General features: G+C 45.3%; 4 protein-coding genes and 1 long non-coding RNA gene across 6 annotated transcripts; 3 read left to right on the forward strand and 2 right to left on the reverse strand.

The window, feature by feature from the left end:
- The first annotated feature begins 923 nt into the window (after nt 1–923).
- Nucleotides 924–17198, forward strand: LOC115385567 (uncharacterized). Its single transcript, XR_003931147.1, has 3 exons — nt 924–939; nt 2572–2577; nt 17120–17198. It is a non-coding gene; the product is annotated as an uncharacterized LOC115385567 (long non-coding RNA).
- LOC115385563 (von Willebrand factor C domain-containing protein 2-like) lies at nt 12223–15507 on the forward strand. The gene is made up of 3 exons (XM_030087631.1): nt 12223–12600; nt 13155–13284; nt 14928–15507. Exons 1-3 carry the CDS (start codon nt 12223–12225, stop codon nt 15167–15169), a joined length of 750 nt encoding a protein of 249 aa, XP_029943491.1. The 3' UTR covers nt 15170–15507.
- On the reverse strand, nt 16940–20195 carry rpl23 (ribosomal protein L23). The gene is made up of 5 exons (XM_030087634.1): nt 20106–20195; nt 18759–18842; nt 18186–18314; nt 17374–17487; nt 16940–17058 (listed from the first exon to the last, which is right to left on the reverse strand). Exons 1-5 carry the CDS (start codon nt 20116–20118, stop codon nt 16976–16978), a joined length of 423 nt encoding a protein of 140 aa, XP_029943494.1. The 5' UTR covers nt 20119–20195; the 3' UTR covers nt 16940–16975.
- Nucleotides 20196–20976: 781 nt separating this feature from the next.
- LOC115385560 (SWI/SNF-related matrix-associated actin-dependent regulator of chromatin subfamily E member 1-like) lies at nt 20977–28676 on the reverse strand. 2 transcript variants are annotated; one of them, XM_030087629.1, is made up of 11 exons: nt 28598–28676; nt 28071–28129; nt 26739–26782; nt 25710–25808; nt 24129–24209; nt 23470–23601; nt 23210–23381; nt 22958–23130; nt 22776–22877; nt 22403–22682; nt 20977–22287 (listed from the first exon to the last, which is right to left on the reverse strand). In XM_030087629.1, the coding sequence occupies exons 2-11, from the start codon at nt 28075–28077 to the stop codon at nt 21902–21904; spliced, it is 1476 nt and encodes a 491-aa protein (XP_029943489.1). In that variant the 5' UTR covers nt 28078–28129; nt 28598–28676; the 3' UTR covers nt 20977–21901. The 2 variants fall into 2 exon arrangements, with proteins under 2 accessions (XP_029943489.1, XP_029943488.1); XM_030087628.1 differs by having other exon boundaries at nt 24117–24209.
- Nucleotides 28677–41255: 12579 nt separating this feature from the next.
- LOC115385562 (macrophage mannose receptor 1-like) lies at nt 41256–48486 on the forward strand. The gene is made up of 5 exons (XM_030087630.1): nt 41256–41328; nt 41745–42122; nt 43916–44251; nt 47404–47492; nt 47937–48486. The coding sequence occupies exons 1-5, from the start codon at nt 41292–41294 to the stop codon at nt 48069–48071; spliced, it is 975 nt and encodes a 324-aa protein (XP_029943490.1). The 5' UTR covers nt 41256–41291; the 3' UTR covers nt 48072–48486.
- The last annotated feature ends 6319 nt before the right edge of the window (nt 48487–54805 follow it).

Genomic DNA, 54805 nt, shown 5'->3' on the forward strand with positions numbered 1-54805 from the left:
GATTCGCTTCAGGTCGCCGCTTCTAAACGGTGCTGCGCCGCGCCGCGCTCCCGGTGTGCGTTGACTTCAGGAACAAGACGCCGGCGCGGCGCGTCACTTAAGCGTCCGGTGGAATTTGGGGATAGGACGGACGTAAAACTCCATGCCATGATCCCATGTTTTGGACTACAAAACTACAACGGAGCGCTGCGTACGTCACATTGTCGTTGCGTCACAGCCTCGTTTCTTGGATTGGTTCTCTCCGCTCAATAGTCCCGCCTCTCATCAGCCCGTCTGAAATGAAGCCGCAATGGCGCCGTACCAGACTGTCTCTGTGTGCAACACATGAAGTCAGTCTGGCATGCCAGGCTAACAACGATGAGCCTGTCATTGCATTCAGGTGTGTTAAAGCAGGGAGAGAACTAAAACATGCTGGATAGGGGCTCTCCAGGAACAGGATTGAGCAAACCTGATCTGGCATATTTACATTTATTTAAACATTCATGAATATGCATTGTTACCGTTTTCTCTTAAATAAATAAATAAATAAATAAATAATAGACCTCAGTGACCTATATAAAGTCTGTGATCTCATGAAATGTGTATTATTTACCGATGTCCGAAGTATTTTAGTAACTGGTAAGAAGTGATATCAACTTTTGGACCTAATTACTTCAGGGCTAAATAAAAAAAATTATAGTTTGATTAAAAAAAAATTATTTCATAAGTGAAAAACAAAAACAAGGATTTTATAGAAAATATAAAGCAATCAGTCAGACAAAGCTGAAAATAGGGGGTATAGATAGAGAAAGACTGAATCAAAATACTTGCAGTGCATGGAGAACTCAGCAGAGTGAGGGACTGGCACCACACTTCCTCCCCTCAGAGACTTTTACACTGGAACACTGGAAAAGCAGGAGAATCACCAGAGACCCCTCAAATCCAGGACACTCTGTTCTCGTGGTTTTTGGGTCAAGTTGAGCTGACAGCAGAACAATCACCACAGTATCATCTGCAAACAACAAAGAGCTGCCGATCAGTGAGGAAGTTCATGAAATGCCAACAAGTACGATCAAGACGTTGAGTCACTGCCAGAAACACGTAACAAGAAGACATTTACGTGTCTCAAGCTAAAGTTAGCAGCTCTGTTTCTTTCATTACGCTCACATTGATGCAGACACATAGAAGAAGCAGTGATTCAGTCAAATGGAATCTGTTTGGAACTCGCCTTGTGAAGCAAACAAAGAAAATTCTGACGACCATGAGCGTTTTGGGGTTTTTTTTTGAATGTGTAAAGTACAATAGCAATTAAAGCTATTGTTGTGAAAAGTGTGTGTAATTCAAAGTCATGTAAAATCTAATGATTCACGGGAACAAATTGTTAGATCACTAAAACAAGTCAGACAAAAGAAGAAAATATTGTGGAGAAAAGTTGAAATTCGATGAAAAAGTTACAATTTTGAGAAGAAAGAAAACATCAAATGTTGAAAGACCAATGAAAGAAGAAAACAACACGGATAGAAAATTCTCAGAAATCCCATCTGGAGCCATCAACAGACACAGATTCCTTTCCAAACCTTGAGAACCTGTTTTGACTGATTCTGAGACAGAGCGAGCTTAAAGACAATAAAGGCAGCGATGATAAAGACGTAAATACTGACAGGCTGACAGGTGGTTTGTGTGACGCACAAAATGTGTCGAGTTAAATTTTCATTTCACTGAAATAAAAACAGCACCAGCAGGAATTCGTCACAACCTCGCCCTTTTTTACTCTACTGAGAATATTCCTCTCATTACAGTTCATCCAAAAATTACACCAAGTCTTTACAAACTATAATCATCTGATTTGAAAACACGTCCAATAATGATACAGAAAATAGAATTTAGTCATTTTTTGAAAGAGAAAAGGTGAAAAGAAAAGCTGGATGGCTTCAAAATGACAATTTCCATGTTGTTTCTGGGTCTGGGTGACAATTTCTACAATTTTTTTTCGGACAAAAGGTTTTAAAAATTCTGAAGAAAAATGATCATTTTGAGCAACAAGTGAAAAATTTGATGAAAGATTTTGATATTTATCAAATGTGAGTATTTTATGTCTTCTGTGGTTTTTATTCCACAACTTTATTGTATCTTTTTACATTCTTGAATCGAGAAAAAAAAAATCTGAGAAGTCGTTTTTTAACTGTAGTGAATCGACTACTAAAATTCAAGTTAATATCTTCATACAAACATATCTGGTATCAAAGTAAAAACCATTTCTTAAAAAAATGTTTTTCTTCATGGAAAAAAAAAATTAAACAAAGAAAAATCTTGTTTGTTCAACATGAATAAATTATGTCAAAAGTTTCCTTGTTTTTTAAAGTCGACTCGAGGTATATGTTGTCAGTGGGGAGAAAATTCCTGTTTAAGTTTGTCCAAATGTTACAATGATGCTTCAAGTACAACAATCATGTGTCTTGAAAAAAAATCTGACAGTTAAACACAAAATACAGTTTATTTATTTAGAAACATGATGTTCTAGAAGTTTAACAATGAGCATTACCATGTTCAGAGAAAGATCCAGAACCTTACAGAACTTTTGGCGGTTCGTAGCAGTTTGTAGCCTCTTTCAGCTGTTGATTGAATGTTTTTTTTTGTTTTTGTTTTTTTAGTTATTTGTATTCACTTTTAGCTTTTTGTTTTTCTCCATCGTTTTGAAATTGTCTTTCAGCTACTTTACTTTTCTGTTATCATTTCTGACTTCTTTGTCTTCTTCTTTTGCTGTTTTTGAACATGTTTCACTGGATGGTTTATATCTTTTTTATGTAGCTTTTCATTTTCTTTAGTATTTTTTCTGCAAAGCAACTTTCAAATATTAGCAGCTCATACCCTTTTTTCTGACAGTGTAGTGAAGAATTACTTGTTTTAGCCACTTTAAGCTGCATTCCTTCAATTTGAACTGGAAATCTACCGAGTATTGACTGACTTGGTATATATAAATATGTGAATAAATTCCTGGCGTTGTCATGTCGATTTCTGCTTCTATTAAAGTATTCTGTTATATTAAAAAAATGTATATGTATGTGGTTTTTCTTTTTATATTTTTTCCTCAAATTTCTAGATTTCCTTCCCTGTATTGTGTTTTAAAAGCAATGAATAATCAGTTCGACATGTGTTAACAGTCATTGACGTAGAGAGATAAAAGGTGTCTGGAAGTGAATTGAGAACAATCAGGGTGTGGTGAGGCCGCTGTCACTAACAGTACGTAAATACAAGAAAGGGCGTGTTTAGAAGGAGACGCTTGGAGTCCCTTCTTCTCTAACGTATTGTCTTTTTTTCTGGGTGTGCTCACAGTGAAGGGGTATAAATACAGCCTGGACTTTACCAGCTGCATTCATCGTCCAGGAAAAGTGACCGACAGGACGAAACTCCTCATCATGATGAAGCTGATTCTTACTCTGACTCTCCTCTGGGCGTTCTCCACAACAGGTAACTGCTTTTATTCACTTCAGTGGATTATCTGAGCTCATTGAAGTAGCTGGATGAAGACAAAAATTCTAAAAAATACTAAAAGTGTGTGTGTGGGGATGTCATTAATCTTTCCTGTTTTTCTCTTCAGCTCAAGCACTTCAATGTCAAACCTGCACAGATGAGGAGTGTTCATCATCACCCTTATTGACCTGCGCCTCAGAGACCATGTGTGTAACAGCCAATATTCAAGGTAAACTGTTCTTCATCTCTATTCTTCCTCAGTGAAATACATTTACTGCAGCGTTCTGTCAGCTGTTCATCAACTATAACAAAGTGATTTTTCACTCTGTAGTTACCCCAATTGGATCTTCATCTTCAACTGAGACAATCTTCAAAGGCTGTGCAGCGTCCTCTGTTTGTCCAACCACTGGAAATCGAACATTTTCAGCAGATGCTGCAGCTGGAAGTGTTCTGGCAGCTGCCAGATGTTGTGACACTGATGACTGTAATGGAGAAACTCTTCCTGGTGAGTACTGTTGAAGCCTCGTCTGTCTTCTGAAGGAGACACACAAAGTAATTTGATATAACGAAACAAATACTGATGTGACAATTAAATGTTCTCTGATCTTTTAATAAAACTTGTTCTTTAATGTTTCAGCACCGACTCCTCAATCAGAGAACGGTGGACAGTGTTTCACCTGTTTCCCTGGTCAACCTGAATGCCAGAGTATATCAAGATGTGAAGGAGTGGAGGATCGATGCTTTCAGGGAGCTGGTGAGTTTTAACATTATCATTAAAATATTTATTTGTGACATTGGATAAAAAAAACTTGCTGTGGAAGTGCAGCGATTTACAATTGCTCAGGAACACAAAGTTTTTTAACCATATCATAATGAAACTCATCTGAACAAGCTCAGGTTCTACATTAAATGAGCATCATGTGAGAACTGTTGGAATTAGTTCTCTGAGATATTTTCACTGAAGAAGAATTTTGATTTTCTTCCACAGTCACGACCAGTTCTGGGAATTCTCCACTGTTTGGTTGTATATCTCAAAGTATTTGTGAAGCTGCTTCAGATCTGGCGACGTTTCCATTACTGCAAAGTTTTGGCACAATCACCAGTGGACCCCTCTGTTGTCAAGGAAACCGATGTAATGATGGCACGCTAACAACCCCTGCCCCAACCACTGCTGCCCCAACAACCACTGCTGCCCCAACCACTGCTGCCCCAACAACCACTGCTGCCCCAACCACTGCTGCCCCAACAACCACTGCTGCCCCAACCACTGCTGCCCCAACAACCACTGCTGCCCCAACAACTACTGCTGCCCCAACAACCACTGCTGCCCCAACAACCACTGCTGCCCCAACCACTGCTGCCCCAACAACCACTGCTGCCCCAACAACCACTGCTGCCCCAACAACGACTGCTGCCCCAACAACCACTGCTGCCCCAACAACTACTGCTGCCCCAACAACCACTGCTGCCCCAACAACCACTGCTGCCCCAACAACGACTGCTGCCCCAACAACCACTGCTGCCCCAACAACGACTGCTGCCCCAACAACCACTGCTGCCCCAACAACTACTGCTGCCCCAACAACCACTGCTGCCCCAACAACCACTGCTGCCCCAACCACTGCTGCCCCAACAACCACTGCTGCCCCAACAACCACTGCTGCCCCAACAACAACTGCTGCCCCAACAACCACTGCTGCCCCAACAACAACTGCTGCCCCAACCACCACTGCTGCCCCAACAACCACTGCTGTCCCAACAACTACTGCTGCCCCAACAACTGCTGCACCCGTTACAAGCAGTGGATCATCTGGTTCTGGTGGATCTGGTAGCACTACAGCTTCAACATCAGGTTCAGGCAGTGGATCAGGATCAGGATCATCAGGCTCTGGTGGATCTGGTAGCACCACAGCTTCAACATCAGGTTCAGGCAGTGGATCAGGATCAGGATCATCAGGCTCTGGTGGATCTGGTAGCACTACAGCTTCAACATCAGGTTCAGGCAGTGGATCAGGATCAGGATCATCAGGCTCTGGTGGATCTGGTAGCACCACAGCTTCAACATCAGGTTCAGGCAGTGGATCAGGATCAGGATCATCAGGCTCTGGTGGATCTGGTAGCACTACAGCTTCAACATCAGGTTCAGGCAGTGGATCAGGATCAGGATCATCAGGCTCTGGTGGATCTGGTAGCACCACAGCTTCAACATCAGGTTCAGGCAGTGGATCAGGATCAGGATCATCAGGCTCTGGTGGATCTGGTAGCACCACAGCTTCAACATCAGGTTCAGGCAGTGGATCAGGATCAGGATCATCAGGTTCTGGTGGATCTGGTAGCACTACAGTTTCAACATCAGGTTCAGGAAGTGGATCAGGATCAGGTTCATCAAGTTCTGGTGGATCTGCTGCACCTTCAACAACTTCCCCACCCATTACAAACAGTGGATCATCTGGTTCGAGTGGCGCTGGGAGCCCTACATCCTCTACCTCAGGTTCAGGCAGTGGATCAGGATCAGGATCATCAGGCTCTGGTGGATCTGGTAGCACTACAGCTTCAACATCAGGTTCAGGCAGTGGATCAGGATCAGGATCATCAGGCTCTGGTGGATCTGGTAGCACCACAGCTTCAACATCAGGTTCAGGCAGTGGATCAGGATCAGGATCATCAGGCTCTGGTGGATCTGGTAGCACTACAGCTTCAACATCGGGTTCAGGAAGTGGATCAGGGTCAGGATCATCTGGTTCTGGTGGATCTGGTAGCACCACAGCTTCAACATCAGGTTCAGGAAGTGGATCAGGACCAGGTTCTGGTGGATCTGGTGGGTCTGCTGCACCTTCAACAACTTCTCCACCCCTGACAAACAGTGGCTCATCTGGTTCTGGTGGATCTGGTAGCACCACAGCTTCAACATCAGGTTCAGGCAGTGGATCAGGATCAGGATCATCTGGTTCTGGTGGATCTGGTAACACTACAGCTTCTACCTCAGGTTCAGGCAGTGGATCAGGATCGGGATCCTCGGGCTCTGGTGGATCTTCTACAACTTCTCCACCCTCTGCCACGCTGTCCACTGTCAGTGCAACAACTGCTGGTGTCAGCTGTGTCAGTGCAGGGCTGATCCACTTGCTGCTGGGACTCCTGATGTTTACCATCTGTCAGAACCTTTAGAACCAGGAACACTGAGGGAAGAAGCTCAACAGTAAAAACTCTCACAGACTCTTGTTCCCAACAAACTTTCAATCCTGGACCCTTGAACCAGATCCACATTGAAATTGTTTTTCTGTTTGTTTATTTTTTGTTTTGGTTTTCTGTTACTTCTGAATCAAACTTCATGAGTTTGAAGTTATTTATTCAGTCACGATGAATATGAAACATATGTATTTATCTGTCACACAGCATTCTTATTTATTCTATTCTAACAGTGTTTAAAAAGGAATTCTGAGTATTTAAGTTATTTAATGGATGGAGCATCGCTCAATATTGTCCTCAGTGTTAGTCCAAAATTTTCTTTGTATCTGTTCACAGGAGCAATATTGGTTTTTCAGACTTGTGTAGCTTTTCTATGAATGGTTTTCTGTGGTTGAAGAGATTAAATCTTGATGATCTGCAGAGTCCATGAATAAAGACCACATTGTGAATACTAATTGTTGGCTGGGCTTCTCTTCATTCAGAGGTCTTTTGCTTTTTTGTCCCATTTGGAAGCTCTCATTGGACAAAGAAACAAAGTTGCAAAATAAAAGGCAATTTGTTGTTGTCAACATGTTGAAATTTAAAGTATTCACATTTCCTTGATGCTGAGTAACATTCAGTTCTTTAGATCCACCAATCAAAACTCAGTGTGCCTTCTCAATTTTCTCATGACAGCAATTTGTCCGTGGCTCTGAATTCTTCAGTCCAACTACAAATGCCTTCAGAACCAGAAACAACTACGTCCAGAAGCCTCTAAATAATGTACAAGAGGATTTATTGAAACTCCTCTACTGGTTTTTTTTTTTCAACTTGTGTGTCAGAGATAGATTGGGAAAGTGTATTTGAGAAAATATTAAGTAGAATCTGCTTTGTCCTCTTTGGTGAATTTATTTTTTGGTTTATCACATTGTAACAGAAGTTATGAGAAAGTTGTGAGAGCGTTCTTGGAGCAAATCAAGGACTTTTGGTGAAATCATTTCAGTAGGATGCTTCAGGAGGAGACTGAGAGGGAATCTTAGTGATGAACAGCATCAATGGCCACATTTACATGGGCCCAAAAATCCTCCGTACAATCAGATTGTGAGGTGAAGCGAATTGTAAATGTGTCATATGAACACCTGACTGGATCCGCTTCACTCGGAGCGGATTGTCTTTCGGATCCAATTGCACAAGGTCGTCTACACCGATCAATAATCTGCTCCGTGTCTCATATATATGGTCCTTGATGCGCGGTAAATGGGAAGCAGGACAGTCAAAAGAAATAAAACTGGAGAAGCGAGATGGCAGCTAATTACGCAACATCGAGTTGTTCAAAGAGCTCCATGTTAGAATATCAGCGGACTGCCCGGCTGGTGTTTTAGTTCCCATGTTAACGTGTGATGGATTTCTGTGTCAACACATGCTGGTAACAGCAGGTGTTAAAATAAGAATCACAAAAGACTTTAAACTTATAAATTTACTGTAACTGTAGATAACAAATGTTCGCTCGAACGACTCCAAGTTTCAGTCTGTTTTTCAACATCTATTGGTCACAAGTAGTGCTGGGCAACGATTAAATTTTTTAATCGCGATTCATCGCATAATTTTTCTGCGATCAATTGCGATTAATCGCTTTATGCGCAAAATGCAATAAATGAATTCAAAAGTACGCTGTAATGATCATCCTGCCCCCAGCTGGGGACAGGATTTTTTTTTTTTTTGCCAGAATTTTGCAAGAAGTATATTTTTACAATAAAAATTGTACAATTCATCAAATATATTTAATAGCTTAAAATACCAAGTCTTTACCAAGATTGCCACCCCCGACCCCCCCAGCAGACACACACACACACACACACACACACACACACACACACACACACACACACACACACACACACCAGCAAGAGCAGAGCAGATGAAAAACCTCAAACTTCATTCTATCTCTCACCCTAATACCGAGAAGACAGGATAAAGTCAGTCACGCCGAATTGTGCCTCATTAAGCCAGATGGTGTGTTGAAGGGAAATTTACTTGATTTTGCGTGTTTTCAGAACCTGAAGACTGCCCAGCGGGCGGAAGCGTTCTGCCGGTTAAAGACGCGATTTAAGTTTCACTTTCATTGTCGTCAAATTTGCGCTCCTTATTTCAGTTTGTGCCTCATACCAGCATTTTCCTCGTGATTTTTCTGATAATTCGGCTGAGTTCATTATGGCAAATAATGAGGAATGGACCGTGTTTCATCGCAGAAAGTGCTGCTGCTGTGTGCTTCTTTGATGGTCAGCTGGAGCGCAATGTGTGTGTGTGGGGAGGGGGGGCGTCGGGGGCGTTAACGCCTGATGAAAATATTTGTCGGCGTTAAGGAAGCAGTAACGCGTTAACGTGCCCAGCCCTCGTCACAAGTTAACAGGGACTCCAGAAATCAGGGCCCTGGTGGAAACAGCCTTATCAATGAAATACTGAAGGAAGCTCTCAGGTTTCAGAGGATGGATCTGAGCACACAGCCTGTATGGCGTTAAAACAGAGTCTATGGTTCTGTACAGCACACGTGGGTCATGGCCGTTCTCCATAATAATGTTTGACAAGTACTCTGTCTTCGCGCCTTTAACGGTGTTCTGATAGCTGTGCCAGCATTCTTTTAAAATTTGAAATGCAGCTTGTCCTTCTTCCACCTGCACTGAGCTCTGCGACACTCCCTCCGAATCATTCTTACCCACATGAATGAAAGGAATGTTAGATATGTTGCAACACAAAGAGACTTCCAACACAATAGTAACACACGCACACACACACACACACACACACACACACACACACACACACACACACACACACACACAATGACGAGTGAACATTTGGACCACACCTCGACTTCTCTTTTCAACGATAAAGACAAATTTAATCCACATCAGATTAAAATATAAAAACAACAAAAAAATTCTTTAATGCTATTTATGAAACAGGTTTAGACTTCATCTTCACTCTCTGCTGCTCCGTTGCCCCTGACCCCAAGTTCTGCAGGGTTTCCACCTCTGACCCTGGTTCTGCAGGGTTTTCCTCCTCTGACCCTGGTTCTGCAGGGTTTTCCTCCTCTGAACCTGGTTCTGCAGGGTTTCTTCCTGTGCTCGTGGCAGCTCTCATTTCCATTAAAATCAGGCTGAACAGATATTTTGATCCGTTGGTGGATTTGCTGTGTTTTATCTGTGCCGATACAGACAAACCCAGACATGTCACCTCCTGAAACAGCACAGTTACTGTATTACCCCTTTCCCACCGGCCAAAAAACCAGTTTAAACCCGCTAAGTCATGGCAGTGGGAAAAGGTTTGACCTGGATTTTGACCCGGGTCGTTCACCCTGCAATCGACCCGGTAAATTCCCGGGTCAGCTTTCTACCGGCTTTTATTGGGAGGGACACATCCGGGAACTTACATGATGACGTCGACGCAGCGCGACTACGTTAGCGCGCTAGTTGTTGTTTCTGGACACAGCGTGAGATTTCCTTTGTCAACATGACCCAGCATTGGCAAGATAGCGAGACCAGAGAGCTTCCCCTGATCCGTGGGGAACAGGAGATTCGTCGACAGGTAACAGGGACTGTTTTCTGCTGCATTGTTTACTTTCATTTTGCTCCGTCGCTCTGATGATGTCATCAACATGGGACACCATCAGTGCGGGAAAACGCAGCGACGTGGCTCACCAGCAGGAGGTGAGACGCGCGTCTCCAGGCGGTGGGAAAGGCATCTAAAAAGGCGATAGTTAGCGGGTCGCAGACACGGGTTGACCCGCTAGTTGCAGTGGGAAAGGGGTATACGAGGGTGGACCCAAAAGTTCCCGGACTGTACTTATAACTTTTTAATCTTCGCAATTATTTGAAACTGTCACCTTCAAAATCCTCTCCTTTGGCTTGAATACAACGCTGCACCCGAGATTTTCACTGTTCAGAAGAGTCGCCATGACCGTGCGTAACTGTGCCGATTAGATAGAACTTCGATTTTCCCTCCCCGCCTGTATGCCTGTCTTACCTTTCCGCTGCCGCTCCAGTTTCATCTTTGACAACAAAAAGCTGTCGCCTGGGGCCAGATCAGGTGAATATGGCGGTGGGGAGGCTGGCTGGTCGCGGTTTTAGTCCAAAAATATGCTTTACGCACAACATTTGGTGCTATTTCTGTGCGTAAAGTGGCGTCCTGTGGTCTGCTGTCTGCTATGATGAGGCCATTTCCGGGTGCCTTCGTCTCACTGCTTCTAATAACCGCCTGAGGATGATCAGTCTGGATCTCTACAATACTCCCATCAGTTCTGCAATGTCATCAAAAGTCCTGCGTGGATCTACCAGGACGTCTGCTTCAGTTTTTGTGACGTTTTCCTCTGTTCTGGAAGTGGATTGTTGTCCTCTGCGTGCCTGGTCTTCCTGATGTAATCTGATTACTCTTAAAGCGCCCAAACTACTCAGACACCCTAAGAATCCTTCTTAAAGAATGTCTGCAACATGGTGAGTGTTTCTGCCGCTGGTTTTCCCAATAAAAAACAAAATGTTTTGACAGAGCGCATATCCGTGGATATCCGCCATCTTGAAAAATCAAAGAGCGGGGTGTCACTCTGTCAACATAAACAATGACTGTCAGCTGACCGCATCACGGGGGAAGACCAAACCTGGCACAGTTATGCATGAGGTTATCCTGTAGCGACATCTAGCGGCCAAAGTCGGAACTTCATTGTATTTTTTTATTAATACAATCAGTCCGGTAACTTTTGGGTCCCCCCTCTTATGTCTCCTGGCTCAAGACGCGACTTCACCCAGGAGCAGGTCTGAGAGCTCTGTCTGCTTTTCCTGTGAAGTTTCTTCACTGTAAATTCACCGGATCTGATCAACTTCCTGCATCAACTAAATAAAAGCACAGAGCATAAACATGTCCTTTACAGTATGAAGAGAAAATGTGTAAAAAGAGGCTCCATTTCACAGTTAATCTGTTTGCGACAGTGTCCTGTTTTTAATGCGACACATTTTAGTCAGTCCGTTTATTATTCTGCTTTAATCTCCTTTAAAAGTATCATTACCCTTCCAGTAGTAACAGAGTCTATTCTGTTTATTTGTTTATTTTTTTACTGGGCATCATTCAGCTTTGTGACTCCAAATGATTTCAACTGCAAAACAAATACTTTTCTAAGCATAAAACAATTATTGATTTTACTGTAACAGCAATGACTTTTTTTTAATTCCCCTTTTACTATAACACTTTAAAGTTAATTAAGCTAAAAGTCAGAGGCATTCTAATGATACACTCAAAAATCTATTCATCGATCTGTCTAGATGTCAGAAGAATATAAATTGAAAAAAAAAAAACCTCGTTTTCTCTTGGAATTTTGCGTAAAGAGTCAAAAACTGATAAACACCACATTCATATGAGAAGGCTCGGAATAAATATGCGCGCGCACACAGGGGTGAATTAAAGTGGTGATTCTTGAATGTGTTGTGCGCGCTACTATCCGTGACTGGCGCGCTCCGGTGGGCGTTCCCGGCGCTCCTGACACACACACACACACACACACACACACAGACAGGGTGGAGGGTGGAGGAGCGGCAGCTCCCGCTCCACTCCGGGTCCAGCATGCTGCCGCTGCCGCTGCCGCTGCTGCTGCTGCTGCTCCGGGCCCCGGTGGCCCCGGTGGCCCCGGTGGCCCCGGCGGCCGCGGAGTTCTCCTCCTCCAAAAGCGACCCGGACTACGAGTTCGGGGACTACCGGGGCAAGTGGTGCCTCGACGACCACGGCTTCGTGTACGGCATCGGAGAGCTCTACTACCCGAGCCCCTCGGCGTGTCCGTGCACGTGCACCGTGGACGGCCCGGTGTGCGTCCGACCCAAGTGTCCGCGCATACACCCGCGGTGCACGCGCATCAGGTACAGGGCGTGCTGCCCGGTGTGCGAGGCGATGGCCCGGGTGTGTGTCTACGGAGGGAAGACGTACCGCCTGCTGGAGGAGTTCAGGGTGAGCGGAGGACTTCACCTGCACATGCACGCGCCTGAGCACTGCACATCTGGAGTCACTGCACATCTGGAGTCACTGCACATCTGGAGTCACTACAGCTCCCAGAAACTGGACCAGCTGTGATGGAGCTGTGGATCCAGCTGTGTTATTGTGGAACCACCTGTTGCGATTCCAGATGTTGTGAGTCCAGATGTTTTCTGTCCAGATACTGTGATTCCAGCTGCCGTGAGTCCAGATGTTGAGCATCCAGCTGTTTTGTGTCCAGTTTCTGTGTGAATCCAGCTGTTGTGAGTCCAGATGTTGTGAATCCAGCTGTGCACTCTTTGAGCATTGCTCAGAAGTAACTTCCTGTCGTGAAGAAACTTGAAAAGTAACTTTTTTAGTGGAAGAACAGGAGCAGCTTCACTGCCGCTGCTCATCAGAACATTTAACCCTTTCATGCATGCAATATTGGATTATTTTCTTTGTTTGGACTGCCGGACTGTCGTGCGCGTGCAGTGCTGGCTCATGTGTGTGTGTGTGCGGGTCGGGCTCACGCCGGGTGTGTGTTCCAGCTGTCCCGGTGCGAGCGCTGTCGCTGCGAGGCCAACAGAGAGGTGTACTGCAGCATCTCCGACTGTCCGGCCCCCCACTGCGTCAACCCCACCTACGAACCCAACCACTGCTGCCCCATCTGCAAGAGCGGTAAGGCCCCGTCGTCACCAGACTCCCCCCCCCCCCCACCTCCACCACCACCACCACCAGGTGTTTTGCGACAGCTTCGCACCTCTGAAACACCCGAAAACAGGAAGCATGCGTCTCTGAGTAGGACGATCCGATCCTGAATCAGCAAAATGTATCATCACCTGGAGATTAAATGTTCAAATCTGTTTTAAATGTGGCAGCATCGCCAAGAAAACTTCAGTAACACAAAAAGAAGTCAAATCGAGCAGATCGAAATTGAACCGTTCACTGGTTTTATTCTTTTCTCACACCAAACCTGCTCCGGTCATCGACTGAACACACAACCTCCTGACCTCTGTGAGAAGGAGCGGGTGTGTTCATCCTGGTTACATCACACACACACACACACACACACACACACACAGTCTTGTATTTCTATCCTTGTGGGGACCTTCCATTGACTCCCATTCATGTCTAGCCCCTAACCCTGACCCTTACCCTAACCCTAACCCACACCACAACAAAGCCTAACCCTAAAGAAATGTTTTTGCACTTTTACTTTTTTCAGTAACAACAACATGGTCAAGAAAACACTGTTTCTCCTACTTAGGACCGGAAAAAGGTCCCCACAAGGCACGTCGTTCCACGTTTTGCTATCCTTGTGGGGACATTTGGCCCCAACAAGGATAGAAATACGAGAACACACACACACACACACACACACACACACACACACACACACTGCGGCTTACAGGGATATCCTTGTTATGTCATACATGCTCCGTGCATTCACTCTCATTGGCATTAAATTGTATGTGTGTGTGTGTGTGTGTGTGTTAACGTTATGCATTGAATAATAAAGCGAAAGCTGCCCCTCAGTAAAGACTTTAATTGATTCTCTATAATCCGCGCTCGCTCCCATGCTAGCATGCTAGCGCGCCCTCCGCCTCCCGCTCGGCTGTCGCTCGCCGTTTGATGGCATACTTGTCTCTTCTATTTTTGCCGCCCCTCTGCTGGACAGACAGCGGGACAGATGGCGCCGTGGGTTGCGTCACCTTCTGTTTTTCGCTCACGTCAGCTGTGCATTATGGGCCGCGGCGGGATCTGGCTTCAGATGAACTGCACTTCCTGTGCTCCCGCTGGCTGCGGTCGGTAATTGTTTCACAGGCGGCTGCCAACTAGAAGGAACCTCCATCTGTGAAGGAGGGGCGGGCCGATGTAGAAGGCAGACTGTTGACATCCTGTCCTCCGTGTTCGTCAGGAAGACTGCCTGAAAATATCCTCCGGAAGTTCCATCCAACATCCAAATGTCGGATTTCATTAGAAAGTGGTGGAGTGAGGACTGTAGTTAGTGTAAAGGAGCACTACCTCAGTGATGCAGTCTTAATCCGTGGTTAATCCAGCTGCTGCTCAGTTGACGCCACATCTGCTCGATACTGTGGATGACGGTGGGAGGAAGCAGCAGGAAGTCAAGGGACACGGGCGAGCGCTGGCATCAGGACCGGTCAGCTGCCCTGGGATTACTTACATCAAGTTTATCCAACGTCTGCAAGAAATCTATGATTTAAACTGTCAACTTGACTTTGTATGTGAGGCGTCGACCTCAAGGCTGCACAGTCACGCCTCCAGCCTTGAGGAACACCACGTCTTTCTGTTCCCTCCAGGTCCCAACTGCTTTGCGGGGAATCGGGTGATCCCGGCGGGCGAGCGCGTGAACATCGACGAGCGGACGGTCTGTTTCTGCACCTACCGCGACGGGACGTGGCACACCCAGCCTCAGGCCAGCTGCGAGCAGCGCCCCCTGCCCAGCGTGACGCCCAGCCCCGGCACCGAGCCGCCCGGCGACGGGGACGCCCGGGGGAAAGGCGGCAGGGCGTTCGTGCCGCGGCTGGATGTGATACCGTGAACCGGCCGCTCCTCAGGTACAACACAAACTCGCCGTCAGTTCTCAGAGCACCGGATCCGACTCGCCTACCGACCCACACAGAACCGGCTCCGTCGTGGTCTACAGAACCAGGACCGTCTACAGAACCAGGCTCTTCTCTCCTGGAAACGCAACACGGAGCAACCAAAGGTCCATGTAGATAAACCCAAGTGATGGACTTTCGTGTGTCTTCTTCTGTTTCTGGTGTTTTTCTCCCCCTCTACAGGACTGGTGTAAATACTGCAACGGTTCACCTGGTCTGGTTTGAATGGACACGTTTCACACTGAAACATTCTGGTTTTGGTTTTACTCTGGTTAAATCTGCTGGTTCCTAAACTTTATTCTGAGCTCTGAGATGTTAGTCAGTTTGAAACACACAGAAACTGTTAAGGACCTGGAGCAACAAAGGTCTGCCTGCAAGTCCAGAATGAGGGTGAATCGAAACCCAAATGACAAAGCAGCAAGCAGAGCACCATCAAGGAAGGGGAAGACAGTCCTTTTGAAAGTGGCTGATGTGTAAATCATCTAAAATGTTTAATAACTTCATGAAAGCCTCAGGGAGCCACTAGGGGGAAATGATTTGAAGTAATCTTCAGATGGGGTGTAGACGTCTTGAGTCTTTGAAACAGTCCTATCAGGTTCAGGTTGTCACATTAGAGGTGACGATCAGGAGTCACCTGCTACTGCAAAAATCATGTCCTGGGTGGTGCTGGGAAACCAGGAAGAACCTATGACACTATGCATGTGACGAAAAGAGGAAAACTCAGACGTTTATACACTCACTGAAGCAGAGACGACCCCTCATGAGATCGGCACATTTAAAGCTGTACATAAACTTTATCTCGGTTCCAGCTGAGTTTCCTTCCTGGTCCTCAGTGAACCGGTGACAGAGTGCTACCCACTGCTCCACCATGACCTTCTTTTTCCAATTTCTACGCAAGATTAGATTAGATATCTGCCTTTATTTGACGGTGTCTACCTTGTGATCAGAAACTGTGAACGTGATGGTCCCAACATTTCAAGGTTGACTTAGTTTTGTCTAAAAGTGTATACTCGGTCGCCGTATATTCCTACCGTGTCGAAGGCTTCCTCAGGTTCATACGTTTGCTGGTATAAATGCTGTTCTCCATGCTGTATCTCCACTTCCTGTTTTAGAGATGAGGAGCTCCATGTCTAAGCTGTGAAATAAAGCTGTTGCTGATCCTCAAACTCAACCCGAGTCGTTCTGTCGATGTGCATAACAACCGTTTTCTGCGGCCGTAGAGTGAATGACGAGCGTTTTCAGTGGGTCCGAGCACGGACGTCCAATATACCATGAAACTTTAGTATTTTCATTCAGAAACACTATATAAACATGGTTTTACATTCATCTGAATGATTTAAACTCAAAAATTGTCAATGAATTAGGTAGAATAGGTTTAAATGAAATTCTTGAAATGCCTTGTTGCCATAGCAACAGGCAATACAACATTCCTATTTCTAAGTATTTTCAGCACTATCTTTAAACTATGTCAGGTCTGAAGGAGCACAGGACAGTTCTATCATGTAATTGACAACAGATTAAGTCCAGATGCCGATTTTTAAGGTTCCCGTTGAGGAATCTGCCACAGGTCGGTCAGATAACTTCTCTCTAGACGCCGTGATGTTCCCTGGTTCAGACGTTAGTGGAGCTGCACACCTTGCAGGACTCGGATCTTGCTCCTGGTGGAGCTCCCTCTGTTCCACATTCCCAATGAAAGCACGACACTGCAGCTCGATTAACAGTTTTTATTGAAAACAAAGTGGAGCTCAGGCGATGCTGCCGGCGTTGGAAGCGATCCTGGGCCACAGGTCGGCGCACTCTTTAGCCACGGGTCCAGTGATGGCTGACCCTGCGCGCACACACACACACACCACACAGTAGTCAGGTTAGCTGCAAGGTCAAAGGTTAAGAGTGTCTCATCCCTGATTGAGATCAGTCAGCCACGGTTTGGCTGCCGTCTCACCCACAGTGATGATCTCTCTGTTCCCTTCACTGACGGCTCACAGAGTCACTGAGTGGACACAGCGAGTGCTTTAGGAAGGAGGACCACACACACCAACACACACACCCAGAGCTGTCTCTGAACTAATTTCAGGACAGACAGAATAGGAACAGCCACACTGACTCACAAACATCTCATTCTGCTCCTGTAATGAAGACCCACCTTTCATTTCTCCTTTGTTGTTGACGATGACTCCTGCGTTGTCTTCAAAGTATAAAAACACGCCGTCTTTTCGTCGATACGACTTCCGCTGCCGTATCACCACCGCAGGATGAACTGCAGAGAGGAGGGAGGACCGGATCAGCGACAGCGGGCCCGACACGCACACACACACACACACACACACACACCGACTTCTCTTTACGAGACATCTCGGTCCCGTTTACATGACGTTTCAGACTCAAAGGCAGAAAAACAACGAAAATACTACAAAACTTCAGTTTTTCACTTGAGATCGTGTAAACGAGGCCTCAGGGAGCTATGGTTTGATTCGGTGCTCATGAAGTAAAAGACATTTTCTGCTTCCAGCTCACCATTAGAACTGTTCAAACTGTGATAAATAAAATACACTTTGCTTGCGGTCAAGTCTTCTAAAACCGGTGGTTGTGTTTGTTTTAGATGCCATTCAGCTGGCTGCGTGTTCTTGTATTTATTCGGTGAGCCTGAAGTCGCAGACGTCACTACATTTTCAGCAGCTCAACTCATTTTGGAGAATATTACAACTTTCTATCAGACCTCAGCACGACTAAAACTGGACAAAAATAAGTTCAATCTTTGCTCCGCTGCAGGAGTCGTGTTTGAATCTAAATCTAATGTGTTCCAATAAAAACACGAAAGTACTAAACACACAGATCTGATTCATTAATGCACTGAGGCCACATGAAACCTTGAAATGACTGACAGTGAAGGAGCAACAGGAAGACTGTCGATCATGAGAGTTTGACCCTGCAGACAGGTGGACTGTTCGCTCTCACCCTTCTTCCTGAGCTCCGGCTTGCCTTTCTTCACCGTGGCCATCACCATGTCACCCACTCCTGCAGCGGGCAGCCGGTTCAGGCGACCCTTGATGCCCTTCACGGAGATGATGTACAGATTCTTGGCACCTGGAGGAGGAAGCGGAGAGGCGGGTCAGAGGAACGTGGACTCCGCCGAGGTTCCAGTGTCTCATCCCTGATTGAGATCAGTCGGCCACAGTTTCCAGGCTGCCGTCTCACCCACAGTGATGAACTCTCTGTTCCCTTCACTGACGGCTCACAGAGTCACTGAGTGGACGCAGCGAGTGCTTTAGGAAGGAGGACGGCTGACAGCAGCCACGACTACAGCCGTCTCAGGTTAACAGAGAACAAAGACACCTGAACTGCAAAACCGCCTTGCTTGGTTTTAGGTTTAAAATCTTAACGTTCAGAATCCATTCTATGTTTTACACAACCACACAGTTCACATGATGGGACAGTGCACAGCGTCTATTCCGGCCCTGCACACAGATATTGGTTTCCTCCTGAAGACAGTTAACAGTGGACGGCGTGAACGTTGAAGGAGCTGCGTACCTGTGTTGTCAGCGCAGTTGATGACCGCTCCCACCGGGAGACCCAGCGAGATGCGGAACTTGGCTCCAGACGAACCACCACGTCCTGCCGGAGGAGAAACAACGCGGCGATTTAGACGAGAAATAAAGCTTTTTTCAGTGCCATCTGTTTAAAATTTGTTCAATGAGTGAAAACTTGATTGCACAACTGCATGTGGTCATGAACAATAATTTAAAAAAAGTAAATAAACATTTTTCTCTCAAACACTGATAAACCAGCAGCAGTCCCAGCGTCAAAGAGAAACAATCACCCAACACGCCATACTCCACTGATTCCTCAAACGGATCACTTGTGATACTTTTTTTTTCAAATAAATGGCCTTTATTCACAGGTACTAAGGAATCCAAACTCAACAGTTACAAAGAACCAGTTTTAAATCACGAGGTGAAGAACAGGTGAGTCTGCTGCCAACGCAAAATAATACCCTGAAAAACTAAAGAGGAAAACTTCCTGCTTAAAACTTCAATCCCTCCCAAGTATTAACCAATCAAGTCTCTAGTTCAGGGTTTGCAACCTCCGTGACCAAAAGCCATGCTTGTTATTTTCCACATCAAATTTACCTGGAGCCTTAAACATTTCCAACAACAAGGATCATCACACTTATTTTTATTTTCAACACAACACTATCGATAATGAGATGCTTCTGAATATACCTGCCTGGGACAAAATACACAAAATAACTTAATAAAAACAAGAGTTTTGATGACTTCTCTACGCCAAAGAAAGCGGAGTTTTCTGGTTTCCGCTGTCACAACGTGCAACAATTTATGCTATCCAGGACGCTCTTATATTGCTTTAATTCTACACACACACTTAAGTACATATGTATCTGTAAGTAACCATTACAAAAAAGTCATATGCGCGTACTTTACGCTGCATAATGACACTGAAGCCAAATGTGCTGGTTGTAAAGAGTTAATTCAGTGTCACACGCCTCCGTTCACATTTTAGCGCCGTGGCTAGCTCGCAGTAAACCGGCTCTATTTAGCGGGACCCTTCGGTCAACCACGGGGCTCCCGGTCCACTTCGCTAACCACAAACTCTTCGCCAGACCCGGACGCGGTTTTGGTCTCGGTACCGCTCTCGGGACTCCGTTCGTTTTGAAGTTTCTAACATGGCTAACAAGCTAGCTCCAGCAAGCTAGCTCCAGCACAAATACTCCCAATTCTGTCTTCATCTTATTCACAAAAACTCAAACTCGTCTCCGGAACATGATGTAAAGACGTTGTTCTAAATCCCACAGCGGGTTGAGGCCCGTAGAGAGTTGCTGAACTAGTGGATGGAGCAGGATTGTGGAAGAATTCATACCTCTCTTCGACATGGCTGCAGGAGGAAAGAGGACGGAGCACAGAGGGATGCTGGGATATCAGAGCGCACACGTCATCACGTGCCGCGTTCAGGAGCCGCAGAAGCATCGGACATTAGAAAATCCATTTCACTCTTTCATTCATTTCATTTCATTTCATCCATTTTACTTTTCATCATTTCATCAATTCGGCGTTACGTGTATTCTACGTCCAAAAAAATGCAAAACACCTAAAATAGGCGATTAAAATAATTTAAAAAGTGCATCTCGATTCCTGACAATAGTTCATGTCAAAGTACAAGCACAGAAAATCTAAACTAAAAAAAAAAACTAAACGTACTTCTTTAATCCATCCATCTTAAATCCATTTAGCATTTACATTCACACCTAGGGGATACTGAGAATCACCAATTAACCTTGCATGCATACTTCTGGAAACATTTTTTAAGTGGCTTTCTGTTCCAGTGGAGTATTTCTCAAAGTGTTGATCTGCTGGATTTTTAATTCAACCATCTGAAGAGTTTTCAGAGAGAGGACAGAACCACTGAGCTTCAGTGGGCAAGCAGTTCTCTGGACAGAGGTCAAAGGTGAATGGACAGACTGGACAGAGAAGACCGAAACAGAAACAGAAACAGAGAGGGCATCTGGCTCTATCTGACTTTTCTTTCATGAATTCCATCTAAAAAGTTCTCTGCCTGATGCCGAGTCACATATCTACAGTTAATTTTACTCAGCTGAAACAAAACTCCTACAAACATTGAAATCTCAGGGTTTGATTAATTCAAAATGCATCTTGACGGATTAGAAACACCCTGCAGAACCACGGTCGGTACTCCTGCTGGTTTAAGTGCCAAAGAAACACCAGATAGAAACTCGGAGTGAGAAAACGTCTTTATTTGGATAGTTAAGTTCAGACAGTACAAAAGAAAAATGCAAAAAAACAGGTATATTACTAAAAACAGTCCAATTCAAGTAAGAAAACAGTCCTGTTCAGATGCATACGTGTGTTTAGCTAGTCGGGTGGCGGTGGCAGCAGGAAACGGTCTACACACAGAAAAGGTAGCCTGGAGGACAGATTGGAAGTGTGTGACGTTTCTGCTCAAACAGTAACAAAAAGACAAGTTCGCAGCCATCGTTTCATCACTTTTCTGCTTCTGTCATGATCGCAGTGCATGCTGGGTAAACTGGGAATGGCCTCCAGCTTTCCGACCGAGGCTGAACGGAGTTAACTTCAGCTAAAACGTTCCGCTAGTTTTTCTACAAACACAGAGAGAGACTGAGGAAATCGCACAGACCGACGAGGCGGGGAGGGTCAAGAAAAACTAGGAGAGAGAGGCGACGCCCTGGAGTCCGCGGTTCTGACGTATCGGATCAAATCAGAACGGCCTCTCGATGAGCGCCACCGCTCCCTCATCACTGAGAACCACTCGTTCAGTTTCCAAAACTCCTCTGGTCCCTGACTTCGCCGTGACGCGTGCTTGAAACTAGCAAAGCCGGAGGAGGGAATTGAAAAGGGTCCAAATGCTCTTTGGTGATCTGATCAAACTGGTCATGCTGAGGAGAACACACACACACACACACACACACACACACACACACACGCGCACGCGCACGCGCACAGATTTAAAGGGAATGTGTGACTTCCTGTTTGGATGAGGACAGCTCTCCATCACTGCTGTAGGAATGACCCTGACCTCCCGAGGAGGCGCTGCAGCTCCGTCCAGGTGGGGGAGGGGAGGGGAGGGGAGGGGTGGGGGTTGGGGGGACACTTCTACAGCTAGCTCAGTCTAACGCTACGTTACATGTCGTACTGGCTGCCCGAGTTGGGGGGTAGCAGCGGCGGCGGGGGCGGCGGAGGAGGGGGCGGCGGGGGAGGTGGAGGAGCTTCCTCTGAGGTGGGCGGAGGCCCCGAGGCCGGGGCGGGGCCGGCCTCCGGGCCCGCCGCGGGGTCGGGGGGAGCCGGCGCCGCCGCCCGGGGGGGGCTCTCTGAGGGCAGGGGGGGCACGCTGCTACTGCTGCTGCTGCTGTCCTCGCTGGTGCCGGGGGGGCTGCTCTCCCGGGGGGGCTCGGGGGGAGGCGTGGCTTTGTCGGAGGCAGAGGAAGGGGGGTCGGAGGGGGTGGGGGGAGGAGGAGGCGCAGCGGTGGACTGAGCATCGGATGAGGGCTCGGGAGGGGCCGCCTCATCTGGGGAGAAAGTGGAGGAGGAACTTCACCACGAGGTCAAAGGTCAACAACTCAGTCACATATCTGTCATGAAGTGTGTCGTCCCTCAGTGGAGCAGTGTGTGTCTTGTTCCTACCCGTCTCCATGGGTGTGGGCTTGTCCTCGTCCTGGGTCCCTGAGCTGGGGTTAGCTGAGCTGCTAGCCGTGCTGCTAGCAGCGTTAGCGCCGGCCTGCTCTGCGGCTTTGGCCCCGGCGGCTTCCTGCTGCTGCTGCTGCTGCTGCTGCTGGGCGGCCTTCTCCGCCTGCTCGGCCGCCTCGCGCTCCCGCTCCTCCGCCCGGCGCCTCGCCGCCTCCTCGGCGGCGGCCATCTCCGCCGCCAGCTTCTCCATGTCCACCTCCACCTTCTGGCTGCACAGCTGGACACAGACAGAGAGAGAGAAGAGGCTGCTACGGACGGCTGACCTGTAGCAGACACTCGGCGGCCTGAGAGAGACTCGGCGCCGACGTACCCGCTTCAGCTCCGTGTTGAAAGAGTCCGTGGTTTCCAGAAAGCGCCTTTTCTTGTCTTGATGGCGATCCTCGATCTGCAGCAGCTCGGCCTCCAGCTTCCTCTGAAACGACGGAGCAGACGTGGGTTGGACGACGCTGCGAGCGGGGCTGCTGGGGATAGGCGGCCCGGCCGGCGGAGTACCTGGTGCACCATCAGGGACTGGACCTGCCTCTTCAGGACCTGCATGCGGCCGGTGGTGACGACGGAGCGCACGTCGGGCACCACGATCTCGCTCAGGATGTCGCTGATGAGCCTGTGGTTCCTCTGGAAGCGAGCGGCCGCCGTGTGCTTCACCGAGAAGCCGTCGTCGTAGTCTGGGGGAAGGAGGAGAAGCGAGGGTCAGGCCCGTTGCTCTGTGATGCCAGGGATCAAACCTCTGGACTGTGGACTTGCCGTCGGGGTCTTCGGCCGGCTGGATGCTCATGTACGGCTCCCCCTTGTCCATGCGGCTCTGCCGCTGCCTGCTCTCCTCCTCCATGGCCGCCTCCGCTCGGTTCTTGGCGTTGACGTAGGCCAGGTAGGCCGGAGAGTTGTGGTAGGCCTTCAACGAGTCGTTATACTCGATCTGGACGGAAGACATTCCGTTAGGTCTCGCAGTGAATCCAGCCAAAGCAGCCGGATCGCTCATCGATTGTCTCTGAATGGGGACTCGCCTTCTCGGCTTCGTACTCGTTGAGGTAGTCCTGCTTCTCTTCGTCCGTCAGGTCCCTCCACATCCCCCCGATGATCTTCCCGATCTCCCACAGCTTCAGGTCGGGGTTGGAGGCCTTCACCTGGTCCCATACCTTTGGGCCACAGACGCAGAAAGCAGCGGGGTGCAGACACAACAAACGGGACATCAGAACATCAGCGCGTCCGGCGAACGAGTCAAGACAAGGTCGTCGAGGTCACAGGAGGGAAAAACAGAGTCTCTACGATGACAGGGAGCGGAACCGAATGGAGTCACTGACAGGCAGGAGAGTGAGGGTTGAGGTGTTGTGAAAAAAAGCTTCAATGAGATGAACCAAGACTTTACTGGACTGTCAGATCAAATCAGAGGCGGCATGCCAGGTTAAATTTACAGCTCTGAAAGAGGAAAAGCAGGCAGAGCGGGAGGTAAAGAGGCAGCGGCAGATCAAGAGGAGGCTGCTGAGAGCCGACACATCTCCACGAGGTGGAGGTGGAGGTGGAGGTGGAGGAGGTGGAGGTGGTGGTGAGGCGTCATGGCTCGGCTGTTTTTCCCAACCCTCAAACCCCTGCAACGTTTCAGGGGGATGGGAGGACAAGCAGTAAAAGCAGACACCGTGGATGGGTGTCTTACCTTCCTGCTTACCTTCCGGCTGTACCGCATGTAAGGCATCAGCGGCTTGTCTGGAGGCTTGGGAGGCTTCGGGACGGTGATGCCCGAGGAGTTCTGTGGAGACAGGACGGAGAGGGGGATGGGCAGAGTGAGTGGAGCGGCGGAACCGACACAGTGAAGACAATTAGAAGCACCTGAGACGCCACTGTCTTAAACAGGACCGAGCACAACGCCTTACAGTGGATCTCAGTAAGCTGTATAGCTCAGTACAGCTTCAATATCTGGAGGGTTTGACCTTTAACTCTACATCAAATACACATGTATGTTTGTAATATTGCTAAATGTTCCTCTGACCAATGGATTTGTATGACTTACGGCTTCTTAAATGATCCTCTGTGAACATGTGTGTTGGTCTATTTGCACCATCAGGGGGTTGAAGGATAAATATTGGATAAGAGTTTGGCCTTTTATTTCCTGTTTGTATCAACGCAAGGTAAGAACTGCAAAAAAACTGAATTAATTTTCCTTTGAATAGCCGTTGGTTGATTCATGAAACCCTAAAATGGATCATTCACGTCTTTTCTACTGCAACAGAATGAAGCTTAAAGCACAGCAGTCGTGTGCAGGGCGTTGTGAATCTTCAACATCACGCAGGCGCAGTGAACACGCTGCCGACGACGTTCAGGGCAGAGGAGCTACTGTTTTCGTCGTTTCTCTTCCGATGCAGTTGGCTCTGTGTTGCGACTGCTGTATAACCCTGCCACTGTCACACACTGCCTGCCAATTGGTTTAAATAATAATTTTGCTTTTGATCTCATGTCTGTGGAAGCAATTGCATTAATGTCCTGGGAGGAGATAAAGGTTTTTAATAACAGTGACCCAAATCAATATCAGAAGGAAAAGAACACAAGTCCCCAACTGGACGGTCTGTAGGATCGGCTCGTTATGAAGGATGTTAACCGGTTAAAATTAATTAGAAACTCACCAACCTGAATTTTTAACGTCAGAACTGCAGTTTCAACCACATTCTCCCTCAGCTCAGAGTGGCTCTAAACTGTGGATTTTTACTGAAATGTTTACGTCTTCAAAGGCAGAAAACATTCAGTCACACGTAGCTGCAACTTCCAAATATTCAAGGCTGGTTCAGATTTTGAGCAGATTTTTAAAACTTTAACCAGAAGATTGGTTTAAATCCTGCTGCAGTTTGAAGGTTTTTGGGTCATTTCAGTGAAACGGCGCCGACCTTTCAGTGCTCCAGCTCAGCGGCCCAGTACACTGACGTGCAGGACATGAATGAATGAAACACAGTTCACTGCGGTATATTGTAAAATTGCAAATGTTGACATCAGAGGGTGAGGAATTTATGATGTACATCGTGCAGAACTGTAACAAAAACAATCAAATTAAAAAAAAAGAAAAAAGCTAATAGGTGGATCAATAACAACATGCGACATGCAGGGGCTCGTCGAGCCTGAAGCAGATGGACGCATGTCTCATCAGAGCTTCTCCTTGGACTCTGGGTTTACAGGAAGTGCTTGAAAAGACAGAGTATGCTGAAACTGTGTATCTAGCAGCAGCAGCACTGCTCCCTCTGGTCCTTCATCCATTCATTACCCTGCTGGAGCCTCCGGAGCTCCCTCCCAGCCGGAGGTTGTTGTAGGCCAGATGGCTGTAAGGATTGTAGCCCACAAACCCTGGGGTGGAAGGCATTTGCTGATGGAAGACAAATGAGACAAAACACGAATGAGAAATGGCTCACAAACAAGAGGGGGAAGAGGGGAGCAACAGAAAGAAGTGGGAAGGGGAAAAAAACATGAAGAGATATATATACATATATATGTCGAGTTTGTTTGCTTGTTTGTTTCCATGAGCTCATCATGCAAGAAAAACAAAAATGAAAAAAAAAAAAAAAGAAAAAAGAGAGGAAGCAAGAAAGTCACTGCATTCAGCAGGTCAGGAGCTTAAAGTGTGAACGTTACTGCTTCAGGTAGGAACACCTGATCAGCCCTGCAGACACACTAAATGCTGTGTGTAAACCAATCTGTGAATGGGAAGCACTCTGAGCCTGTGAAGATTCATTTGTGTATACAGCAACGGAGTGCCTACACTGATCCGTGTGTGTGTGTGCGCCATATTTCAATCATATTTGTGCAAGGCAAGACTTGCATACACAACCATTCTTAAATCACACCGTCCTCATTATATCAAACATGTAAATGTAGTTTAACTGAATGCAGGCTTCTATCTATGATTCAAACATGTTGAAGCGTCACACTCTGCTGCCCCCTGCTGCTGAATGGAAGCAAAGGAAAAGCACCAAAACAAGCATGTTGGCTCAACCGGTAAACTCCACATACACACACACACATTCACACACACACACACACACACAAAGAGAGAAATAAAAATCAGACTTCAAGCTCACTGCTGTCTTACAAAAGCCTAAAAAGAAGTGGTGGTGTGACAGGGAGAAGCAGGAGTGAGAGCGATGATGGAGAGCTGAACAAGATCTGAGGAAACCTCCAAGTGGTCGGACAGAGAGAAAGAGAGAGATCAAGGAGAGAGGGTGAACAAGGCCCTGGGCCGAGAGACAGAGAGAGAGAGAGAGAGAGAGACCACCAGATCAGAGGGCTGCACACTTACTGTGGTGGGGGCCGGGGGAGGGGGCGGGGCGTACGAGGGGCGTTCTGCGTGAAACAGGAGAGAAATCAGTCAGTGCATCGACATCGCGTCCACATGAAGAGACAGAGTGACGTTGGTCCGACAACAAGACTTTCAGATAAAATAAAAAGACAAGTTTTCAAAACCTTCATACAATCCAGCCTTTACAATCAACTCAAGTTCAAAAAGGTTGATTTCAGATGAGGGGATTTTGTAATTGTAACAGTACCTGAGTTGTGACACAAGAAGAAACATATTTCAATGGATGGATCCAGAAACTTCATGCTTTTGATAGATCCTTCAGCTTCTAAAGCCGACTGTTGCTTGTTGCTTCAATGTGAGACTCAGAGAAACGTCCATGCTCGTGGCGAAGTTTATTTATGCAAATTCACTCATTCATTCATCTTCTGCACCACTTATCTTATTCAGGGTCACAAGGTTACTTATGCAAACAAACTCCTCTCCGCCATAAAAAAAAAAAAAACTTTACATACTAAAATATAATCTTAGAATTATTCCTTGTGCTCACAAGGCAGAGTGACTGTAGGAGCTCAGTTACTTTCATCATCAAATTCAATCATAGAGACAAAATGACAAAATCAGGACCATACGAAAATTTTACGTGGCTAGAGTGTAAAAAAAATACAGTGATGAGTTGGGTAAATAGAGGAATAATTCACTTGTTTTTGTTCATACAATCAACTGGAAGTGTGAACCCATCTCAAAATGCTTTGTGCTTTTCTTCCCCATTCATTTCTGATTTCCGGAATTCTCCATTTAAGAATATTTTGCTATCCAAAAAGATGTCTGATCCAACATTGCAAGGAAAAATAGCAAATCTTAAACTATTTTAAAATACAAATCTTCCACAGTAGATCGAATTGAAAGTGTGTGAGTATGACCTTTTTCCTTTAGTCACTTGCTCAGGATAATCGTGTGGAGAACAGTTTAACCGCTGCAGTTTCCATGAAAAGAGGAAGTGACATATTTCAATAAACCACCACAGCTGTTTACGTGGATGAGAGCAGTGGACACTGTTTTGGTATTTTGTGCCTTCAGGGTGTGAAGAAGCACAAACATCTGTTTTCAACACACACGTGTCTCATCACTGCCTGTGATGTTATTATTTTGCATCATGTAAATAAAGACAATCCAGTAATGCAAAAGTGTTAATTAACTATTTACTGCTTTTAAACATTACAATGAAGGGCAGTAGCTCTCTTTTCATTGATTGTAACTGACAATTACTAGTAATGAACCCTTTAATAGAGGAGATTTGCTGCGATTTCATTGATTGTCGCTGATGTTACTTACTGGACATGTTTTCAGCTTCAGCAGGTTAACGACAGCAGATAAACTCCATGCTCACAAACCTGAAAACAGACCACCACAGAAATGATGTAATTCACACAGGTATTCCGGACAGAGGTCCCATAGGACCAGAGCTTAAGGATAAATGTAGATAAAACAGGGACCGAGCTCCATCAGGACAATGAGCGAGCTACAGCAGTTAGCATTAGCAGCATTAGGACAGCAGGCCAGGCCGTCAGCTGCACCCAAACTGGACATTTCTTCAGATTCAAAGCTTTACGACGAGGAAAAACACGCCCGCTCTATACATTGAGACGTGTTTTTCTCACAGGTAGTAACTTTACAGATGAAGCTCGTGAACAGTTTGAATAAACCGTGTCGAAGCTAAGCTAACACATGCGGCTAGCTGCATCACCGACCGACCGAAGAGCAACATTTGAAAACCAGTAAAGTGTAATAACTGCACGTTTATCGCGGAGGCAGTGAACACTTCCACGTTTCTGAATTTAAAAGTGTGTAAAAAGACTCACTGAATGTTCCTTTGTTCCCGCAGAGAGGCCGCTTGTTCCCGCACACTGACAGGATGTGACGTCAGACTGGAGTCCTTTCACAGTAAAACCGGAAACTCACCCATTCGAACACATACACCATAGCAATAGTGCTTTTTTTTTTTTTTTTTAGATCAATAGGCCCAACACAAAACTAACATTTATCTCCTCTGAGCTACAAAAGTCATTTCTATCAGAATCACCAATGGTTATTACTCCATTAGCACGTTTTTTGATTTACTTATTTCATTCATTTAAGTAAAACAAAAAACACGTTGTTGTGCCAAACACACACTCACATCTTGTGAGAGTTTAGGGTCAGTAGTTAAGCCTCCTATCATGTTGCAGGTCAAATTGACCTGTTTTAAAGTTTGAAGATCTAGGAATAGTATTTATTTTTTTTTTTTTTTTTCCAGGATGAAACTTCTTCTGCTTGCCTTATTTAGTGTGATCAACATATAAAATGAAAATGGGTCATTTCACATATTTGCAACCATGTTTATATGACAGAGATGTTGTTCGGGTCAGTTTGACCCGGCAGTCAAACTGCAGGTAAAAGGGTGTCAGAAATGTCAGATTGGTTCTTTATTTGCATTGAAACTGTGAGACATATTTCACCACACACACACACACACACACACACACACACACACACACACACACACACACACACACACACACACACACACTTGCAGGTGTTTTGACTTTTGACAAGAGCGATTTATGTTCTCGCAGCAAAACTATCTTGAGCTAAATTCTGATTGTAATGATTCTGATTTTGAACCACATGAGGGGATTTATATTCCTATTCCCCCAAGCAAGACATTGATGTCAGAAAATGGTGCAATACAGTGGTGCTCATCCTCATCAGGCAAACCTGTCTGCAGGAATCACAGAGAGTGGCAGGGCCCACTACGATGGCAGTGACTCTTGTTACAGACATCAGGTCAGCTTTTGAGTTGGTCATGTCTAATTCAGTACAGAAAATTATTCTGGATCTGGATTAATTTAGGACTGAGGTGTGTTTTTGGGGAGAAGTGGAAGGAGTTGGACAAAACACACTTAGGAGTGTATCTGGGGCTCCTCATCCTGGCTGGGGTCTATAAGTCGACAGCTAATCTGTGGGATGCAGAGATTTTGAGCCACAATGTCTCTGGAGACTTTTCACATTTTTCTCCAGAGTCGTCCAATTTGATAATCCAAAGACAAGGGCTGGTAGGCAGGAGAGACAAGCTGGGAGCTCTTAGGACAGTGTGGGACAAGTGGGTAGAACCAGGGCCGGCGATTAGGCTGGGCATCCGGGGCACTTGCCCAGGGCGCCGAGCCATAGGGGGCGCCTGAGGCCATGAGGCACGCCGCCCAGGGTGCGCCGCTGTACAGCCCGTTTGAGCAGCGCATTGCTGACACTCGGCAGCCATTCCACGTTCAGAAGGCTGTGTGTTCCAGTCACATCAGGGTTGAACATTTTCAGCCTTTCATCACATTGATGACTGAACTCAGAGCAGTTGGGTTTGGGGTTCATGGAGTTCAGTGATGGCCACACAGCTTGTAGAGACATGGATTTTCAGTGATGCTGTCACAACTGACTATAGCCCCTAAGAGGATGTTTTGTGTGTGTGTGTGTGTGTGTGTGTGTGTGTGTGTGTGTGTGTGTGTGTGTGTGTGTGTGTGTCCATGAATGGAGATTGCCATTATACCCCACTGATGAACAGTCTCATCTTATGACTGTGGGGGATGTTAAAGCTGCTGTAGGCAGGATTTTGCTAGTCAATGCTAATTTTTCTGTGTTTTCTTTGGATTAAATGTCAGATTATCCATTGATAATCCTTTAGGAGTGTAGCATAACTGCACTACCGCGAGGGCGCAGCGTTTCCAACTGTCTCTGTTCTGAGCTGAAAAGGAATCTCGACAGCTCCCGGTATCTTTGAACAATCAGAAGAGCCCCTGAGGCTCTAACCGTGATTGGTCGAGGGGCGTTTGTCGCACGTTCTTGTGGGAGGGGCTTAACTTGCATAAGGGCGTGATGTGCTGGGTTTCAAATCGCCATCTTGCTTAGGTAACCCTAAGCAAGATGGCGGAGATGCCGAATCCTGCCTGCAGCACCTTTAACTGGAGTCTAAAGTGGTGTAGCGTCAGTCTCTGTGGTCTCTCCTTTTTTATCAACCTTTTTGCTGGAAGGCGGCCGTTTGATCGTTAAGGAAGCGACATCTGACACCACGCTGTCCTTGATTTGTTTTCATGAGGAGTCTTGTTTGACCCAAACACAACAATGATTTTCATTACTGCCACCTGCTGGACATTCTTTGTATTATATCTGGGTGAAACATGGCACTGCAAGTCATAACATTACTATAAATAGTAAATTGACTAAAATTCCTGTTACTTACAAACTCACGTTGTTAAAGCGATACTTCAACATTTTGGCAAATTGGCTCATTTAGCGTAATTCATTAGTCATTTCGAACAGTATACTTACTTTTTTTGTGAGGGCGAGCTGTTGTTTATTCAGAGGCGAGTCGGGGAAGGTTTTCGGGACGGACACAATGGAAGTGGATGGTATTTTGGTTCCCCCTCATCAAACTCATCAAATACACAATCCAACAACCCCAAAACACTTTGGTGGGCAAATTATAATCTGCACATTCACTACGCTGTGGAACACCAACAAATAATATTGTAGCGTTACGACACTGAAGCAAATACTGGGAACTACTTTTTCTTGTGAAATCACGACGCCCAGACAAGTAGTTCCGTCTTAGCAATCTTCACATAAACAACTCAATCTCGTAATTTTGCATTAATATTTCACAGCGTAGAGAATGTGCGGATTATAATTCGAAAACCTTCCTCGACTCACCTCTGAATAAACAACAGCTCGCCCTCACAAAAAAGTAAGTATGCTGTTCGAAATGACTAAGGAATTGCGCTAAATGGGCCAATTTGCCAAAATGTTGAAGTATCCCTTTAAGAATCTTAAAGGTGCATTAAGGAGTTTTACAACCTTAAAAATACTTATTTTCCACCATAAATATGTTACACATTTTTAATGATGTGTACAATGTGCCCTGACATATTCATTACAAGTACCTCTAACAGCGCTAAATTGTCACTTGAAAGTTGCAGTGCCGGTCCGGCACCAGCATTTTTTTGGGGAGAATTTGAAAGGAATGACGTAATGCACGCTCCGGCTGGTTAAGTTTCATTATGTCCGCCATTACTCCGCCAGATGCTTAGTGAGCAGCAACTGAGCAGGAGCTTCCAGAAAGTAAGAAAAGACTGGCTTCTAGCACTGCCACAGCTCCAGCACAGACCCCACCAGGTAAAAGAAACTTAAATCTTACTTGAGCGCTTCTAAACGAGTGAAGACGGAGTCCCCCTCTTCCGCGCACGGGAGCCACAGGGACGAGTTTTTCACTAAGCTGCATTACGCCCAAGACCTGCAGGGGGCGCTGTTTCGCATAAAACGTGCAAACTCCTTAAGGCACCTTTAAGCAAGGCTACCCTGATTTAAAAAAAAAAGTCATGTATGTTCAGGAACAATATGCAAACAGTGAAAGATCAAACACAGTATAGTCACAGGCATGTGTACTAATATAACTTTACTTTTGAAGACATGAACATCACACAATTTGATTCAATATTTCCACAAATCACATTTTTACATCAAAACATCAATATGATGTAAAATATCCAAGATTTATTTGATTTGTATCACGTTGTATCATTTTACAGTTTGACTCTCGTGGTCAAATGATTGTTGACTCTTCATGATCACATTGCTGATAACTGGCGGAGCTAAGAAGACTAGTTGGAGGTAAACATTGCTTGGTTTCCATGGTTGATTTCCATGGTAACACTGATGAAGTCATGACTTGATGATGATGCCATCTGTTATGGCAATTTTATTTAATAAAGGGCATCAGCCGGTGAGTTTGTTTTGGTCTCTTTTATTATGCTGTACAGCAGGAGAAGTCACGCAGTCAACAGAGTAACAGAGTGAGTTCTGCCCTCACAGGCGCGTGCAAGCCTCTAATAACTATCTGCCACGGTCACTCCCAGGGGCCTTGACTGCACCCAGCCATAGGCTGGACACAGGAAGACTCCCACGAGTGCCCGCAGCTGCTACGCTAAGATTATCAGGAAAAGTAAATTCTAGACAAAGCATTCGTGGTTCCCCACACATCTGAGTGTGTGAGAGCTACGGTTATTTATAACAAATAAATCTAAGCACTGCAAAACAGTTAAGCATGCACTCAATAGAAATTTCCACCACACATCAATGCAGCTCAGAGGCTCAGAGGGCTCTAAATTAGTAGACTGCGCCCGGTCTATGCGCGGTCTGCGCAAGAAGTCAATGGGGCGTGTCCACAACATTTTGCTATATTCGTGAACTGGCGCAGAGCAGCGCAGTCACGCCTCCATCCCGCCCACCGGCGCAGGTGGCGCAAGGGGGAGGAGAGAAAGTGGGTTTAACCCAGCTGAGCACAATTTGACCACTCAAATGAACACTGCTCCTCATTTGTAAAGGCACTGCAGCGAAGCTCACTGCTAAATTAACATGATGAAATACATTTTATTTCCTGGCTGCTCTGCTGCATCCCAGACGATCTGAGGGGAATTAAACTTATTTCTGCTTCTTTGTGTCACAAGTCAGGTTCAGATGCACATAAATAATAAATGAAAAACGGTGTCTGTCTTGTACCTTTAAAGACTTACTGACCTTATTGTATGCATATGTGTGTACAGACCGTCATACATTTTGCAGTGTTTTTGCGCAGGAGCACACCAACAGGTTGTTTGTCTGTAATCTAATGTATTAGAAATTAAGATAAATAAATAAAATATTAAGTCAAGAGGATAAGCAAACCTTTTAATGCCTCATGTCTGCTTTATTAATGCCTCAAATCAGGTTTTAAAATTTATTTAAAACTTTATATAGTGTGCATTTGCGCAGCATCACCTCTCACTCACACTCTGCGCACTCGTTGCCCTGATAAACACACACACACACACACACACACACACACACACACACACACACACACACACACACACAAAATAGTTGTATTATTAACCATCAATAACAACAATAATGGTGGCCAGACACCTTTCCACACGGTCCGTCCTCACCCTGCTCGTTTGATTATGGGACTGCAGGCTCGACAGGACAAAGGTATTCATTCAGAAAATATGTTTGTTCTAAAATTAATTTTTGGAAACGAAAAATACATGGTTTGCTGTACTTTGATGAAGGATACAATATTTTACCTGAATCTGTAACTGGCACCTCTGGAGACGCTGGGCCAGTGGTCCTGCTGTCAACTACCGTGTTCACTGTTGTGTTGAATTTTATTACATTAGTTTATTTATTTTTTACACCATTTTATGTTATTATTTAGTTGTAAACTGACAGTAGCCGACAGTAATTCTCCATACCTGGAGGTGACGCGTACGTGAGCGCTTCCTTGCGCCACTGCAGGTTCTGCGCTGGACCGTGCAGCAGCTGGAGTTCGGTCGGGCATTTTTGGGGCAGCAGAATTACATTTCTTTTCGCTGTTTGGCCCGTGGCTGTTCTGACTCTGATTCAGAACTTTCCTCCTCTTCACTCCAGTCAAGATCGCTGATGTCCGACACGTCTCCGTCATTCGATTCCCCCTCACTGACCTCCTGTATCATTGCTAAAGCTTCTTCCACTGAATATCGCTTCATTATGCCTCTTTTCATTGTCTTTCTTTTGGGATTTGGTTGAAATTCTTGGCCGTCTGATTGTCTGCTGTCAGAGCTCGCTCCCTGTTCAGATGCGCACATGAACCAAAACAAATCAATGGCAGAAAAAAAGCCCCGCAAAGTGCGTCTTTTTTTTTTTTTTTTTAATCTTTTTTGGAGGTATAAATGCTTTGTAATTTTATGTGTGTCATTGTTAGGACCTTATTTGCTTCAGAAAAACATACAAGACACATATTTAGGAAAAGTCAAAGAATTAGAGGACAGGGGAATTATTTTTAACAGATTTATTTGAATTATAAAAACCCAAAAGGTCTGTCAGACCGTCTTGGCTGCTCTGGTGTTAAAGGGCAACTCCGGTTTTTTGACACCTGGACCTTATTTATAGGTGTGTGCATGCTCATAGACTCACTCAGACAAACATCGTGCAGCTCAGAGTCCTTCAGAAGTTATTTAGATCCAAACGATGTAGCCTCACTAGCGGGGGGGCCACAGCAATGGAGCGTTAGCGCTGGACATAATCTCTGCACAGTCGCTCATTTCGGCTGTATTTTTCCTCCATCGGCGCTGGGTTGCCTTTCGGTCGGAAGGGGGGCCTCCGGTGGTGTCCCGCGGCGTGGTTGGAGCGCGCATCCGCCGGGCGGCGGAGATCTGGATTCTCCCGGCGAGGAGAGAGCTCCGGCCGTCGCGCGTCCCGCGGCTGGCGTGGAGCGCGCATCCGCCGGGGAGCGGAGATACGCTTCCTCCCGGCGAGGAGAGAGCTCCAGGCCGCGGCGCGGCGGGCCGTCGCGCGTCCCGCGGCCGGCGTGGAGCGTGCATCCGCCGGGGAGCAGAGATACACTTCCTCCCGGCGAGGAGAGAGTTCCGGGTCATCGCGCGTCCCGCGACCGGCGTGGAGCGTGCATCCGCCGGGGAGCGGAGATACGCATCCTTCCGGCGAGGAGAGACATCCAGCGGCCGCGCGTGAGCCTTGCGTCTTCGCCGGTGTCCGGAGCCTCCGTGGAGCAGCTGAGGGCCATTTTCCAACTCGGCCCCTGGAAGTCAGACGCCTGGGCACCGTGACAGCCGAGGCCGAGTCAAAGTGCCTCTCTGCTGGGGAGAGGAGCTCCGCAACGTTCCCATCTGAGCTAATTGTGGCTAAGTTAGCGAAAACTGTCAGCTCTTCAGCTGACCCAACTGAAGACGGTAGACGAGCTGACTTTATGATAACACTGGCGATGGATGAAGAAATACAGCCGAAATGAGCAATTTTGCAGAGATTATGTCCAGCGCTAACGCTCCATTGCTGTGGCACCCCCGCTAGTGCGGCTACATTGTTTGGATCTAAATAACTTCTGAAGGACTCCGAGCTGCACGATGTTTGTCTGAGTGAGTATATGAGCATGCACACACCTATAAATAAGGTCCAGGTGTCAAAAAACCGGAGTTGCCCTTTAATCACCTGCATTTAGACGGAAAAAAACACTGTGCAACAGTTTGATGATTCATATTGTGGGTGATATGACACATGGGTGTTTTTTGTCCAATCCCATTGAAAACAATCGTATTAGAAGCGATTAAAAGCGATCCAGATTCTATCCTCCCAGGTGAAGCGCATTATTCAGTTTCTGTGACATGATGAAAGGATCTCTCTCCCACTTTACAGGATCTGATGTTGAGCAGTCTTCAGCCCTGAGCAGAGTGTTTTGTCCTGATGGATATCTGCTGAAACAGGTCAAACATCTTCACGATGCGCTCAGCCGCATGTTCTCTGTAACCCTCCGCTCCACCGGCGAGGCTCCAGACGTAGAGCTCAGCCAGACAGGATGTGACTTCAGACTGGAATCCTTTCACAGTAAAACCGGAAACTCGCCCATTCTAACACATACACTGTAGCAATAGTGTTACTTTTTTTTTTTAGTTTAGTAGACCCAACACAAAAATAACATTTATCACAGCTGACCTACAAAATTAATTTCTATCAGAATCATCAATGGCTCTACCCTGACCTGCCACCTTAAAGTGGTGGGGGAGTTTGAGTGCCCGCGTGATCTCCGGAGCTATGTTGAGACAGGCACACCACTCTCATGAGGTGTATGTAAGTTGATCTCTTCATAATTTGCTACAGGTTATGTTTGAAAGCAGCAGAGTTACTAGCATAGCTACATCAGCCAAAGCAGGGCTGAAAGACAGTATTGAGGCTAGCAATGTTCAGACAGGTGTGTTTTTGGTCCCACATGTGAAGACGGTGATGGTGATGATTAAAAAGGCCTTCATGTGTTGCTCATACCAACTTACTGTTCTAATGTGATTGTCCATTCTTGTTATAGATGGAGAACTATTGAGCTCTGAAACACGGTAATTAGAAGAGCCAGTGTCTGAAAAGCTCCACCTTAAACCTCTCCATCCACAGACAGCAGCAAATTATTAGACAATCCTGATAATAAACTTAAATATAGGACTACAATTTATAAAAGTCTAATTTTAATGTCGAGTGTGGTTGATATTGCTTAGAGGACAAATTTTTTTGTTGGCGTTCTTTAAATTGAGTTTCGCCCATGATTTTTGCATATTTCAACTTCAATGCCCATAATTTGCAAACTGATGACAGACTGTTGTTGCGGCTCTAATTTTCATATGCTTGATTGTTTTCCTTTTTTTCTTGTTTGTGAATGATTTACATGAATGTAAGCAGCATCTTTTTGATTCTGCAAGTCACACAGCATTGAATTCAGCCTTCAAAGAAAAACATCTGTCACACTTGCAGAAACTCCTTCAGTTAAAGTGATGAACATGGAAGTTTAGTCCTCTAGAATCTCCAGTATTGTTGACTGACTGCTTTGCTGATTTGACGACTTCAGCTCAATGCACTATTTAAAGCTAGGGTTGGCGATCTTGGAAAACTAGCATGTAGCACGAATGTAGCATCTCCCAAGGCTCCGCCCAGCTCCCACCCCATTGGAGGAGCTCCGTTGGGAGCGGAGACGCAGAGACCGTGCGCACGGTGCGCGCAGCACTTCCGCGTCCAGTGCGTTCCTGGCGTAACCTGTCCTCAGCGCTTCGTTTCTTTGTTTTTCTTTATTTGCACTACGCCAAGTTATGGCGCACTCACCGGTAAGTAAAGCCCCAAACATTCTTCTCCGCCATTCTGCAACGACGCTCCGTCCTTCTACGCGCGCACTGAATCAGGGTCAGTGCACGCCATTGACATGTACGTGCAGGGGGCAGGTCGAACGACGAAGGGATTTGATTGGTTTAAAAAAAGGTGTCCCGTCAAGATGATTGGTTGCTGTTTTTCCCGTTTTACTCCTGCTGTAGATAGCGGATATTTTCCAAACTACTTTAAGAACACGCTATGAATTGTTTCCCATCAGGTCATAAAGATCATTTTAACCAGTATTTAAAAAAATGTATCTCATTCAAATCGCCAACCCTAGCTTTAAAATATCGACAGTTTCAAAGCATTCATGAAGAAACTAAATAGTATTTGTTCACATAGAATATAAAAGGCTCTCCAGGTTCAACATTCTGACTTCAAATGGTAGAATTTCGGAGCATCATCATCATTGAGGAGCAAATTCACGCCATGCTGGAGAACAAGATGACTGAACATTCCACCTCACCCTGGGCTTCTCCAGTGGTCCTCACGCCCAGACTTGTGGGCTTCCGACTGCCAGTCCACGTTGGACCACCTCAAGGTGCTGTTGCAGTCTCCGACAGTCCTGGCTCAGCCACAACTCCAGCTGGTTTTCCAGGTTCACTGTGATGCTAGTGATGTGGGCCTGGGGGTGGAACTCATGCAGGACATTGATGGTGAGGAGCATCCTATAGCTTTTGCCTCCAGAGTTCTCCATGGTGCTGAGTTGCGCTACTCTACTGCTGAAAAGGAATGTTTGGCCATGGTTTGGGCAGTGGAGAACTGGAAACACTTCCTTGAGGGGAGCAAATTTGATGTTTATATGGACCACAGTGCTCTGTCCTGGGCCTTCAACTTCCCTAAAATGTTGTCACGCCTCACATGGTGGACCCTGCGACTACAGGCATTCACCCTCCAAGTGCACTACAAGAAGGGATGCTGCACTGTGATGTGGTCCCAGATTCTTTTTCACGGGCGCCCTATGTTCCTGACGGGACCGTGGGTTTTACTTTCCCCAAAACTGGGCAGACCTGACCTACCTCTCCTTCCAGGAGATTGCGGATGCTCAGGCGTCGGACCCGACCTGCCATGAACTCAAGCCCTCCACTCACCAGCCCAGTCCTGGTCGTATCCACTACCAGCTACAGCAAGGGGTGTGGTACTGGGGGGTGCCATCTAAACATGGGGTTTTCAATTATCAGCTGGTTGTACCTGCTGTGTTGGCACCACAGTTCCTGGCCTATTACCATAACATCCCCTTTGGAGGGCATCTGGACAGGATGTAGACCCTGTTGAAGGTTCTCCAGGTGACTTGGTGGCCGACCGTCTGCAAAGACATTGGGGGCACATCCGTACGTGCACTACCTGCCAGCAATAAAAGGGTCCCAATGAGAAACCTGCTGGTCTCCTCCAGTTACCTGACATCAAAGCCCCAGGGGAGATGATTGGAGTGGACTTCATGGGCCCGTTTCTTCCCAGCAAGGACCGGAACTCCATCCTGATGGTTGAGGTGGACAGAAGATGCGTGGAGTTGTTTGCCATGAAGGATGCTGAGACTCCCAAGGTCTGCAAGATTCTCAGGAATGAGATCTTCAAACGCTGGGAAATCCACAAGTGCCTGGTGTCAGATTGTGGACCCTAATTTACGAGTCACCTGATGTCCCAGATGTGCGAGTCCTGGAGTGTGACCCAGAAACTCACAACAGCCTACCACCCCCAAACCAACATGACAGAGAGAGTCAACCACACCCTGAAAACCATGATGGCCTCCTTTGTTGGAGACCACCACCAGGACAGGGACAAATGGCTGCCAGAGTTCCGTTGGCCCTCAACACAGTGGTGCATGAGACGGTGCAACTCCAGCCATGCTGACTCTTGGAATAGAGCTGAAAGGCCTCTGGAGAGACTTGTGGAGAGGGCACCAGCACAACACACAGCCACATACCAAACCTTGAAGCCAGTTGGAATTATAACTTTGTTGCACAGTGGATCAACTGGATTATTCTGCCACGGAGCTGCCGGGTCAGTGAGGAGATGCATCAGGGACCAGAGGTCTGGGGATTATTCGGTGCCGTGAGTAATTATCTGCCGCCGGCCCACTCAGTCGGTCTCCTGCGGGGATGTGAGCCTCTGACTTCAGGGAACTTTGGGCGGGGGACTTTGGAGATTCAGGAGCATTCTATGTTTACTGCTTGGCATACCATGTTGTGCGGCGTTTTCTGTTAAATTTATGAGGAGCGCTCGAGTGACGAGTGGCTGGTTTTTGTTTGAGAGTATCCTTCTGTTAGAATAAAATGCTGTTTTGGGGATCAATCTTATGTTTCAGGTCTGTCTGTTAATCACCCTTGCTGACAGGTGTATGCCAGCCCATAACCTTATAAAAGCGTAGGGACAAGATCGCTTTGGAAAAAACAAGTGAATTGTTACACAGTGAGTGCCTGCCCTACCACTCCACATTTGCTCACCAGACATGTTCCAACTCTTTTTGTGTCTGTTCCTTCTGAAACAGCTCTGTTTGTTGATGACCGAAATGAGTTTTCATCCTTTTTTATCAAGAGACAGTGTGATGTCCACAGTCCAAAAGCATGGTGACACTGAATTGCCCCTTGCCGTGTGTGTGTGTGTGTGTGTGTGTGTGTGTGTGTGTGTGTGTGTGTGTGTGTGTGTGTGTGTGTGTGTGGTTGCTGTGTGTTAGACTGGAGACCTGTCCAGGTGTGTGTCCTCAGCTGTCCTCAGCTGTCCAGAGTAGACTTGATTTGACTTCATAAAAAGAAAAAAAAAAGATTTGACTTCAGCTGTGATGGAAAGCAGAAACATAACCCCACTCAAATGTAAATCATATGTTTATCAGTGTTTTCGCATTGGATGCAAACTGGAAACTGGTTTCGAAGAAGTAAAGAGACTGTTTTTGTATTTAAGGCTGAGCTGAGAAGCCCACTTCATCCTGATCTGCTCACTGACCTCCATCTTTTATGAAAGGTAAGACATTTTCTTCAGGTGGAGCTTAAACAGAAACAACAGTGTGAACAGCTGTTTAAATGGGACTCAAAAAGAAAGTATTTATTATCTGTCTGCAGAGAGTCTTTAATTTGGAAAGAAAGAAAAGTTGGAGGATGAACCAATTTGAACATTGAAAGAATCCACAGGAAAAAAAAAAAGATTTTTTTTCTGACTAAAATTTTATTTTGCTGAAAATCAGCTCTCTTCTTGAATTTGATGTGATTTAAATGACTCATGCAAAATTAGATAAAGTCTGAATAAGCTTGAGTTAGCACTGGGGTTGTTCAGTGTAATGAGTTTTATATATAACAGTATGTTGAATAAATGTCAACTCTAAATCGTGTTAAATCAACTTTATATCAAGTGTTGACTTTCAACACTGATCAAGAGTTTGCATAGAGGGTAAAAGGTCAACTCCAAAAGCAGTTATTTTAACTCCCGTCTTGGAACCAATCACACACCTACACTGAGACTGAGTTTATTCAACTCACATGGAGATTAATCCGTAAAGATCAAATTTTTCTGTGCACTTTTCTTTATTTTACCAATGTAAACTCTACAGGACACATTTTTCACTCTACATTCTGGTCTTTAAGCAACCTGAATTTGGCTTCACAATATAACAAAGAAACTGTATTTCACATATAGCATGTTGTGAGGTTATTGATGTCTGATCTCAGTTCTCTTTGTGTTGTCTGTGACTCTGATTAAAACACAAATATTAGCAGTTACTTTCACTGGAAAAAAAATGTTATTTCGAATAATTTCTACAACCTTGTTGTCTTTCTCCTGCTGGGAAACAGAAGAAGAGTGAAGAGAAGCTGAATCATCACTGTCATGGACAGACAACATGTTTGGTTCACACTCTTATCAGGTCGGTGAGACTTTACTGATGAAAGATGAGACTTTCTACATCACTCAGTGTGTGTGGATGTGTTGCTCGATAACTCTTCATGAATGATGTGAATCAGAACAACAAATCTGCACTTCAACATTTAAAACTGGGTCAAGTAAAACTTGAAAGCCTCTAAAACGAGCACTAGAGCTCTTTATTTAATGTGACAGCCGAACATTTTCCAGGCCTCAGTCACACATGAACTTACATTAGAAAAATTATTTTTCCATTAACAGTGCTGTGAGAATGATTTCATAGCTGACCTTTATCTGCATGTGTGTTTATGTGCACCTCACCGTCCAGTGGATTAAAGAATACAAACCAGCAACATAACAAAAACAACAATATTTAAAATAAAGCCTTTCGATAACCTGACTTTCTTCCCATAATCCCAGGTCTTTGTTTCCTCCCAGCCTGTTTCCTGCACAAATACTTCTTGATTGAGAAAGCAAAGTCGTGGTCTGAAGCCCAGGACTACTGCAAGGAAAGATACTCAAACCTGGCCATTGTTCGGAACGCAAAAGACATGGAGCAGCTGGTGGACGTTTCCCAACCTTATCTTAAGATACGGGTGTGGATCGGACTGCGGCACGAGCTGTCCAACTGGACGTGGTCACAGGGGGAGGGAAATTATGTTGGAGCAGAGTTCATGAAGTGGGCTCCAGGTGAACCTGATGACCGCACACAGGGTAAAGAGAACTGTGCCTTCGCAAGGAATGGCTTCTGGCATGACGCCCCATGCAGTGAGGAAGAAAGCTTTGTCTGCTCCAATGGTAAGAAAATCACATTTTAGCAACATGTCATGTCAGTAATACCACACCTGATGATTTCTGTTTCCAGGCAGCAGTGTCAAGTGACAACACAAAGCTTCTGTTGTGTTTTGTGGTTTTCTGTGACGATGGTGTTCAGAGTCACAGATCCTGAGGGTGGAAGGCCCCTGACACAGAGCACAGAGTCAGACACACATCTGAAACACAAGCTGAGTTAGAGGAAAGCACAGCAAGCCATGATGTGAAGCGAAAACTCATAAAGTACAGCAGTGGTTCTCAAATTAGGGTTTGCCTTAACCTGGCAGTACTTGAAATGCTACATGAGATTTAGAATAAAAAATTAAATTTAGCAACAACTCAAAAATGCTTCGTAAAATGTATTTATTCAGTAATACTTCCATAAAATATGGATGTAAGTTTATAAACTTAATTTCATTTCAAGTTAGCTATTCCATTTCATCACCATGAACCCAGAGGTCCCCCACACCATGATGGTTTGACCCTACCTGGTGTGTATGCCACATAGCATCAACTATCAATCCACTGTCAGTGTTGCAGTGTAGCGTACAGTAATGGAGTTTTTAGTCTTCGTTAAAGCGTAGCTGTAATGCTGCTAAAAACACAGAGGAACAGGTGCCAAATAAGGCAAAACAGTCAGAGACAGGATACTGAAGAAGACGTGTTGATGGGATTTAAGGCATGGACTTCCTCCCTGTCACCACAGTTCCAGCCGAGACATGCTGGAGAAAAACGAAAGTTTGTGTGCCCTTTTATGATGGCTCAGCGCAAAATTCGCAAGCCAGCTCGGGCCGCGTAGTCATATTTTCGACAGGCACAGAAGAGGGTTTCTGACGGGTCAGCTGCGCTTGCGCTGAGATGGGCGTGGCCGCGCACCAGGGGGAGGTGTCGACAGATTCAGCTGGGTGCAGTGATAATTGCGTGCAGAAGGTGTGCGACGGCTGGGGAGTGGACGGTCTGGTGATAATTGGTCTGAGAAAACCTCAGAGGCAGGTTTCCAGCTTGTCAGTGTCGTAAATCACTGAATAAACAAGGAGTCCCAGACAGTGTGTTATAAGTGAGAAGAGTTATTTTGACCACAAACTTAACTAATATATTCAGTAAGAATGTGATTTTTTTTTTTTTTTTTTTTGGTACAATGGCTGCAATTGAATTTTCAGGTTTAAAAAACACAACTGTGATCTATTAAAGTTATTGTTGAAGAAGACACTAATATCACTAACAAATATTCTTTTGATATTGTAATCGCACAGACACTCATCAGTTAGCTTGACTGAATTTTACACTCATCATTGCAAAACTCCAGTTTGTGGATTGCATTTGAGCTCAAGGATGAACCACACTCATTTTTTAAAGGACAAGTACGACAACCTTTAGCTCCTACCTGATACTGAGTACCTATTGGAGTACTTATTAAATACAACTGACCCCAACAACAGTCTCAGGGATGGGACCGATCATCTGCATGCAGTGACGGGATGATGTTACTGTCACTTCCCCACCATCAGGAGAGATATTCGGTTACATCTCCTGCTCCAAATGTCTCTGCTGATTAAGTTTCTGGTGTTGTGCCAATTATCTGTCACTTCCTTTTGATATTTTAGTTGAACAGAATTTGCAGCCTGTCTTAGTCCTGTCATTGTCATTATGAACAAAAAAATCCACAGACTGTTGCGTGGTATTTGCACGCTGTAGCGGGGAGCTTCTCCTAGTACGAGTATTGGCATCTGTGCATTCCTGCACATGTATCCCGTACATGTACCTTCTCATATTTGCAGGATCATCGGTCACTCCCAGGTTCTTTTTGATGGACATGAAGTTGAGCAAGAGCAACGCCCAAAGGCACTGCAGGAGGAACTTCACTGACCTGGCCAGTGTGACCAATGAAGCTGAAAATGAAGAGCTGAAGTCCCTCACAGCGGGCGTCGGCCACTGGATCAGCCTCTTCAGAGCCCCGTGGAAGTGGCCAGATGAGAGTCACATGTCTTTCTCCAAGTGGAACGCGACTCTAGAGGAACCAAACGGAGGCATTCAAACTCCCTGTGTGACGGTCCGTAGAGGAGCCTGGGAGGACGATGACTGCGAGCAACAGTTATTCTTTGTCTGTCAAATTGGTGAGTTCTGTTTCTGCTTTGCTTCAAAGACATATGTGTGAGATTGTCTTTCTGTGTAGAGTTTACACTCCCAGTATGTCTGGTTTTCCTCTTTTCTCGTGTGACCATAACTCTTTTTCAGCGATAACTGCCAATACTGATGGTGTTTCAGAGTGAAGTTACCCTTTTTTTTTTTTCTTTTTTTTTTTTTTTAAAAAAAGACTGTTTTCATTGGGCTCTTTATGAGTTTGCCTTCACCTTATTGAGGAGGGTTCGCTATCAATGATTCATTGATATCAGAATCAAAAGTCAGGTTGCAGTATAAATTCACAATTTCAGTGAAAAAAACAAAAGTTACGAGTGCAACTATGGTTCTATGAATCCCGGCTGACCGCCAGCGGCAGTGCTGAAAGCACTGGAATGTTCCCTTTGCGCATGCGCAGTTCAAGTATGTATACCAACAATATCACTTGTGACCCCTGGGTGACCTAGGATCAACCATATGTTCCAGTGTCCAACCCCAGGTTGTTATTCCTACAGAACCTTCTTGCATGATCACAAGGATTCTGAGTGACAGAATGCTCTTCCAGGATTCATAGAACCTTAGTTACACTTGTAACTTTCATTCTATTTCATCCCAACTGACCGCCAGAGGTGGTGCTGTAAACACTAGAATGACGTATACCGACTTAGTGATGAGGAATCCCTGAGACCGACCTCACTGAGAAGCCTCTGCAGAGCCACAGACCACACCCAGTGAATGGGAAGTGGTGGCATTCATGCTGCACCACCTAGAAAAAAGGTGCCAGCGTCACCCAGGAGGCAGCAGCATGGATATGGTCCAGGGTACTCCCCTCAGGGTGGCCCACGGCATGGGCACCGCTCTGGTGGAGTGGCAGCACACCAGATGCTAGAAGGTGGTTTGCCACCTGCTAAGAATAAAAGTGAAAGGCATCCATCTTCCAGTGGGAGAAGCGCCACTTTGAGAGAGCAGAGCCCCCGTCAGGACTTCCATAACATCCCAAGCTGTTCGGAGGAACGAATGTCCGAGGTGGTGTCAATATAGTGGCCCAGGGCTCTTTCTGGGCACAAGAGTTCCGCCTGGTCCTAAGGGACGCTTGACAGGGAGCCACGACATGCAAGCCTCAGTAACCTTACTGTCTGCTAGGATGTTAAAAATAAATCTCTCACCTGCAGGAGACGCTGCATCGGCTTAACTGTCTTAGGTGAACAGGACCAGCATCATGTCGCAGCCTTTAGTACGGCAAATAGGCAGCTCCGAACGACACAGTTGCAAGGTTTCCAGGAGACAGAGCTTCATGATGCCGTACAGGCTGGTCCCGTAATCTTAAAGCTGTATGCAAACTAAAGAGAACTAAGAGAAAAGGAACCGAACCTGGGGTTGGAAAACAGAACTTATGGTTGTTCCTGTGCCACCCAGGGGTCACAAGTGTCGCTGTTGGTATGCATCAGGGGTACCCAACCATTCAAGGAGTGTCACCAGGTAGACCGCGAGGTGCAGGGGGAAAAAAAACAAAAGAAGAGAGTAATGTGCGAGCGAGCGAGTGTGTGCGTGCGCACGCAGCGCTTCATGCATGAGAAACAGCGGTGCAGCTGCGGGGGTGGCTCCCCCCCTCCCCCCTTCTTCTTCTTCTTCTTCTTCTTCTTCTTCTTTTTATTCCAGCAGACTAGGCACAACTCGGTGCATTGCTGCCACACACAGGTGATTTGCGCTATTACAGCTTCATCTTCTGGGGCCGAAATCCTGCTGTACAGACCCGTTCTCAAAAGAAAGTGAACTGCTGCCCGTGCAAACTCCCTCTCACTCAATCCCTCACCCAGTATTGTTGCAAGTGAAAATGTTTTTAGTCCCAACTTTTCGAAATTTAGAAACAATGTTTTCCTCCGTTCTGTGTAGGCTGGACATTTCATTATGACATAACTCACTGACTCTGAGGATTCCTCATCAGGATGTTTCCCTATAACCCCCCCCCCCACGAGGTAGATCCTGAGGGCTTAGCAATTTGAAAAGTAGATCTTGGGTCAAAAAAGGTTGGGCACCCCTGGTATACATACTCGCACTACACTTGCGTGAAAAGGAACATTCCAGTGCTTACAGCACTGCCTCTGGTGTTCAGGAGGAATGAAATAGATCTGCATTGACTCACTCAGTTTTCAGGTGAATTTTAGTTGTTTTAAATCAGCATCCAGTTTGGTCTGTACAGGTACAAAACTTTACATGTTAAATGCAAGTCAGAAAAGACCATGAGGATTCCCTAAGTGAGGATTTACACAAGATAAACTTCCAATTTAAATTGTGTTCTCTTGTGTGTTCAGTGGTTCTGAGCACCGCTGTTGTTTAAATGTGCCCTAAAGCTCTGTCAGTCTGGTTCAATGTGATGCTTTAACTGTAATTTGGAGTCTGAGGCTGGAGTATTTTCACTCTGACATTTAAAGTTCATACACTGGCTTCAAATCAGAGACTCACGGCCCGAACGCACTGGACGCGGAAGCGTCGCACGCGGCTTCTGCAGCGCGCCCTCTGCAGCGCGCCCTCTGCAGCGCGCCCTCTGCAGCGCGCCCTCTGCAGCGCGCCCTCTGCAGCGCGCCCTCTGCAGCGCGCCCTCTGCAGCGCGCCCGCTCCGCTTCGTTCTATTTTTCACATGAGCCGCAAGCGCCGGGAGCACCATATGTCAAGCTGGATCAAGCAGATCAGACCAGACAGGAAGTCGGAAACAGAAAAGGCAAGAGAATCCGGTCAATTTCCAAAATAAATTAAATGACGATTAGTTACGGACGGTGTTGCTCGTCCGTCTATAATTTGTCACTTGGGTCTAATCACAAGAGAGATGGACACACACACACACACACACACACACACACACACACACACACACACACACACACACACACACACACACACAGTGACAGAGATTCACGTGATGCAGAAAAAAAGAGGACAGGAGGAGAAAAAGTCTCTTCACAGGTCACCAAAACACACACATCCATACTGGCAGAGTATGAGCGCAGGCAGCAGACACGCCTCCAGTGCGAACAGCCAAGCGCTGGTGCGGAGACGCTTTAGCGTCCAGTGCGTTCCCGACGTCAGACGTTTTGTAAGAATCAAATGAATCTTTCATTATTCTGGACTTTCTTCTCTGTCTTTGATAAAGAGATTCATATGAAGAAGGTCAAGTTAAAAGGAACCACTGAGAATTTATCACTGAACCTGGAGGATGAAGCAGAAGCCATCTTACAGCAGGTACCAGTCACCTTTGACCTAGACTGTTGTCCTTGTTAAACCCAGTTTCAGGTGTTTTTTCACTTATCTTTAAAGGAAAATACCAACATATATGACAGTGACCTGTCTCACAGACCTGACAATGCTAGACCAATTGCTGTTTTCTGAAGGACACTGATTGTCTAAGAATGGGCTCCTCAAGGATGAAGTTCTCATATCTTGGACAGAAAGCCTGCAATGTAATAAAATGGGACTATCCTTATAGCCATCTATGTAGGAACTCATTAAAGTAACATGAAACACGTCCAACAGTGTAAATCCTTCAGTTAGACTCCAGTGTAGTCAAGAAAACAGCTTCAACCGTTTTCCTGAGGGGTGAAACGTCGACCAGATCAAATGACTGGGTCTGATTGACATGATCCAGCTTCTTGGAGATCCCCGATCAGGAATGTTTGTGTTTCTTAGTTGAACCAGACAGTGACGGATCTCGGACTGACACAAGCAGTGAAGCTGACCTGGATGAAGCAGCCTGATGGGAAGATCTTCCACCAAGACAAAGAAGAGGTGAAGTCCAAGGAGAACACCTGCACCGTTACATGAGTTTAAGAATCAGCTTCATGATCTTTTCTCTTCTGCATGTGATCATTTTAATTCTATCTGACATGTGTCAGTTGTTCAGACACAAAGATAATGACGAAGATTAAGTGAGGACACAATTCACTTTTTGTTTGTCAATCAGCTCAAAAAAGTTGTAATTTGACTGGTTTCCCATTTCTTCTGAAGGAGTACAAGCTGAGTATTGTGCACAAAAACATAAGTTGCAGCTGATCTGCAAATTTGACAAAATGAGGATTTTTTTCCAGACAGATATGCAGAATAACCTGTGATCATATGTTAGTCAATCTGCAAAATCGATCATTTGAAGAGAACGTGTAGAAGAGTGCTTAGAGTGTTCCCTGAAAGAATAACAAAGAAATGACATGACTTATGATTTGATAGTATCATGTGTTTTGAAGAGACGGTTACTGTCATTGGTTGTTTTGATGATTTTTTTATTTTTCTTTTGTGAGATTGATAAAAAAAAGCAACACAAAGTTATTTCACAATTTCCCACTGTGCAAATGAAAAAGTTTTAAATAAAATACCATGCTGAATCTCACTGGTGTGCTGCTTGAGGTTGGAGTCGACAATTTCTGCTGTGTGAAAATCACAGGAAGTCGGCTTGAAATGAGAGGAGAAAAGAACAAGGAAGTGCATGAAGCAAAACACTTACTGCCCCATTCTACAGGATGCATGCTCGCTCTGCTCGATTCCGCTCCACTGTGGACCGTCCCCTAATTATATGAGAAACCCAACGTCCATATGTCTGTGAGATGCATGAGATCACTGGATTATCGCAATTTTGTCATGATGGGTTTTCTTATTATTTAAATCAAAGTTTTTGTAGAACAACTTCAAAGTGTAAAGACAACTTACCATAAACCAGTACAGAAATAAACACTCACAATTATGCAGTGTTGTGCTAGCTACTGGAAAATAGTAAGTGGTTACAGTTAATTTTTATGTCATGAAAAAAGTAACTCAGTAACTCAGTTACTTAAACCAAAAGTAATGCATTACTGAAAAATTAACTTTTTAGTTGCTTATAAGCATTTTTCCAGTGCTCTCAATAAATAAAGGTTGACTGATTGAACTCCCCTGTAGCCCTTATTTCAATCTGTACTGATGTTATGTTACAAAGTGTTGAAGAAACCGACCATTTCAGTTCATTTGCATCCACATCACTGAATCTAACTACTAACTAGCCACGGAATATTATCCACTGTGCACCAACACAGACACCAAAGTAGTTTTCAATGCCTATTTATTTTATTCAACAACAGCCTACAAAAAATTAAAATGGCTTAAAGATTAAGGAGTTTGCACGTTTTATGCCCCTGCAGGCCTTGGGCGTAATGCAGCTTAGTGAAACACTCGTGCCTGTGGCTCGCGTGCACAGAAGAGGGGAACTCCTTCCTCGCTTTTTTAGTAGCGCTAAAAGTCCGTTAGTAAGATTAAAGTTTCTTTTACCTGGTGGAGTCTGTGCTGGAGCTGTGGCAGTGCTAGAAGCCAGTCTTTTCTTACTTTCTGGAAGATCCTGCTCAGTTGTTTCTCGCTAAGTATCTGGTGGAGTAATGGCGGACAAAACGAAACTTAACTCCATCAGGCCAGCCGGAGCACTAATTACGTCATTCCTTTCAAATTCTCCCCAAAAAATATTCTGGTGCCGGACCGGCACTGCAACTTTCAAGTGACAATTTAGCGCTGTTAGAGGTACTTGTAATGAATATGTCAGGGCACATTGTACACATCATTAAAAATGTGTAACATATTTATGGTGGAAAATAAGTATTTTTAAGGTTGTAAAACTCCTTAATGCACCTTTAAAGCAAATATAGACATTCTGATATAATCTATTATTCAGAATCAAGTTGGACAAAGTAGCGTGTTTTCACTCAGCACCTAAGAACTTCTGTTAAAGACAATGAATGAAATATGAAATGTATACTGATGTATAACACCATATGCATATCAATACAAAAATAGCCAATTATATCACAGGGGAAACAAAAAAAAAATCCCCTTTGCAAAATGGAAACAATATGTGCAAAATGCACATCAAGAAAAAAGACAAAAACAATGAGCAATGTGCTGCGGAAACGCACAATGAGGATAAATGTGCATGTTTCAAATTTAAAAAAAATTACAAAATATCACAGAAATAGTAACTATTTGCCATTCGCGTGCCTCTTGCTCTGCAGTGCGCACCCGGTGCATCTTAGATCCAAGATGGCGGCGGCCAGGTGCCTGACTATGCAGAGCTCGTTAAGTGACCACTAGGACTTTCAATTGTACCTGAAACTTAATGGGGAGCCAGTGAAGAGCAATTAAAATTGGAGTCACATGGGACCTTGGAGGGAAGTTAAACAGCAAGCTAAACACTATGCTAGCCTCTAGCGGTACTACCCAAAACTTAACATCGGAGCCATTGGTGAGTCAGTGAAACCTTCAAAAATATTATTTTTATCAGAATGCTGTGGTCTTAAACACCTGGCTATTTGAATGTGCCTTGTGTTGCCCTCAACTATAAGAGACCGCCAATTCTATTTAATTCTAATATACATGAATTCCAAAAGATATAGATAGCTGTGTCTATATCTATCTGAATAGATTGTGTAATTTTAGACCAACTGTGTTCATTTTATATTTAAGCTGTATCAAAGATGGTAACTGGTAGCATGAGGTATTGTTTGAATGGTAAAATTACTATCATAAGGGCCCGTCGAGAATGCTCCGCCCCTTCTGTACTGAGACCCACGCTCTGCCTCTGGGTTCAGGTGAGAAGGTGAAGTTACCAACAGAAACGGCACAGCTGCTGTCAGAGAGGTAGGAGGAGAACCACTACAGGGCTGTCCCCGTCACACCCACCCACTGACCGAGTCTCTCTATCAGTATGCCGTGGTCCACTGTATCAAATGCTGACCTGAGATCCAACAGGGCTACCACTGACCAATCTCCTTGTAACCCCCATTACAAATAAACAAAGCACTTAATGATTGAGAAAATGGGTCAATAAATAGGAATAAATAACTTTATTAAAAACATTATAAAAACAGTTAAAAACGTTGTTACATAAACATTGTTATCATTTACATAAGTAATTCATTGGTTTTAATTTTGTTTAAAAAGAAAAAGTATTGTACACTTTTGTTTCAATAAAGTTTTTTCAAACGCGCCCCTCCCCCACCCGCGAGCTGCGTGAGACGGAGAGAGCAGCCGCTGCAGCACGGTGATCCAGCCTGCACGCAGATCAGCCATTAACAGAAAACTACGAGAAATACTAAGAGATATCAGCGCAAAACTGTTGTCTAACCGAACCGGAGGAGGGGTGTGAGCCAAAAAACAGAGTTTTAGCCACTACCAGAAGAGTTTTGGTAAGTTTTATGTCGTTTTTTCCCTGTCTTTGCACAGTGTGCTTTGTCGTTGTAATCAAGGTGTCTATTCACATTCAAAATTGATCAAGACGGTTGAAAACGGCACATTTATGTTTTGTGATTTCATTTGACATGATCTGAGCCTGAAAGTGTTTTATTTTATGTGTTTTGAGTGCATTTTGTGTGAAGAGATGTTGGTTAAGCTGTACTACAGAGCGGTTTGGACAAGGAGTAGCCGCAATTTTGAGTTTCCAGTTAGTCACGTAGCCCTGTGAGACGACTCAGTTTTAGTTTTAGAGAGGTTTTATTTTTACAAATGGACTAAAATTATTTTCTTCATGGCCTGTCCTGCAGGCCAGGTTTCTGATTCCCTCCGGAGGAGTTGGGAGAAGTTTCTGGGATTGAACTTTTCACTGTGACACAGAGGCGAGCCTACCCAAGGAGCAAAAGTCATCGGACTACACTACAACATCACGTGGTCCATTTCTACACAGCCAACACAACCCATGAACTCACTGCCAAGGTTTTGGTAGGAGATTGACATTTTTCTGTGGATCCAAAGACATTAAAGGTGCATTTTCTTCAACGGGACACGTTGCTGAAAGGACATAAGAAGTGTTTGTTAAGCCAAAGGACAGTTAAGAAAAGCTGTTCTGAAGTTGCTTTTGCATTTTGCATTGTCTTTGTTTTGATTTTTCACAATTTTGTAAACTTTAAAGGTGCCATTGGTGTAAACTTGAAAGTTGAAAAACTGATTCGAAAAGTAAAAAGGGTGAACACAGTGAACTTAAAATAGAGCTTAAACCCAAAATTGAGCAGTTTATTTTAGTTTCTAATGAAAAACCCATAAAATTACATGACCGGTCATCTGAACTGAAATTAGATTAAAATATAAAAAGGAAAAAGGAACCAAACTAAACCTTTTGTTTGAGCTTTAACTGAAAGATTAAGTTGAAATCAATTTAAAAGGTTCTTTCAAGGGTGCGTTAACTGAGTTAAGTGCCAGTATTTGTTATTTGTTTTTCTGTCAACTTGTAAATAAATTTATGCCGGCTTTTCCATTTGAATTTAACCTGGCTGTGGTTGTTTATTCATTCACTCACCACTCCGTCGAGCCTATATCTGGTCCAGTAGCTTGATTATCTTTGCCTGACAGCATAGGTGCTACAAATCTTTGGCGAGCCAGCCAGGAGTGGTTCGTGTATGTTCGTGAACCCACATTTATCTGAAATACAGCAGACATGGAAGCCGTGCAAAAGAGTAACGTTAAAATACCAAATTCGCTTCTTATTTCTGGCCTTACTGGCACTGAAGTTGACAAAGAGCTTTTTGACTTTCTCAAACAGTGCGGGTCGTTCCAAGCACTGGTACGCGTAGATCACCCTCACCCAGAGAGGGGCCAACAGTCCATTATTGAGAATGCATCGGGTGCAGCAGTCCAAGCCTTGTCTAAGTTGCTACCCTATACGTTCACTCCAAAAGACAAACCCGACTTACATTTTCTGGTTGAAAGTTTGAGTTCAGTTCACTCACCTGTGGTTAGCAAGACTGCTACTCAGACTTACTTGGCTGAACTGAGGAACATAGCAAAGCTGATTGGCAGAGACCTTGCTGACATACTGAGAGAAGAACTTACCTCCATTAGTCAAGCTGTTGACTCTGACGAACATGATGGTTTGACTGACCCAGTCCCTGATTCAAATGCTCGTGCCAGCCCTTTGCAAGAGGACCCACCAGCCATTGGACCAGTCCATCAACAAACCCATGCTGCTGTTGTGAGTCCCCCGCCCGAGTCAGTGAATGCCAAGACACCAACTCCTAGCCCTTCTGATGTCAATCCACCAGAGCTTCAAAAAGTGATAGTTGAAACATGTTCTGAGAACTGTAGATTTCAGTGCACAAATGAACACGCCATTCAGATTAAGGCTGTTCTCAGGGCGCAATCCCCGTCCGAACAACGAAGTGGATTATGAAAGCTGGCGATCAAGTGTTGAACTCCTTCTCAAAGATCCCAAGCAACCTGATTCATTCAAGTCAAGAAGGCTCCTGGATAGTCTCTCTTCACCTGCCGTTGATCTAGTAAAACACTTACCTGCAGAATCGCCTCCTCTCACTTACCTGAAGATCCTCGATTCTGCTTTCGGCACGGTAGAAGACGGCGACGATCTCTTTGCCAAATACCTCAACACCATGCAAAAATAATGGTGAAGAACCCTCATCTTACCTCCAGAGACTTCAGGTCATGCTGAATACAACATTCATCAGGGGTGGTGTCCCTGCAGGCGACCTTGACAAACAGCTGTTAAAGCAATTCATCAGAGGCTGTTGGGACAACGATCTAATAGCAGAGCTTCAACTTGAACAAAAAAAGCAAACTCCACCTACCTTCGCAGAACTCCTTCTCATGCTCTGAACTGCTGAAAAGAGACGCGCATCCAAAACGTCACGCATGAAACTGCACTTGAACACAGCAAAGCCAAAGGTGTTCTCCCATTATCAATGTGCCCAGTCCCGAAGTCCAGAACGCCAGTCATCTAAAGCTGTTGATCCCCTGTCAGAAATAAAAGACCTCAAAAAGCAAATAGCCAGTTTGCAGTCTCACCTTGCATCACTCACAAATAAAGACTCAGAAAACAAAGAGAACAAACCAAGAGCCCCAAGTTCAACAAAGCCAAAGATCCCTTCTGAAAGCATCAAAGCTCACAAATCGCAGTCCTCAGAGCAAAGATCTAACAATCACCCGAGCAATCGTCCTAAGCCATGGTACTGCTTCAGATGTGGGGAGGATGGACATATCAAGCCGCAGTGCGAAAACGAGCCAAACTCTCCCCTTGTCGCAGAAAAAAGGAAACTGTTAAAAGAAAAGCAGATGGCATTGGACAAAGCAAATGGACAAGAACGCAACTCATTAAACTAGACACAGCTTCAGTTATGGGACAAACTGGAGCTGAAGGAAAGTCGTAGTGTCCCGAGAGAAAGAAAATACGTGTCTTCAACTGCCACACTCAAGCTGAAAAGTCCATTTCTCTTCCCAAAGGTCTTGTCAGAGCAAGATGTACTGCTCAAGTCTTAATCAACGATCACGTGTGCAGCTGTTTATTGGATACGGGCTCGCAAGTGACAACAATAACCCAGTCCTTCTATGAAGAAAAACTGTCTTACTTACCTGTCCACAATTTAAATGACCTGTTGGAAGTCGAAGGTGCCAACGGCCAGAATGTCCCCTACCTCGGCTTGATTGAGACTGCTGTCACCTTTCCAAAAAGCTCGCTGGGTGCAGACATCGAGTTGCCAACATTAGCCTTGATTGTTCCCAACTTGAATTCCAACTCACCTGCACTGCTGATAGGCACAAACACA

The sequence above is a fragment of the Salarias fasciatus genome, unplaced genomic scaffold, assembly GCF_902148845.1.
Source record: "Salarias fasciatus unplaced genomic scaffold, fSalaFa1.1, whole genome shotgun sequence".
In the NCBI taxonomy this organism is placed as follows: Eukaryota; Metazoa; Chordata; class Actinopteri; order Blenniiformes; family Blenniidae; genus Salarias; species Salarias fasciatus.

Coding starts and splice junctions, on each gene's coding strand:
- LOC115385560 (XM_030087628.1), bottom strand. Junction 25,809..26,738: donor CTCCCCCGGCCCCCACCACA/GTAAGTGTGCAG, acceptor GTCTTCCATCAG/CAAATGCCTTCCACCCCAGG. Junction 22,288..22,402: donor GCCCACACCCATGGAGACGG/GTAGGAACAAGA, acceptor CTTTCTCCCCAG/ATGAGGCGGCCCCTCCCGAG.
- LOC115385563 (XM_030087631.1), top strand. CDS start 12,223: ATGCTGCCGCTGCCGCTGCCGCTGCTGCTGCTGCTGCTCCGGGCCCCG. Junction 12,601..13,154: donor GCCTGCTGGAGGAGTTCAGG/GTGAGCGGAGGA, acceptor TGTGTGTTCCAG/CTGTCCCGGTGCGAGCGCTG. Junction 13,285..14,927: donor CTGCCCCATCTGCAAGAGCG/GTAAGGCCCCGT, acceptor TGTTCCCTCCAG/GTCCCAACTGCTTTGCGGGG.
- rpl23 (XM_030087634.1), bottom strand. Junction 17,488..18,185: donor GCCGGAGCTCAGGAAGAAGG/GTGAGAGCGAAC, acceptor TCCTCTCTGCAG/TTCATCCTGCGGTGGTGATA. Junction 17,059..17,373: donor CAACAAAGGAGAAATGAAAG/GTGGGTCTTCAT, acceptor GTGTGCGCGCAG/GGTCAGCCATCACTGGACCC.
- LOC115385562 (XM_030087630.1), top strand. CDS start 41,292: ATGGACAGACAACATGTTTGGTTCACACTCTTATCAG. Junction 41,329..41,744: donor TTGGTTCACACTCTTATCAG/GTCGGTGAGACT, acceptor CCATAATCCCAG/GTCTTTGTTTCCTCCCAGCC. Junction 42,123..43,915: donor AAGCTTTGTCTGCTCCAATG/GTAAGAAAATCA, acceptor TCATATTTGCAG/GATCATCGGTCACTCCCAGG.